At 39.3% G+C, this 72089-nt stretch overlaps 1 long non-coding RNA gene across 1 annotated transcript; it reads left to right on the forward strand.

The window, feature by feature from the left end:
* Positions 1–407: 407 nt before the first annotated feature.
* Positions 408–60607, forward strand: LOC129655175 (uncharacterized). Its single transcript, XR_008715796.1, has 2 exons — positions 408–1788; positions 59974–60607. It is a non-coding gene; the product is annotated as an uncharacterized LOC129655175 (long non-coding RNA).
* The last annotated feature ends 11482 nt before the right edge of the window (positions 60608–72089 follow it).

The raw sequence follows: 72089 nt of genomic DNA on the forward strand, positions 1-72089 counted from the left end.
AGGACCTCTCTTAGTTGTGACTATATGCTTACTACTACTTTTCAGGATTAGGATATACTTCAGGAAGATATCTTGCTTTACATTCTTTTGTTATTTTCCTTATAAATGCTATTCAAATATAGAGCTAAGGGAAAAGTCAGATATGAATTCTGAGTCACTAAGGGGAACCATCTGAATGTAAATTTCATGGTACCATTGAAAACTGCAGATCTTGATCGTGACTCTTGCTAACACCAATATTGCCCCTGAGAAATGGGCACCCATTAATAATTACTATTCTAAGCACACGGAAGCACCTGAGAAATCTGCTTTAGCCATGATATGTTTAACTACAAAGGGTGATGGCATACATATGTATGTGTAATTATTTCCTACATATGATGCATTTAAAAACTGGCTAAAATTTATGTTGTCTAGTCTTGATAGGAACTGAGAATAATTAAACAATTAAAACAAAAGGCAAACTAGTTTAATACTAGTGACTTGCCAAACGGCTCACTTTTGAATAGGTATCATTCACCAGAAAACAAAACGCTGTTATTTGGGCTTTGGTTCCAGCACAGTGCCTAGTAGGCTCTTAATATTAGAAATGGACAGAATAAAATGAATGAATGAAAGTATCTGGAATGTTTATTTGAACATGTGAACCAAATTTTTAATAGATGATCATATGTGCTTTCTTTAAAAATCTGTAAAATTTATATCAAACCTCATACTTTATTAAAAGTTTTCATGATTAAATTATTGCCCTATCTACTCATGCTGCTTTTAATATTGCCTTTTCATGTAGCTATGGCAACCTCTTTGGTATCTATACCTCAGGTTCTTATCTCTGCTTCCACAATGGTCACTTCCCTCTGCATCATTCATAATAGAAATCATCTGAAGGCTCAGGCAGTCTTGGGATGGGATTATATTTTTAATGTCCTTTCTGTTATAGGCTGAGTTGCATACCTCTGAAATCCATATGTTGAAATCCTAACCTCCGGTACCTCAGTATGTGGCTGTATTTGGAGTCAAGGTCTTAAAAGATATGTGTGCTCTATGGATATGCTAAGTAGCTTCAGTCATGTACGACTCTTTGTGATGCTATGGACTGTAGCCCACCAGGCTCCTCTGTCCGTGGGATTCTCCAGGCAAGAATATTGGAGTGGGTTGCCTGGCCCTCTTCCAGGGCATCTTCCTGACCCAGGGATCGAACCCTCAACTCTTACATCTCCTACATTGGCAGGCGGTTTCTTTACCACTAGCGCCACCTGGGAAGCCCATCTTTAAAGAGGTAATTAGGTTCAAATGAGATCCATCCTAAAGGAAATCACTTCTGAATATTCATTGGAAGGACTGAGGCTGAAGCTGAAACTCCAATATTTTGGCCACCTAACGCGAAGAACTGACTCATTGGAAAAGACCTTGATGCTGGGAAAGATTGAAGGATATGGTGGAGAAGGGGACAACAGAGGATGAGATGGTTGGATGGCATCACTGACTCAATGGACATGAATTTGAGTAAGCTCCGGGAGTTGCTGATGGACAGGGAAGCCTGGCGTGCTGCAGTCCATGGGGTCAAAAAGAGTTGGACAAGACTGAGGGACTGAACTGGACTGAGATCATTAGGGATGGACCCACATCCAATTCAACTAGTATTCTTAAAGGAAGAGGAAATTCAGACACAGACATACACTGAAGGAAGACCATGTGAAAACACAGGTCAAAAAATGGACACCTACAAGCTAAGGCGAGAGGTCTCAGAAGAAACCAACCCTTGATCTCGTTGCAGCCTCTGAAATTGTGAGAAAATAATTTTATGCTATTTAAGTTATCCAGCTTGTGGTATTTTGTTATGGCAACCTTAGCAAGCTAATACAACTCCCTTAATTTTCTAAATTGTTACTCTTCCTTTCCAAATATCCTTAGCCCTGGAAAGTTTGAGATACATCCTAAGCTTCACATTATATGCAAAGCTTCAAGTTTGTTTGCTTCCTCTGCACCTCTTAGACCACATAAATCTGACCATGTGATTTTTTCCAGACTACCTCCTTCTCTGTTATTAACAGCTGTATATTTCCTAGTTTTTGCAACACATCAAATAGGAGATCTTTCAGAAAACTTCTATAAATCAAAATGGTATTTATTCTAGTTTTAGCTGTATCATCTGAAGAAGATTTTCCACCTGTGGCATGTACCCGTAGTATCATTTAAAATGCAACTTGGAGAGAAAACACCAATAAATCTAGATTGATTCGCAGTGTGAATATGCATAGATTTATACATTATTTTTTTTTCTGCCTTATCAGCTTACCCATTCTGACACTCCATAGCAATGCAGAAATACTCAGATACTGAAACAGAAACGATTGAAACTTTGTATTTGGCATGAGATCAAGTGTCCACTAAGATTCAGTTTTAGGGTGTGAGAAATCAGGTTCAGCTTAGTGAAGTAGCAGCCACCCAAATGCTAGAAAGAGCTGAGGAAGCCCAGGGAAGCCTCTTTGTCTTCCAAATTGCTCCTCAACTCACAGTCAGGACTAGAAAGACTATTGCTTGAGAATCTACGTTTTATGTCAAGAAAATTTTCAATCATTAAAAACTTTAAAAAAGAAATTTTGCCTAGAGGAGCTGAGCAGTATTTGTCCTAGGATGGTAGGTGTGATGAAAGTGACTTTGTTTAAGATTATCTTTAGTTTGACAAATTTGAAAAACAAAGGAAACAATGTTTTTCTTTGGATAATGTTAGTAGCTACTTGAGATCATTCCCAAATTAAAGATGAAAAGCAGTAAGTCTCTGGGAATTTGGATGATAAACTTGGACCTAATGTGCCACTGAGTTTAAAGGGGAAAATATGATGATGGGCATGTCATGCTCTGTGCATTGAGTAAATTCTAAAGGCTTCCTGTGAGGGCAATGTGCACTCTGCACCATACAATCATACTTAATGAGAAATCATACTTTAATGTACAATTGTGAATGACATGATTACTCAGATAGTCTTGGAAGTCTGCAATTTATCATGTTTCTACAGAAAGAATATGCATGTACAGATATATTCCTTGTCATCCCATTCATCATAAATCTCTGTTAATAGGCACTTCTGATGTATTGATAATGAAAGGATGACTAGTGTTTCTAATACTGACACCAAGGCATGACAAAATTCTTAAATGTTTTTGAATCTTCACAGAGAATAAACTGTATTTCTCATGATCCAAATTTATTTTAATCATAGAATAATTCTCTGGAAAGTGGTAATTTGTATATGGTATGATACATGTGTTCAACACATCAAAAGAAAAATTAGAGACTTTGGAATCAAACCCCTGATTTATGTCACGGCTCTTCATTTGCTAGCCCTGTGATTTCAGAAGGGTTATGTAATATCACTTACTCTTGGTCTTTGTATCTGAAAAATGGCTAAACAATACCTACCTTACAGTGAGGTGAGGACTAAATGATATAAAAATACATTGGACCATGCTTTCTATTCACAGTTGTTTGAAAATGTTTAATTCCAGTCTCCCTGGTACAATACATTAATCAAAACACCCTATCTGCTGACCATGTCAGCTAAAGAATTTACCATGTATGTTAACAGATTTAAGGGCTTGGAGAAAAGATGATAATGAGAATAGTAGGAGAGTGTGTTCCTGGTGGGTGGTGCTGCCTTTTACCTAGGCTTGTTTTCAGGGTGCTGGCTGCTGTGGATTTAATTTGCAGGCTTATTTTCTTTAGGATAATGAATTTTTATTTAAATTTGGTGAATTTCCTTTGAGCTCCTTTTAAGTCATCTGAACACAGGAAACACTTTTTCATGCTTTTAGAGTTTTTCTGATTGACTTTGTTCTCCAAAAAGGGCTGATTTTAATATTCTAAGTGATAGAAAGTGCCTTGACACGATTGAAGCAATTTAATTAGTAAATCCGGAAATTATAAAGGATTGGAAATCACACCCTCCATGCTTTTCATAAAACAGAATAGTGAAACTTCTGATAGGTGCATACCATTAGTTGAAAGAATTCTGTACCACCACATATGGAGAGAAATGAAGAAATTGAGAGAACTTTGCAAGAGCCCTACTAAGGGAATCACATGAATAGACAATTATGTGATCAGTATATTTCATGGATCAAAACTTCTGAGGCCATCATAATTTATATAAAATAGGTGTTGAGTATTTAATGATGCAAAGTAATCAAAACCACACATGGACATTCAACATTTTAACAGGAAAATAGGACTAGAATAATTGTTTGGCGGCAGGAGGAGAAGGGGACGACAGAGTATGGGATGGCTAGATGGCATCACTGACTCGATGGACGTGAGTCTGGGTGAACTCCGGGAGTTGGTGATGGACAGGGAGGCCTGGTGTGCTGTGATTCAGGGGGTCGCAAAGAGTCGGACACGACTGAGCGACTGAACTGAACTGAGTCTAATTTTTTAATTAGTTGACCTCAGAGTATCTTAATACTGGGGTAAGTAATGTACAAAGGATCATTAAATGTTGTAGCTAATAGGATTTTTAATGTCAGACTGTCCATCTCATAATAGTGTGTGAATTATTTCTAGTCAGTTTACCATGAGTACTCTGCTCTAGTATGTCATCACTAAACAGGGAACATTGCTATAACTGCTAGGCATAAACATAACAACATGTTCGACTGTAAAACTATCTACAGTATATAAATACTGATGCTGTACTCAAAAGCACCATCATTTTTTATTGCTTTGGTAATAGAGTGTTCCAGAGAGACATGTATATGGATGATTAGTGATTGGTGGATTTTGTGCTGGTACTCTCAAATGTTTAAGAGCAATCTTGATCACTAGCAGTTGGAGGAATCGAAGAGCAGCTGATTCCTCTTTAGAAAGCAAATTATAGGGTCAACCTCTGATAATGTTTTATCCTAAATCATAGATAGCAATAAGAATATCAAGTACATTTCAAACATAGTAGATAAAATCAGGGTAGTATTATAGGAATTATAATGTAATTTATACTCATGATAGTTTACAAAAAATTTTGTTATTGGATAATCTACATATTTTTTCAGTGTTATTTTCAATGGTACTTCAAGTTAGTAATGAGCTATAGTTGTTAATAACATTTTTGAAAATGTAACTGAGGTTGATTTCTAGGTAAGCTGAAGAGAAATCTGGCAATCTGGCTTTGTTTTCACATATGAAACAACACTTGGAAGCTAAAAAGTTTAACCAGAGGAAATTAAGCATATGAATGGGGTTAACAATCAGAAGAAAATCATACTGGTGAGGATATGCTGTATTAGGTCTTGACTCAGTTCTCATCCGCTGTGGTATTTCCATAGTTTCATCTTTTGCACTAAATTGACTTTGTAAAATGTGAGTATTTGGGGATGGAGAATCTTTCAGAGAAGGTCTGAAATGGGTGGATCAGTTCTAAGAGTTGAGTAAGGCGTATGAGTCACAATCCAACTCACAGGTTGTGGTGAGGTCAAGTAGACTTTTATGATATGCCTGCAGATAATCTTTTATGTTTCTGTTGTATGCTGATGAGGGCTGGTACATGATTTGCTCATTCGAAGGGTCATTTTTAGTGTCATCTGAGCAGAAAATTCCTTTTAGCCATCATTTATGTTCAGAGGTGCCACATTCTATACCCAGTCTCATAATATATGAAAATTATGACCCAATTACATTATTACTAATATTGGAAGAAGGCAACTTTTGTCCTGTTACCAGTGTTTCAAGCTTTGATATCTTTCTGGTAATTGCTAAAAATCTCAGTTGTTGTCAAGATGTATAGGCCAACTACTCTGACTGTTCTTTGTAGTAGTGAAGTTTTCCAAAATTGGCAAAATAATATGTGTCATTTTCCCAAATTTCAAAAAGAATATTGATTTTTTGGGGCAGAGTAGCAAATAATGCAGAAATCTTTTAAGCATATTGAGTATAAGGCCACTATAGAACCTACCTCTAAATCACTGTATAAATTTTGGGGAACTCACATTGAAAATAAAGGGTTACAATCTGTGCATGCCATTATTAGAATCTTTGCTGTGAAATTAAATTCACTTTAACATATAGCTATAATTCCATTAATAAAGATTTGGGATGGCACATATGGTTTGCCTAGAGCTGGTTGTTTCATTTCTTTCTTTTTTATTTTTTTAAAGTTTGCAATGAGCCCTAAAGCCCTAATTTGCTTCAGCTGCTGTAAATTGGTTTTCAGTAATTTTCATATCTTCTTCAACTTGCATTGACATCTGTAAATATAAGGGAACATATTAAATCCTTAGTCATATTTGTGGAGCTCACGATCTGCTAGAAGTTTGTGTCAAAGATATTTCTGGCATTATGCAATAGAAAACAAGATCCAAGTGGGAATAAACATTGTCCATTTAGGAAGAGATCAGTTTCAGAGAAATAGACTCTATTTTATGTACTACAGTGCAATTATGAGACATACGATGTTCCATGAAATGTCTTTATGTTGTTTTCTTAGAGGCCTGAGGGCACTAAAATGACATGTAGGAAAAGAGAAGAGCATAGCCTCTTCGTGAGAACTCAGGGGCAGAGTTAACTGTCAGCAAAGCTATGAAGTAAGATAGTATTTATTCTTGGCACCCTCTGACTTCTTTTTTTAGTGCCCCATTTCTCTAAGTGTTCTCTTTTCTGCTTTCAGCTCCAATCAGTTGAGGGCCACTAAGATTAGCTGAAAATGGTTTACATTGCCTTTTTGAAGGGGCATGTGCAATATGGTTAAAGAGTTTTGATGACCAAAAGTCTTCAAATAGAAAAAGGATGAATTTCTAATGGTGGAATTTCAAACTTTATGCTGAACACATAGGCAGAGAGGGAGAGAACTGTCAGATGAAATCACACTCCAATGGGCCATACCCACGAGGAACCCGGCACACATGCTCTAGAATAGGCACAGCTAACTGAGGGAATCTGGAGAAGGAAATGGCAACCCACTCCAGTGTTCTTGCCTGGAGAATCCCAGCAACGGGGGAGTTGGTGGGCTGCCGTCTAAGGGGTCGCACAGAGTTGGACACGACTGAAGCGACTTAGCAGCAGCAGCAGCAGCAACTGAGGGAATCAAAGAGTTTGCTTTTTCTGTGCTGATTGTGGTGGATCTCAGGTGGGGTGACTAGGTAATTTATCACACAATTTCTGAAAGCCTGGCCATCTTTGTCCACCTGGATTTAACTCTAAGGGCCATTTAAGACCCAGAGACCCCATGGAGGTTGGTTAGCCCTGCATCATAGGCTGACTTCTCTCTCTACCCACATATGCTTTTGACCAGTCCCTTCACTGTCTGCCACTCCTTAATAAACATCCTGCACACTAAACTCTGTTTCCAAATAGGCTTCCTGGAGAACTAAGCTGCCATGGACAAGAAATTGACCTGTCTACTCAGAAATTCTATTGTTTTCTTAAAGTCTGAGGTGGTGGCTGACAATGGGAGCACTCAGCATGGGGCAAGGAATGCTGTGAAGACAGACTTCCAGCAGCTCAGATAGAGGGCTCAGGAGAAAAAGTGAGGATGCTGTGCAGTCCATTTAGAAAGACAGGGAACATGCTCTGGAACCAGACTTTATAGATTAAAAAACTGGCTCTGTCACTTATCTGGTTACTGGGTGAGTTATTTAACTTCTCAGTGCCTCAATGTCCTCATTAGTACAATAGACATAATAATGATGATGATTTGAGGTTTGAATTAATTAAAAGGGATTTATAATGGTCCCTGGCATAGAGGAAGTGCTAAATAAAAGTCTGCCAATATTCAACATTGTTATTTCTTTCTAACGATTCAAACTAGGAAGAGTTCTACAGGAGGAGAGCAATTCCTAGGGGGTAGTTGAGATTCCTGAGCTTTCTTTTTTTCTTGTTGCTGCAAGTAAATCACTCACAAATTGCTATTTAAATCAGTAGATGTTGGAGACACCTTATGAGGATACAGTGCTGATAACCCTGATGCTTTTCTCAATAGCTACTGCTAGTTATTGATAGTGCTTTTGTGTTGACTTAACCACAAATCTGTGCTAGAAATAGGAAAATCAATTAATGAAAATGCTGTATTTTACTTCTGGTTCTCTTAGGCTCATTTCAAAAGATTCAGGAGACTTGTGAATGCATGTTGTTTTCTTTTTTTAAAAGCTGAAGTCCATGTTTTAATCAGATTCCCTCAAATTTTACCCAATGTCCTTTTTGCACTCTAGAATCTCATCCATTATACTACATGCATTTAGTCATTTTGTCTCCTTAGGTTCCTCTTGACTGTGACTGTCTGTTTCTCAGACTTTCCTTGTTTTTGATGACCTTGACAGTTTTGAGGAGTGCTGGTCAGGTATTTTGTAGATTGTCCCTTAACTGGGATTTGTCTGATGGTGTTCTCATGATTAGACTGAAGTTATGGGATTTTAGGAAGAAGACCACAGAGGTAAAGTGCCATTCTCAACACATCATTTTTCAGAGCGTGTCTCAAAAGGGAATACTACCAGGACAACTCATCATTCTTTATATTGACCTTGATTACCTGACCTGGCAGAAGTAGTGCTTGTCAGATTTCTCCCTTGTCAAGTTCTCTTTGGTCCACTTCCCATTCTTACTCTTTAGAAGGCAGAAGTGAGGAGATATGCTTCATCTTCTTGCAGAGAAAATATCTACATAGATTAGAAATCTTCTTCATGGAGATTTGTATTTTCTCCCCCATTTATTTATTGATTCAATCATTTATTTATATTGCTATAGACTCATGGATATCTGTTCTATATTGGAGTATAATCCACAGCTACTTCATTTTTCTGCTTAAATTTGTTTTCATCTTTGACTTTTGATTTATTTTTATTTTATTTATTTTTAAAATTTATTTTAATTGGAGGCTAATTACTTTACAATATTGTGGTGGTTTTTGCCATACATTCACATGAATCAGCCATGGGTGTACATGTGTTCCCCATCCTGACCCTCTCTCCCACCTCCCTCCCTATTCCATCCCTCAAGGTCATCCCAGTGCACCAGCCCTGAGCACCCTGTCTCATGCATCAAACTTGGACTGGCAATCTATTTCACATATGGTAATATATATGTTTCATTGCTATTATCTCAAATCATCCCACCCTTGCTTCCTCCCACAGAGTCCAAAAGTCTGTTCTTTACATCTGTGTCTCTTTTGCTGCCTCACATATAGGGTCATCGTTACCATCTTTCTAAATTCCATATATATGCGTTAATATACTGTATTGGTGTTTTTCTTTCTGACTTACTTTGCTCTGTATAATAGGCTCCAGTTTCATCCACCTCATTACAACTGATTCAAATGCATTCTTTTAAATAGCTGAGTAATATTCCATTGTATATATGTACCACAGCTTTCTTATCCATTTTTTTGCCAATGGACATCTATGTTGCTTCCATGTCCTGGCTATTGCAAACAGTGCTGTGATGAACTTTGGCGTACATATGTCTCTTTCAATTCTGGTTTCTTTGGTGTGTATGCCCAGCAGTGGGATTGCTGGATCATAAGGCAGTTCTGTTTCCAGTTTTTATCTCCACACTGTTCTCCATAGTGGCTGTACTAGTCTGCATTCCCACCAATGCTGTAAGAGGGTTCCTTTTCCTTCACACCCTCTCCAGCATTTATTGTTTGTAGACTTTTTGATAGCAGCCATTCTGACCGCATGAAATGGTACCTTATTGTGGTTTTGATTTGTATGTCTCTGATAATGAGTCCTGTTGAGCATCTTCTCATGTGTTTGTTAGCTATCTGTATGTCTTCTTTGGAGAAATGTATGTTTAGTTCTTTGGCCCATTTTTTGATTGGGTTCCTTATTTTTCTGGAATTGAGCTGCAGGAGTTGCTTGTATATTTTTGAGATTAATTCTTTGTCAGTTGCTTCATTTGCTATTATTTTCTCCCATTCTGAAGGCTGTCTTTTCACTTTACTTACAGTTTCCTTCATTGTGAAAAAGCTATTAAGTTTAATTAGGTCCCATTTTTTAATTTTTGCTTTTATTTCCATTACTCTGGGAGGTGGGTCATAGAGGAGCCTGCTATGATTTACGTCAGAGAGTGTTTTGCCTATGTTTTCCTCTAAGAGTTTTATAGTTTCTGGTCTTACATTTGCATGTCATCCTTGCGCAGGGTCTTACATTTAGATCTTTAATCCATTTTGAGTTTATTTTTGTGTATGGTGTTAGAAAGTGTTCTAGTTTCATTCTTTTACAAGTGGCTGACCAATTTTCCCAGAACCACTTGTTAAAGAGATTGTCTTTTCTCCATTGTATATTCTTGCCTCCTTTGTCAAAGATAAGGTGTTCATAGGTGCATGAATTTATCTCTGGGCTTTCTATTTTGTTCCATTGATCTATATTTCTGTCTTTGTAACAGTACCATACTGTCTTGATGACTGTGGCTTTGTAGTAGAGCCTGAAGTCAGGTAGGTTGATTCCTCCAGTTCCATTCTTCTTTCTCAAGATAGCTTTGGCTATTCGAGGTTTTTTTGTATTCCCATACAAATTGTGAAATTATTTGTTTAGTTCTCTGAAAAATACCGTTGGTAGCTTGATAGGGATTGCATTGAATCTATAGGTGCTTTAGGTAGTACACTCATTTTCACAATGTTGATTCTTCTGATCCATGAACATGGTATATTTCTCCATCTATTTGTGTCATCTTTGATTTCTTTCATCAGTGTTTTATAGTTTTCCGTATATAGGTCTTTTGTTTCTTTGGGTAGATTTATTCCTAAGTATTTTATTCTTTTCATTGCAATGGTGAATGGAATTGTTTCTTTAATTTCTCTTTCTGTTTTCTCATTATTAGTGTATAGGAATGCAAGGGATTTCTGTGTGTTAATTTCATATCCTGCAACTTTACTATATTCATTGATTAGATGTAGTAATTTTCTTGTGGGGTCTTTAGGGTTTTCTATGTAGAGGATCATGTCCTCTGCAAAGAGTGAGAATTTTACTTCTTCTTTTCCAATCTGGATTCCTTTTATTTCTTTTTCTTTTCTGATTGCTGTGGCTAAAACTTCCAAAACTATGTTGAATAGTAGTAGTGAGAGTGGACATCCTTGTCTTGTTCCTGACTTTAGGGGAAATGCTTTCAATTTTTCACCATTGAGGATAATGTTTGCTGTGGGTTTATCATATGTGGCTTTTATTATGTTGAGGTATGTTCCTTCTATGCCTACTTTCTGGAGGGTTTTTTTTTTAATAATAAATGGATGCTGAATTTTGTCAAAGGCTTTCTCTGCATCTATTGAGATAATCATATGGTTTTTATCTTTCAATTTGTTAATGTGGTGTATCACATTGATTTGCAAATATTGAAGAATCCTTGCATCCCTGGGATAAAGCCCACTTGGTCATGATGTATGATCTTTTTAATATGTTGTTGGATTTTGTTTGATAGAATTCTGTTAAGGATATTTGCATCTATGTTCATCAGTGATGTTGGCCTGCAGTTTTCTTTGTTTGTAACATCTTTGTCTGGTTTTGGTATTAGGGTGATGGTGGCCTCATAGAGTCAGTTTGGAAGTTTGCCTTCCTCTGCAATTTTCTGGAAGAGTTTGAGTAGGATAGGTGTTAGCTGTTCTCTAAATTTTTGGTAGAATTCACATCTCGTCCTGGGCTTTTGTTTGTTGGAAGATTTCTGCTTACAGTTTCGATTTCTGTGCTTGTGAAGGTCTGTTAAGATTTTCTATTTCTTCCTGGTTCAGTTTTGGAAAGTTATACTTTTCTAAGAATTTTTCCATTTCTTCCAAGTTGTCAATTTTATTGGCATATAATTGCTGATAGTAGTCTCTTATGATCCTTTGTAGTTCTGTGTTGTCTGTTGTGATTTCTCCATTTTCATTTCTAATTTTGTTGATTTGATTCATCTTCCTTTGTTTCTTGATGAGTCTGGCTAATGGTTTGTCTATTTTATTTATCTTCTCAAAGAACCAGCTTTTAGCTTTGTTGATTTTGGCTATGGTCTACTTTGTTTCTTTCGCATTTATTTCTGCCCTAATTTCTTTCCTTCTACTAACCTTGGGGTGCTTCATTTCTTCTTTTTCTAGTTGCTTTAGGTGTAGAGTTAGCTTATTTATTTGATTTCTCTCCTGTTTCTTGAGGTAGGCTTGTATTGCTATGAACCTTCCCCTTAACACTGCTTTTACTGAATCCCATAGGTTTTGGGTTGTTGTGTTTTCATTTTCATTTGTTTCTATGAATATTTTGATTTGTTTTTTGATTTCTTCTGTGATATGTTGGTTATTCAGAAGTATGTTGTTTAGCCTCCATATGTTTATATTTTTAATAGTTTTTCATGTTCAGTTCAGTTCAGTTCAGTCGCTCAGTCATGTCTGACTCTTTGTGACCCCATGAATCACAGCACGCCAGGCCTCCCTGTCCATCACCAACATCCGGAGTTCACCCAAACTCATGTGCATCGAGTTGGTGATGCCATCCAGCCATCTCATCCTCTGTCGTCCCCTTCTCCTCATGCCTTCTATCTTTCCAGCATCAGGGTCTTTTCCAATGAGTCAACTCTTTGCATGAGGTGGCCAAAGTATTGGAGTTTCAACCTCAGCATCAGTCCTTTCAATGAACGCCCAGGACTGGTCTCCTTTAGGGTGGACTGGTTGGATCTTCTTGCAGTCCAAGGGATTCTCAAGAGTCCTATCTAACACCACAGTTCAAAAGCATCGATTCTTCTGTGCTCAGCTTTCTTCACAGTCCAACTCTCACATCCATACATGACCACTGGAAAAACCAAAGCCTTGATTAGATGGACCTTTGTTGGCAAAGTAATGTCTCTGCTTTTTAATATACCATCTAGGTTGATCACAACTTTTCTTCCAAGGAGTGAGCGTCTTTTAACTTCATGGCTGCAATCACCATCTGCAGTGATTTTAGAGCCCCAAAATAAAGTCTGACACTGTTTCCACTGTTTCCCCATCTATTTCCCAGGAAGTGATGGGACCAGATGTCATGATCTTAGTTTTCTGAATGTTGAGCTGTAAGTCAACTTTTTCACTCTCCTTTTTCACTTTCATCAAGAGGCTCTTCAGTTCCTCTTTGCTTTCTGCCATAAGGGTATCTGCATCTGCATATCTGAGGTGATTGATATTTCTCCCAGCAATCTTGATTCCAGCTTGTGCTTCTTCCAGCCCAGAGTTTCTCATGATGTACTCTGCATATAAGTTAAATAAGCAGGGTGACAATATACAGCCTTGACATTCTCCTTTTCCTATTTGGAACCAGTCTGTAGTTCCATGTCCAGTTCTAACTGTTGTTTCCTCACCTGTATATAGGTTCCTCAAGAAGCAGGTCAGGTGGTCTGGTATTCCCATCTCCTTCAGAATTTTCCACAGTTTATTGTGATCCACACAGTCAAAGGCTTTGGCATAGTCAATAAACCAGAAATAGATGTTTTTCTGGAACTCTCTTGCTTTTTTGATGTAGTTGACATCTAATTTTACCGCATTGTGATCAGAAAAGATGCTTGAGATGATTTCAATTTTTTTGAGTTTATCAAGGCTAGATTTGTGGCCCAGGATATGACCTATCTTGGAAAAGGTTCTGTGAGCACTTGAGAAAAAGGTGAAATTCATTGTTTTAGGGTGAAATGTCCTATAGATATCAATTAGGTCTAACTGGTCCATTGTATCATTTAAAGTTTGTGTTTCCTTGCTAATTTTCTGTTTAGTTGATCTATCCATAGGTGTGAGTGGGGTATTAAAGTCTCCCACTATTATTGTGTTACTTTTAATTTCCCCTTTCATACTTGTTAGAATTTGCCTTACATATTGTGGTGCTCCTATGTTGGGCGCATATATATTTATAATTGTTATATCTTCTTCTTGGATTAATCCTTTGATTATTATGTAGTACCCTTCTTTACCTCTTTTCACAGCCTTTATTTCAAAGTCTATTGTATGTGATATGAGTATTGCTACTCTTGCTTTCTTTGGGTCTCCATTTGCATGAAATATCTTTTTCTGGCCTTTCACTTTCAGTCTGTATGTGTCCCTAGGTTTGAGGTGGGTCTCTTGTAGACAGCATATATAGGGGTCTTGTTTTTGTATCCATTCAGCCAGTCTTTGTCTTTTGGTTGGGGCCCATTCAACCCATTTACCTTTAAGGTAATTATTGATAAGTATGATCCCATTGCCATTTACTTTGTTGTTTGAGGTTCGAGTTTATAAACTTTTTCTGTGTTTCCTGTCTAGAGAAGATCCTTTAGCATTTGTTGAAGAGCTGGTTTGGTGGTGCTGAATTCTCTTAGCTTTTGCTTGCTGTAAAGCTTTTGATTTCTCCTTCATATTTGAATGTGATCCTTGCTGGGTACAGTAATCTGGGTTGTAAGTTTTTCTTTTTCATCACTTTAAGTATGTTCTGCCATTCCCTTCTGGCTTGAAGAGTTTCTATTGAAAGATCAGCTGTTATACTTATGGGGATCCCCTTGTGAGTTATTTGTTGTTTTTCTCTTGTTGCTTTTAATATTTGTTCTTTGTGTTTGATCTTCATTAATTTGATTAATATGTGTCTTGGGGTGTTTCGCCTTGAGTTAATCCTGTTTGGGACTCTCTGGGTTTCTTGGACTTGAGTGGCTACTTCCTTCCCCATTTTAGGGAAGTTTTCAACTATTATCTCCTCAAGTATTTTCTCATGGCCCTTCTTTTTGTCTTCTTCTTCTGGGACTCCTATGATTCAAATGTTGGGGCATTTAACATTTTCCCAGAGGTCTCTGAGGTTGCCCTCATTTCTTTTAATTCTTTTTTCTTTTTTCCTCTCTGCTTCATTTATTTGCACCATTCTATCTTCCACCTCACTTATCCTATCTTCTGCCTCAGTTATTCTACTGTTTGTTCCCTCCAGAGTGCTTTTGATCTCAGTTATTACATTATTCATTATTAAGTGATTCTTTTTTATTTCTTCTAGATACTTTTAAAACTTTTCTTGCATCCTCTCAATCCTTGTCTCCAGCCTATTTATCTGTAACTCCATTTTGTTTTCAAGATTTTGGATCATTTTTACTATCATCGTTCTGAATTATTTTTCAGGTAGACTCCCTATCTCCTCCTCTCTCTCTCTTTTTTTTTTTTTTTTGGTTTGGTGGGCTTTTATCATGTTCTTTTACATGCTGAATATTTCTCTTCCTTTTCATCTTGTTTAGGTTTCTGTGTTTTAGGGTGGCCTTTCTGCATGCTGGAAGTTTGTGGTTCCTTTATTGTGGAGGTTTCTCCCTGTGGGTGGGGTTGGACGAGTGGTTTGTAAAGGTTTCCTGGTTAGGGAAGCTTGTGTTGGTGTTCCGGTGGGTGGAGCTGGATCTCTTCTCTCTGGAATGCAATGAAGTGTCCAATAGTGAGTTTTGAGGTGTCTATGGGTTTGGTGTGACTTTTGGCCACCTGTATTTTTGTGCTCAGGGTTATGTTCCTGTGTGGTTGGAGAATTAGCTTGGTATGTCTTGCTCTGAAACTTGTTGGCTCTTCGGTGGAGCTTGGTTTCAGTGTAGGTATGGAGGCTTTTGGATGGGCTCTTGTCAATTAATGTTCCCTGGTCAGTTTTCTGGTGTTCTCAAGTTTTGGATTTAAGCCTCCTGCCTCTGTCTTTCAGTATTATTCTTACAGTAGCCTCAAGACTTCTCCATCCATATAGCACCAATGATAAAACATCTAGGTTAATGGTGAAAAGATTCTCCACAGTGGGGGACACCCAGAGAGGTTCACAGAATAACATGGAGAAGAGAAGAGGGAGGAGGGAGATAGTGGTGACCAGGAAGAGAAGAGGGTGAATCAAAAGGGGCAAGAGCAATCTAGCCAGTAATAAATTCCCTATTTACTCTCCACAGTCTGGAACACTCAGAGAGGTTCACAGAGTTCCATAGAGAAGAGAAGAGGGAGGAAGGAGATAGAGGTAACCAGGGGGAGAGGTGAGTGAAGTTGCTCAGCCGTGTTCAACTCTTTGCAACTCCATGGACTGTTGGCCCCCAGGCTCCTCAGGCAACAGTCCATGGAATTTTTCAGGCAAGAGTACTGGAGTGGGTTGCCATTTCCTTCTCCAGAGGATCTTCCCAACCCAGGGATTGAACCAGGGTCTCCCGCATTGCAGGCAGATGCTTTACCATCTGAGCCACAGGGGGATAGGAGGGGGAGTCAAAAGGAGAGAGACCAATCTAGCCTGTGATCAGTTCCCTAAGTGTTCTCCACAGCCCAGAACTCCCAAAGAGATTCACAGAATTAAGTAGAGAAGAAAGGGGAGGAGGAGATAGAGGTGACCTGGGGGAGAAAAGAGACTCAGAAGAGGAGAGAGCAATCAAGCCAGTAATCACACTCCTAAGTAAAAATGAGTACTGAAGATTGGATTCTTAAAAGTACAGAATTGATAACAAATACTAAAAAGCAAAGATTAAAAATCTAGAGTAGAGGTTAGACTCTCAAAAATACAATATTAAAAAAAGAAAATTGCAAAAGTTATTAAAAATATATATGAAATTTACTTTAAAAATAGGGTCTTTTTTTTAACAAGGTAATAGATTTTAAAAATGAAAGTTAAAGGGATAATAAAGAACTTAAAAATAAAAAAAAATGATAATAGTAAAATATAACTAGGAATTTCTCTGGAACTGTTGAGGACAGTGTGGAGTCAATTTAATTTCAGATAGTTCCTTGTTCCAGCTTATACCTCTTCTCAATGGCTATAGGTCCTTTCCAATGTAGCCAATGCTAATTACAGGGTTTTAATCTGTTGCACCTTTCACTTCCAAAGTGGTTCCCTCTTCTTTGTATATTTTGGCTTCCTCTGTTTGCAAGTCTCTTTAGTATCTAACTTCCACCCTGACACAAAAGGGCAGAGGTAGTTATTTATTTAGGCTCACTTGTTCAATTGTGCTGCAGGAAGGGAGGAACACTGCAAGCAAATGACACTGGTGTGTGTGGGGAGTGCTTGCAGTGTCTGGGCCACACGGGGTTTGCCCCCGCTCATGGCATGTGTGCTTTCCTGGTTTACACTGCTCAGGCTCCAGGTTGCTTTGCAGGGTAACTGTCTAAAGGTGGGCCCTGGGTTGCATGCATTTCCTAGGTCTAAGCTGCTCAGGTTCAGGTTCTCGGGTACTCCACAAAAGCAGACTTGGTTGGGCCTGGGTTTTGTGCCCTTCCCAGGTCCGAGCAACTCAGGTGACTAGGTGCTTGGCGAGCGCACACTCCCCAGGTGGGGCGGTGCATCTTATCACTTCCCTCGTTCCAGCCACTTGGTTTCCTGGGTGCACAATGGGAGCGCCATCTCAGATGTGCATGTGTCTCCTCTGGGGAGCTGATCTCTGGCTGTGACCTTCCTGGTGGATGTCAATGGTCCAGGATCCCAGGAAGACTTGGTTAGCAACCGGGAGCCTGCTCACAGTTTGGAAGAGGCTGCCATTTCTGGGGCCGAGTTTGTTCCTTGCCTTCTGGCTCTGGCTGTTGCCCACTTGCCTCCCTGCCTCTGGCAGGGAATGGGCTGGTCCGCTGCCGGCTAGCTCTCCTCTGGTATTCGCTCAGTCCTTTGTTCTATGAGCAGGCCTGGCAGTGCCTTAGGTTAGAGCTTTTCCCAGGAAAGTTCTCTCTCTCTCTCTCTCTCTCTCCTCTTTTTTATTTCTCTCTCTGGCTATCCCACAGTTTGGGTTGCTATCTCACATTAGCTCCCTCAGATTACTCTCAGGGCATTCAGGCCTGGTCCTTACCCTAAGCAATGCAGCCCACCCCTCCCTGTTCAGCCCCCATTTGCTGGTGGCAGATGCAAATGTCTGGGCTACTTCTCCGCTGGAAGTTGCAGTTAGGCGCGTAATCTGTGGGTTTCATTTATTTATTTTTTCCTCCCGGTTATGTTGCCCTCTGAGATTCGAAAACTCCCCACAGATCTGCCAGTGAGAGGATTTCCTGGTGTTTGGAAACTTCTCCTCTTTTACAACTCTCTCCCTGGGACAGGTCTTCATCCCTAACTCTTTTGTCTCTCTTTTTACCTTTTATATTTTGCCCTACCTCCTTTCGAAGACAATGGGCTGCCTTTCTGGGTGCTTGGTGTCCTCTGCCAGTGTTCAGAAGTTGTTTGTGGTATTTGCTCAGCATTCAAATGACCTTTCAATGAATTTGTTGGGGAGAAAGTGGTTTCTGAGTCCTATTTCTCTGCCATCTTACTAACTTACATATTTTAGATCTGACTTTTGATTTTGAAATACAGACGTTTAAGTGAAAATGAGATGATTTATTTTCTATATGGCTTATGAACCTAAAAAAACAAAACAAAAAAAACAAAAAACAGAGAGAGAAGGTAATGCTTGATAGTACATTTTCATTTTATCTCTAGACAACTAGCATATTTTTTTCTTATAAAAATTTTTATTGGAGTATAGTTGATTTACAGTGTTGTGTTAGAGCATTTTTAGATAAAGAAGATGGCTTCTTTTAATTAGTAATATTTCTTACTAAATTAGAAACTATTTGTTTTTTCTCTCCTATGACTCCAAGGTGTTGCCTATTTGATTTGATTGCATTTGAATGTAGCTCCTTATTGCCAAATTCAGACTTATATTGAAGAAAGTAGGGAAAACCACTAGACCATTCAGGTATGACCTAAATCAAATTCCTTATGATTATACAGTAGAAGTGAGAAATAGATTTAAGGGACTAGATCTGATAGATAGACTGCCTGATGAACTATGGATGGAAGTTCTTGACATTGTATAGGAGGCAGGGATCAAGACCATCCTCAAGAAAAAGAAATGCAAAAAGGCAAAATGGCTGTTTGAGGAGGCCTTAAAAATAGCTGTGAAAAGAAGAGAAGTGAAAAGCAAAGGACAAAAGGAAATATATAAGCATCTGAATGCAGAGTTCCAAAGAATAGCAAGGAGAGATAAGAAAGCCTTCCTCAGCGATCAATGCAAAGAAATAGAGGAAAATAATAGAATGGGAAAGACTAGAGATCTCTTCAAGAAAATTAGAGATACCAAGGGAACATTTCATGTAAAGGTGGGCTCAATAAAGGACAGAAATGGTATGGACCTAACAGAAGCAGATGATATTAAGAAGTTGGCTAAAAGCTCAACATTCAGAAAACTAAGATCATGGCATCTGGTCCCATCACTTCATGGCAAATAGATGGGGAAACAGTGGAAACAGTGGATGACTTTATTTTTCTGGGCTCCAAAATCACTGCAGATGGTGATTGCAGCCATGAACTTAAAAGACACTTACTCCTTGGAAGGAAAGTTATGACCAACCTAGATAGCATATTGAAAACCAGAGACATTACTTTGCCAACAAAAGTCTGTCTAGTCAAGGCTATGGTTTTTTCAGTGGTCATGTATGGATGTGAGAGTTGGACTATAAAGAAAGCTGAGCACTAAAGAATTGATGCTTTTGAACTGTGGTGTTGGAGAAGACTCTTGAGAATCCCCTGGACTGCAAGGAGATCTAACCAGTCCATCCTAAAGGAGATCAGTCTGAGTGTTGATTGGAAGGACTGATGCTGAAGCTGAAACTCCAATAATTTGGCCACCTGACGCGAAGAGCTGACTCATTGGAAAAAACCCTGATGCTGGGAAAGATTGAGGGCAGGAGGAGACGGGGATGACAGAGGATGAGATTGAATGAGGTTGAATGGCATCACCGACTCAATGGACATGAGTTTGTGTGAACTCCAGGAGCTGGTGATGGACAGGGAGGCCTGTCTTTTAATTTCATGGCTGAAGTCACCATCTGCAGTGATTTTGAAGCCCCCCAAAATTAAGTCTGACACTGTTTCCACTGTTTCCCCATCTATTTCCCAGGAAGTGATGGGACTGGATGCCATGATCTTCGTTTTCTGAATGTTGAGCTTTAAGAGAACTTTTTCACTCTCCTCTTTCACTTTCATCGAGAGGCTTTTTAGTTCCTCTTCTCATTCTGCCATAAGGGTGGTGTCATCTGCATATCTGAGGTTATTGATATTTCTCCCAGCAATTTTGATTCCACCTTGTGCTTCTTCCAGCCCGGCGTTTCTCATGATGTACTCTGCATATAAGTTAAATAAGCAGGGTGACAATATACAGCCTTGACGTACTCCTTTTCCTATTTGAAACCAGTCTGTTGTTCCATGTCCAGTTCTAACTGTTGTTTCCTGACCTGCATATAGGTTTCTCAAGAGGCAGGTCAGGTGGTCTGGTATTCCCATCTCCTTCAGAATTTTCCACAGTTTATTGTGATCCACACAGCTTAGGCCTTAGTAAATATTAGGGCAATGATTGTGAAGTAGTATGATTGAGTCAGTTATCACCTGGGGTGACTTAAATGTTAAGAGGGATGCTTGTGAATTGATTATGCTTAGCACAGTTAGCAGATTTATGGTGCTACTTTAGAAGGTGTATTATGAACACTTAGTTCTAGTTACATCAGTACAACAATTCTAACAGAGTCTATAGTTTTGAACTTTTTTGTATTGTTAATGCAGAGAATGTGCATATTTATAAATGACCCAGGTGGACACATTGCCATCAATGTGTCCACCAAAATTGATATCAATATCAATTTTTACTACAAATCTGCAAGATTTGTAGAGTACCTTTAAATGTTGGTTTTTGTTAAAATGTTTTGAACATGGCAGATGTATATTTCTGAGTATTTAAAGTTAAACGATATATTCACAGGCATTTGAAATCAAATATGAGTATCTGCTTCCACAAGGAGATAAAACAAAAATCAGTTTGGGCACTGTAGATAAATATGGTCTGCTGGAATTTTTTGGAAGTTATCCATAATTCTGAGTGGTTTTATAGATATTGAGTTACTCACAGGACTTCAATGTCCCAAACATAAAATGTAATTATAATAATAACATTTATTTATTTTGAGTATCTAAGATGTACTAGGCACTGTTGAGGGACTGTGCATACAAAATTTCTGCAATAATCCTGTAAAATCAGCATGATTATTATATCCATCTCATATCTGAAGATAATTGTCACTCAGAGACAGTAAGCCTTATATGTTTTCTTTGAACATACCAGACTTGTTCCAACTCAGGACCTTTGTCCTGTTCCTTTTGCTTTGCATAAATTGCCCCATCCTAGCCTTTGTGTGACTCACCTTTGTGTCATTGGACCTCAGCTGGGGCATTGTCTGCTCCTGAGGTCTTCCCTAATACATGTTATCCCACTTCAAGCATCACTCTGCTCACTCTTTACAGAATTAACATTATCTGGTATTATTTTGTTCCTTTATTTGATTATTTTCTTCCCCCTACCTAGAGAATTTAACCTTTATGAAATAGAGACTTGGCCCACTACCACTATAATCTACAGCCTAGAGGAGCTGTATAAAACGTATTTGTTGACTGAATTAATGGATAAATCCTATAGAGCTAGTGAAGGGTAGAACTGAGATTTGAACTCAAGTTTGGCTTTCCACTCTATCATTTTGTTTTCCAGCTGGGTCTAGTGGTTAATATCTGAATAAATATCAAATAGCCCATCTTGAGCCATGATATTTGACCAGAAACACATTTCAGTTGTGGCAAATAATTAATTCTACTAAAAATAAAAGAGCTTTTGCACCAAAGATTCTATAATATTATGCCTCTCTTTGCTAGTGAGGATGTAACTCTAGTTAGCAGTCAATTGTCACGATAATGCAAATATTTGTTACATTTTTATAAACTTACCATATAATTCACAGATGGTAAGCACTTCAAAAAGTGATTCTTTGTTAGATTATTTTCAGTAGTTATGGATATATAAAAGTAGGGGAAAACCCTACTTTATATATATATATATATATATATATTTTTTTTTTTTTTTTTTTTTTTTAAATTTTTCACAATCTAGAGTTTTCACAGATTTGGGTAATCCTCTTCAGCAGCTAGGTGGAATTAAATGAGGTTTCAGTAAATTTCTAAATTCTTTCTTCTCACCAACAGATGTGTACAAATGTCTCTTTGGGGGAAATGTAAGCCATCATGATTTTAGGAAACTAGGCCACAGTTGAGACATTTGAAGGAAAACAAAGTGTCAAAGTAACAGCTGACAGTATAACTAAGATATCAATCATTGTCCAGGCTGTTTTATTGGCATAATTGGCAATGATTTATAGAATGATGGCAGGAGTCCAACTGGGCATGTGTATTCTTAATACAATTATAGCTCTCTGCCATGAAATCTTAGTTGAGAAGACATAATTAGGCTGAGGAAGAAGTTTTAGAGATATCTATTTAAATTCACTAATAAATGACAGCAGAATATTTTCAATGAGTCTATTTTGTCTAATAGTGTAAAAATTTGTGAGATATTTTAATGAAATCATGAAGCTAATTATACTCAATGTTAATAAGTCAGAAAATATCTAAGTGCTTACATAATATCTAGTGTTTTGCATGTTTCTAGTGTGGTATTACTTTATTAACCTATATTGCTGTATAAAAAGTTGTATACTTTTTATAGTTATGTCTGTTGAGTGCTGAAGTCATGGGAAGGGGCTTAGGGATAGCAAGTGTGCAATTGGTCAACTGATAGATTTGGTTCATTGAAAAGGAGTAATGTGAGGTTTATCTACTGTGCTTCATCTTGTAACTTACTTATTAAATTTATTCAGGAAAGATGGCTTTAGTGATTTTTCTGGAAACTAACTAGTGAGTTGTGAGAGATAATTAACAGAACTTCCTGTTTCTTCTCTTGGAACAGATGGATATTTTTGAAATGCAGCAGAACACTGAGCTCAGTCTGAGGGTATGCATAGTTGAGTTGCTTCTATTTGTATAATGAGGTGCTACTTGCTTGTATTCCAGAGGTCTACAACCTTTCATCTGTGGAGTCATACAACTGGTTTCCATGGAACTAAGCAGCTAAATACAATAGCCAACAGTAGTTTCAGAACTAGACTTTTAAGGATACTGCCCCCAATTTTTTTTTGCTTCTATCTGATAAGACACATCTTGTCTACCTTATTATCTCAGCTATATCAGTGCCAGCATTTAAAAATGGGCTCGCTTTCTGGGTAGAGCTTATTGAAAGGTCAGATATGGAGCAAAGGTTCATTGGTGAAGTGCTGAGGAGCTAGAATATAGAATTAGTAAAATAGTTAGAAGACAGGGAGTGGAGATATAGTGGAGAGACCATGAATAAAAATGTTCTTATTGATTGAATATTCAGATAAGAACTGCTCCCTGTGACAAGTCAAGGTTTTGGCAAATGTAGGTGACTATGGCAGAAAGCAGAGGCCTTTAACATTCCTACATGTTTCTGACATATTTTTTATACCCAAATGGCCAATGTAGGTGTAATTTTATTAACAACTCTTGAAACTATGTTGCATGTTTATATATTTGCTCTTCACAAGAGGAGAATTTTACTATGAAACTAATTGAGCTTGGCCCTTTACTTGTAAAGACAAGTTCTTCCAAGGAGGAAATCTAGGAATCTGTATGTATAATTTTATATTCTGTTTTCTTCAAGAGTCCTCCTCCCTCCCTCAAATGAGTGAACTCTGTTCACACAACCGAATCTGCTCATGTCTGTGAGAAGGAGGTAGAAAGTGCTTTTTGGTTTTTAGAAGACAAGTGATATTTATTTTATTTTTTAACTTTGTATTTTTGTTTTTTAATTGGAGGAAAATTGCTTTACAATATTGTGTTGGTTCTGCCATAGAACAATGTGAATCAGTCATAATTGTGTATATACCCCAGCCCTTTGAGCCTGCTTCCCCCCTCATGTCCCATTCCTCTAAGTCATCACGGAGCACCAGACTGGGTTCTCTGTGTTATATAGCAGCTTCAAACTAGTTATCTATTTTACACATGTATTTTTTTAACACTACATGTGTAAAATTTCAGTCCAAGGGGTCGCTAGGAGTTGGACACGACTGAGCGACTTCACTTTCACTTTTCACTTTCATGCACTGGGTAAGGAAATAGCAACCCACTTCAGTGTTCTTGCCTGGAGAATACCAGGGATGGGGGAGCCTGGTGGGCTGCCGTCTCTGGGGTTGCACAGAGTCGGACATGACTGAAGCAACTTAGCAGCAGCAGCATATATATAAATGGCAACCCACTCCAGTACTCTTGCCTGGAGAATCCCATGGAGGGAGGAGCCTGGTAGCCTACAGTCCATGGGGTCGCAAAAAGTCGGACACGACTGAGCGACTTCACTTCACTTCACTTCATATATATATCAATGCTACTTTCTCAATTTGCCCTGCCCTCTCCTTCTCTCACTGGGTCCACACATCCATTCTCTATATCTGCATCTCCATTCTTTCCCTGCAAATAGGTTCTTCAGTACTACTTTCTAGATTCCATATATATACATTAACATATGATATTTATTTTTCTCTGACAAATTATATTTTAATAGAAGGACTATGGGTTGACTTAAACCACTGCCTTTCATGTAACTTGATTACAAATGAGAAGCCCAGAGAAGTGGATGGAGAAATGTAGAAAGAACCATGGAGTTACCATGAGATTTTGTGCCCATTCAGCTTCACCATCATTGAATAATAACAGAGAAAAATGTGTAACTTTAGACTGTAAGCTCCTTGAGGGAAAGTTGAATAAATGTTCAATTTGATTTTGGAGAGAATGCTGAGCAGGGATCAATATTTAAAGTAAGCCATAGCAGCTCATTTAGATAACCCAGGTCCATAATTCACTAAAAGAGAAGCAAAGCTTAAATTGCTTCAAGCCAAGTGATATATTTCCTGACATGTCAGTATAATAAGGAATAGGAATACACAATTGGGGTAAAACAAACATAGGGTCAGGACTTTTCCTTGCTTAAAAAGATTTGAGTAGTGTATTTATCAGGGGCAGTGACCGAGAGTGCCAGGCTGTGATGGTGCGGGAGCGGCTGAGAGGAGCTACCCCACCTCCGAGGTCAGGGGCAGTGGCCAAGAGGAGCACGTTCAGTGAGTGGCGGCTGGCCGGGCGCAGGAGGGCCAAGAGGAGCTACTCCACATTCAAGGTCAGGAGGGATGACCTCCTGCAAGGTAAGGCGCAGTGGCTGTGCTTTGCTGGAGCAGCCGTGAAGAGATACCCCATGTTCAAGGTAAGAGAAACCGAGTAAGACGGTAGGTGTTGTGAGAGGGCATCAGAGGGCGGACACACTGAAACCATAATCACAGAAAACTAGTCAATCTGATCACAGGGACCACAGCTTTGTCTAACTCAATGAAACTAAGCCATGCCATGTGGGGCCACCCAAGATGGACGGGTCATGGTGGAGAGGTCTGACAGAATGTGGTCCACTGGAGAAGGGAATGGCAAACCACTTCAGTATTCTTGCCTTGAGAACCCCATGAACAGTATGAAAAGGCAAAATGATAGGATACTGAAAGGGGAACTCCCCAGGTCAGTACGTGCCCAATATGCTACTGGAAATCAGTGGAGAAATAACTCCAGAAAGAATGAAGGGATGGAGCCAAAGCAAAAACAATACCCAGTCGTGGATGTGGCTGTTGATAGAAGTAAAGTCCAATGCTGTAAAGAGCAATATTGCATAGGAACCTGGAATGTTAAGTCCATGAATCAAGGCAAATTGGAAGTGGTCAAACAGGAGATGGCAAGAGCGAACGTCGACATTCTAGGAATTAGCAAATTAAAATGGACTGGAATGGGTGAATTTAACTCAGATGACCATTATAACTACTACTGTGGGCAGGAATCCCTTTGAAGAAATGGTAGCCATCATAGTTAACAGAAGAGTCTGAAATGCTGTACTTGGATGCAGTCTCAAAAACGACAGAATGATCACTGTTCATTTCCAAGGCAAACCATTCAACATCATGGTAATCCTAGCCTATGCCCCAACCAGTAATGCTGAAGAAGATGAAGTTGAATGGTTCTATGAAGACCTACAAGACCTTTTAAACTAACACCCAAAAAAGATGTCCTTTTCATTATAGGGGACTGGAATGCAAAAGTAGGAAGTCAAGAAACACCTGGGGTAACAGGCACATTTGGCCTTGGAGTACAGAATGAAGCAGGGCAAAGGCTAACAGAGTTTTGCCAAGAGAACGCACTGGTCATAGCAAACACACTCTTCCAACAACACAAGAGAAGACTCTACACATGGATATCACCAGATGGTCAACACCAAAATCAGATTGATTATATTCTTTGCAGCCAAAGATGGAGAAGCTCTAAACAGTCAGCAAAAACAAGACTGGGAGCTGATTGTGGCTCAGATCATGAACTCCTTATTGCGAAATTCAGACTTAAATTAAAGAAAGTGGGGAAAACCACTACACCATTCAGGTATGACCTAAATCATATCCCTTATGATTATACAGTGCAAGTGAGAAATAGATTTAAGGGACTAGATCTGATAGATAGAGTGCCTGATGAACTATGGATGGAGGATTGTGACATTGTACAAGAGACAGGGATCAAGACCATCCCAATGGAAAGGAAATGCAAAAAAAGCAAAATAGCTGTCTGAGGAGGCCTTACAGATAGCTGTGAAAACAAGGGAAGTGAAAAGCAAAGGAGAAAAGGAAATATATAAGCATCTGAATGTAGAGTTCCAAAGAATAGCAAGGAGAGATAGGAACACCTTCCTCAGCGATCAATGCAAAGAAATAGAGGAAAACAACAGAATGGGAAAGACTAGACATCTCTTCAAGAAAATAAGAGATACCCAGGGAACATTTATTGCAAAGACGGGCTGGATAAAGGACAGAAATGGTATGGACCTAACAGGAGCAGATGATATTAAGAAGAGGTGGCAAGAATACACAGAAGAACTGTGCAAAAAGATCTTCATGACCCAGATAATCACGATGGTGTGATCACTCACCTAGAGCCAGACATCCTGGAATGTGAAGTCAAGTGGGCCTTAGAAACCATCACTACGATCAAAGCTAGTGGAGATGATAGAATTCCAGTCGAGCTATTTCAAATCCTGAAAGATGATGCTGTGAAAGTGCTGCACTCAATATGCCAGCACATTTGGAAAACTCAGCAGTGGCCACAGGACTGGAAAAGGTCAGTTTTCATTCCAATCCCAAAGAAAGGCAATGCCAAAGAATGCTCAAACTACCGCACAATTGCACTCATCTCACACGCTAGTAAAGTAATGCTCAAAATTCTCAAGCCAGGCTTCAGCAATATGTGAACTATGAGCTTCCAGATGTTCAAGCTGGTTTTAGAAAAGGCAGAGGAACCAGAGATCAAATTGCCAACATCTGCTGGATCATAAAAAAAGCAAAAGTGTTCCAGAACAACATCGATTTCTGCTTTGTTGACTATGCCAAAGCCTTTGACTGTGTGGATTGCAATAAACTGTGAAAAATTCTGAAGGAGATGGGAATACCAGACCACCTGACCTGCCTCTTGAGAAACCTATATGCAGGTCAGGAAGCAACAATTAGAACTGGATTTGGAACACAGACTCGTTCCATATAGGAAAAGGAGTACGTCAAGGTTGTATATTGTCACCCTGCTTATTTAACTTCTATGCAGAGTACATCATGAGAAATGCTGGGCTGGAAGAAGCACAAGCTGGAATCAAGATTGCCAGGAGAAATATCAATAACCTCAGATATGCAGATGACACCACCCTTATGGCAGAAAGTGAAGAGGAACTAAAAAGCCTCTTGATAAAAGTGAAAGAAGAGAGTGAAAAAGTTGGCTTAAAGCTTAACATTCAGAAAACTAAGATCATGGTATCTGGTTCCATCACTTCCTGGGAAATATATGGGGAAACAGTGAAAACAGTGTCAGACTTTATTTTGGGGGGCTCCAAAATCACTGCAGATGGTGATTGCAGCCATCAAATTAAAACAGGCTTACTCCTTGGAAGGAAAGTATGACCAACTGAGATAGCATATTGAAAAGCAGAGACATTACTTTGCCAACAAAGGTCCGTCTAGTCATGGCTATGGTTTTTCCTGTGGTCATGTATGGATGTGAGAGTTGGACTGTGAATAAAGCTGAGCACCAAAGAATTGATGCTTTTGAACTGTGGTGTTGGAGAAGACTCTTGAGAGTCCCTTGGACTGCAAGGAGATCCAACCAGTCCATCCTAAAGGAGATTGGTCCTGGGTGTTCATTGAAAGGACTGATGCTGAAGCTGAAACTCCAATACTTTGGCCACCTCATGCGGAGAGCTGACTCATTGGTAAAGACTCTGATACTGGGAGAGGTTGGGGGCAGGAGGAGAAAGGGACAATAGAGTATGAGGTGGCTGGATGGCATCACCAACTCGAATGACATGAGTTTGGGTAAACTCTAGGAGTTGGTGATGGACAGGGAGGCCTGGCATGCTGTGATTCATGGGGTCCTAAAGAGTCAGACACAACTGAGTGACTGAACTGAACTCACTGAGTAAATCTATTAAAGTCCAAATGCTTACTATATTAGTCTGTAACCTAACATTTCAGTTTTTTCCTCTACAGCCAGTGCTCCCGCTACATGTGTTCTCTTCTCATCAGAATACTCAGCAGCCCCAAATATTTTGACTTATTTTCACACTGATTCCTGAGTTTGAATTCCTTTACTCTCTACCTGCCAGGTATGGTATCTTGCACACAATAGACGCATACTGAAAGTTTGTTATATTATTACTTCCTCTGTAGGAAAAAATCGGAACTTGCTCGAAGACAGTGTGAAGGACTTGCACCAATATTGAGCATAGTTCTTGCTGCTGGTTTTAGGAGAAAGTCCATCTTCCTTGATATAGTACATTGAAAATGTTTTTGAGTCTGGCCTCTGCTTTCTGCTTCATTTTCATTGCTTGCCATCTTTCTTTGTTTGATGTCTAGTCCTGACTATTGGCATTCACACATATTGTTTTAAACACATAAAATGTTCCTCTTATCCTGTCTATCTCAACTTCTTTCTGCTGGCTAATTTGTGCTGGTCCTTTGAGTTTCAGCTCAGGAGCCACCCTCCCAAGAACTCACCTCTCACTTAAACTTCCCATCCTTTACTATGGAATTCACTATTCCTGTTATACGATTTTATGGCCTCTAATGGTTACTCCACAATAGCATTATCACACGTTTTCTATCAAATGGCAATCCACTCCAGTATTCTTGCCTAGAAAATCTCATGGTCAGAGGAGCCTGGTGGGCTACAGTCCATGCGGTCACAGAGAGTCAGACACAGCTTAGTGATTAAACAACAACAACAACAACAAATCCCTTCATTAGACCTAATAACTCCTCAGGTGGAAACAATGAACATGTTTATTGTGGTGTGAAAATATTAGTCACTTAGTCGTGTCCAACTCTTTGCAACCCCATGGACTGTAGCCAACCAGGTTTCTCTGTCCATGGAATTCTCCAGGCAAGAATGCTGGAGTAGGTTGCCATTCCCTTCTCCAAGTGATCTTCCTGACCCAGGGGTCGAACCCAGGACTCCCGCATTGCATGCAGATTTTTTACCATCTAAGCCACCAGGGAAGCCCTGTTTACTGTGGTATCTATGGGGAAAAATACAGTGCTCAGCACAAATATTTATTGATTAAGTATACTTCAGCCATCTATAAACAGTTAGTTATGAAATTTATAGATATACAGAAATATGTTTTGCTTATATATCCTTAAGTTCCTCAGAAGCCCACTAAAGGGTAGAAATGTTAGTGTAGCACTTATACTGCCAAGAGTATAAGTTAGATGTCAAGGAAATTCTCATACAAAGTGTAGGCACTCATTCTTTCCATCTCTCCTGAAGAAGAAAAAAATCTATCTCCTGCTGTTACAATTCTTATAGTAATACGTTAATATCACAGTGGGTAACACATCTAAAAGGAATCAGAAATGGTCCAAGGACATGAAAAATCTTTACTGAAAATCATTTAAGCTTTTCTACAGAGAAGCTTTTAAGATATCACCTAAATTTAAAAAAATGTTTTAAAAGCAATATGAGTTCAAAGGCTACATTCTACATGGAAATGAAAAATAACAGAAGAAGAATAGCACTCTATTCATTGCTTTATTTTTTAAGAAAGGAAAACCTGGGTATATTTTGCCTTTCATATCCTATTTTACAATGATAAAATACTTAAATACTTAAACTTGTGTTCTGGCATTACTTAAGTTGTCCAACATATTCTTGTATTTAAAAATAGCATTGCTGAGGAATTGGTGCAGCTGTTTTATTTCAACTCTGTCACACAAGGTAAACTTTAAGTGTTCTAGCAAGATGGCAGACTGAACACAAAGGTCTGAAAAGAAAAGAAAATATAGGAAGTACCAAGGAATAAAACAAAAGAGAGGGATGCCATTTGTGAATGCCATGTTTCAACAATTTGTGGAAGTTGGAAGAACAGAAACCTGTTTCTGGTTCTTTTTTTTTTTTTTTTTAATTGAGAAAATGCAATTCTGGGACACTGAAGCAGGGACTGCAACAATGGAAAGAACTCACTTGCCAGGAAAAACTCTGTAGGAACTTCAACTGAGTTGACAGATACAGTGGATCTATCCAGATATTTAACCTTAACTAATAGATGTACCAGAAAGAACACAGGAAAGGACATGATCAAAACAATAGAAGAAAAATATCCAGAGCAGAATAGAAAGACACACATCTTTCTTATTGGAAAAATCCCACCTAGTATTGAGATAAAAAAGTGCAAGAAGACCTCCATATTTAAATGCAGCATCGTGAAACTTCAGATCCAAAAATGAACAGTATGTCTGAGAAGCCTCCAGAGAGAAAATACAGGTCAAAAAAAGGGAGCAAGAATCAGGCTGATAATTGGCAGTCCCAAATGTATGGGATCTTGAAGACAATAGGGCAAAACAAAGCCTGCAAAATTCTATGAAAAAGTTATAATCAATCCAAATATGAAGTGAAAAGCAGACTTTTTCCAGCCTATAAGCACTTGGGACATTTATTTGCAGGCATTCTTGTTTAGAAAATTATTTTATGGCAACTATGGAACAATGAGGGTAAAATCCATGCAAGAGAAAAATGAGACACAACATAAAGTATGGAATTTAGCCAGGAGTCCAAGTAAAAGACAACACAACAGGACGTTTATCCTAAAAGCTTCTGAATCCCCCTTTAAGCATGACTCAAAGTAGAAGAAAGAAAAAGATGTCAAAGATTAGGCGGAATGGGTTAACAGCCGATGTATGTGTGGAGATTCCTTAAAAAACTGGAAATAGTACTGCCTTATGATCCAGCAATCCCACTGCTAGGCATACACACTGAGGAAACCAGATGGGAAAGAGGCACGTGTACCCCAATGTTCATCGCAGCACTGTTTATAATAGCCGGGACATGGAAGCAACCTAGATGTCCCTCAGCAGATGAATGGATAAGAAAGCTATGGTACAGATACACAATGGAGTATTACTCAGCCATTAAAAAGAATACATTTGAATCAGTTCTAATGAGGTGGATGAAACTGGAGCCTATTATACAGATTGAAGTAAGCCAGAAAGAAAAACACCAATACAGTATACTAACACATATATATGGAATTTAGAAAGATGGTAACAATAACCTTGTGTACGAGACAGCAAAAGAGACACTGATGTATAGAACAGTCTTATGGACTCTGTGAGAGAGGGAGAGGGTGGGAAGATTTGGGAGAATGGCATTGAAACATGTAAAATATCATGTATGAAACGAGTTGCCAGTCCAGGTTCGATGCACGATACTGGATGCTTGGGGCTGCTGCACTGGGATGACCCAGAGGGATGGTATGGGGAGGGAGGAGGGAGGAGGGTTCAGGATGGGAAACACATGTATACCTGTGGTGGATTCATTTCGATATTTGGCAAAACCAATAAAATATTGTAAAGTTTAAAAATTAAAAAAAAAAAAGCTGATGTATGAATGACAGGTTGAAGCAGTTATGTTTCTTCTTTTTTAAAAAAAAAGCAGAAAAGAGAATTAGAAAAGGATAAAAAAGCAAAAAACTGTACAGGGATGTCACAATCCAAATAGAAAGCAAACTAAAAGGTAGCATGATTTTGAGCAATTATTGTCTAGATGGAAAACATAATGCATTTGACTTAGATGCTTAGAATATTTTCTTTAAGTTTCCAGGAGTTATAACACTGGAGCCTGTATCACTTAAGATTTGGCTACATGTAACATGTATCTCTGGAGCTTCCCTGGAGGCTTAGTGGTAAAAAATCCACCTGCAGTGCAGGAGACATGGGTTCAATCCCTGGTCTGGAAAGATCCCCTGGAGAAGGAAATGGCAACTGGAGAAGGAAATCCAGTATTCTTGCCTGGAAAATCCCATGGAAAAAGGAGCCTGGCAGGCTACAGTCCATGGTGTTGCAAAAGAGTCGGACCCAACTTAGCGACTAAACAACAACAGTATCTCCAAATAACAGAGGCTTCAGTTCAGTTCAGTCGCTCAGTCATGTCCAGCTCTTTGCAACCCCATGAACTGCAGCACGCCAGGCCTCCTTGTCCATCACCAATTCCCGGAGTTCACCCAGACTCACGTCCATCGAGCCAGTGATGCCATCTAGCCATCTCATCCTCTGTCGTCCCTTCTCCTCCTGCCCCCAATCCCTCCCAGCATCAGAGTCTTTTCCAATGAGTCAACTCTTGGCATGAGGTGGCCAAAGTACTGGAGTTTCAGCTTTAGCATCATTCCTTCCAAAGAAATCTCAGGGCTGATCTCCTTTAGAATGGACTGGTTGGATCTGCTTGCAGTCCAAGGGACTCTCAAAAGTCTCCTCCAACACCACTGTTCAAAAGCATCAATTCTTCTGCGCTCAGCCTTCTTCACAGTCCAACTCTCACATCCATACATGACCACCAGAAAAACCATAGCCTTGACTAGATGGACTTTTGTTGGCAAAGCAATGTCTCTGCTTTTCAATATGCTATCTAGGTTGGTCATAACGTTTCTTCCAAGGAGTAAGCGTCTTTTAATTTCATGGCTGCAGTCACCATCTGCAGTGATTTTGGAGCCCCCAAAAAGAAAGTCTCTCACTGTTTCCATTGTTTCTTCATCTATTTCCCATGAAGTGATGGGACCAGATGCCATGATCTTCGTTTTCTGAATGTTGAGCTTTAAGCCAACTTTTTCACTCTCCTCTTTCACTTTCATCAAGAGGCTCTAGTTCTTCTTTGCTTTCTTCCATAAGGGTGGTGTCATCTGCTATCTGAGGTTATTGATATTTCTCCCAGCAATGTTGATTCCAGCTTGTGCTTCATCCAGCCTGGCATGTTGCATGATGTACTCTGAATATAAGTTAAATAAGCAGGGTGACAATATACAACCTTGACGTACTCCATTCCCAATTTGGAACCACTCTGTTGTTCCATGTCCAGTTCTAACTGTTGCTTCCTGACCTGCATACAGATTTCTCAGAAGGCAGGTCAGGAGGTCTGGTATCTCCATCTCTTGAAGAATTTTCCACAGTTTGTTGTGATCCACACAGTCAAAGGCTTTGGCATAGTCAATAAAGCAGAAATAGAAACATCTGGAACTCTCTTGCTTTTTCCATGATCCAGCAGATGTTGGCAATTTGATCTCTGGTTCCCGTGTTTTTTCTAAATCCAGCTTGAACACCTGGAAGCTCACGGTTCACTTACTGTTGAAGCCTGCCTTGAAGAATTTTAGCATTACTTTGCTAGCATGTGAGATGAATGCAATTGTGCTGTAGTTGGAGATTCTTTGGCATTGCCTTTCTTTGGGATTGGAATGAAAACTGATCTTTTCCAGTCCTGTGGCCACTGCTGAGTTTTCCAAATTTGCTGGCATATTGAGCGCAGCACTTTCATAGCATCGTCTTTTAGGATTTAAAATAGCTCAACTGTAATTCCATCACTTCCGCTAACTTTGTTCATCACTGCTTCCTAAGGCCTACTTGACTTCATATTCCAGGATGTTTGGCTCTAGGTGAGTGATCACAGCATCATGGTTATCTGGGTCATGAAGATCTTTTTTGTATAGTTCTTCTGTGTATTCTTGCCACCTCTTCTTAATATCTTCTGCTTCTGTTAGGTCCATACCACTTCTGTCCTTTATTGTGCTAATCTTTGCATGAAATGTTCCCTTGGTATCATCCAGAAAGTCAGACCATTCTCTTCAAAAGGAGGTAGGACAAAATATAAAAGACAAAAAGAGAGACAAAAGAGTTAGGGATGGAGACCTGTCCTGGGAAGGGAGTCGTGAAGGACAAGTTTCCACACAGTAGGAAACCCTCTCACAGGCGGGTTTGTGTGGAGTTTTGGAATCTTAGAAGGCAACCTAACCAGGAAAACAACAACAACAACCACAGAATACATGCCTAACTGCAACTGCGGAAAAGAGAACTTTCCTGCGAAAGGTTCTAACCTGACCTAGCACACAGCCTGGCCCTCTCACAGAACAAAGGATTGTGTGAATACCAAAGGAGAGCTAGTAGGCTTCCTACGGGCCCCTCCCCACCCAGAGGCAGAGAGGCAGGCTTGCAACAGCCAGAGCTGGAAGGCAAGGGGCTGCTGTAATCTCAACTCCAGAGATGGCATCTTCCACCAAACTGTCAGCAGGCTCCTAGCTGCTAACCATGTCTTCCTGAGATCCTGGATGGTTGACATCCCCCAGGAGGGTCCAAGCCTGAGATTAGCTCTCCAGAGGAGACATATGGCGCACCTGAAACGGCGCTCTCACGGTATACCCGGGAAACTGAGCGGCTGCGACCAGGGAGGTGATTAAGACATATGGCCCACCTGGGACAGTTTGGTCGCCAATCTCCTGGTTATCTGAGCTTCTCAGACCTGGGAAGGGCACAAGATGCATGCCCAACCCACAGAGACTGAACCAGAACTGTGTCTGAGTTGTCTCCTGTGGAGGTATGGGTGAGCAAGGGCAGGAGCTCTGGGTCCAGCAGACCTGGGTATGGCATAAGCCTCTTGGAGGAAGTCACCACTAACCCTCTCATAGAACTCCCAGAACTTACACAGGACTGGAGAAACAGACACTTGGAGGGCACAAACAAAACCTTGTGTGCACCAGGACCCAGGAGAAAAGAGAAGTGACCGCACAAGAAACTTACCCAGGCATGGCCATGAGTGACCAGGAGTCTCCACTGGAGGCATGAATCTGCAGTGGCCTGATGCAGTGTTGGGGGAACTGAGTGCAGCAATGTGTACATGAGATCTTTTGAAGGAGGTAGCCATTATCTTCATTGCCTCCACCTTAGTTTGGTCTCAGGTCAAGCAACAGGGAGTGAACACAGCCCCACCCATCAACAGAAAATTGGATTAAAGATTTACTGACTATGGCCCCACCCATCAGAACAAGACCCAGTTTCCCCTCAGTCAGTCTATCCCATCAGGAAGCTTCCATAAGTCTCTTATCATTATCCATCAGAGGGCAGACAGAATGAAAACCATAACCACAGAAAACTAACCAAACTGATCACATGGACCACAGCCTTGTCTAGGTCAATGAAACTATGAGCCATGCTGTGTAGGGCCACCCAAGATGGACAGGTCATTGTGGAGAGTTCTGACAAAATGTGGTCCACTGGAGAAGGGAATGCAAACCACTTCAGTATTCTCGCCTTAAGAGCCCATGAACAGTATGAAAAGCAAAAATGTATGACACTGAAAGATGAACTCCCCAGGTCAGTAGCTGCCCAGTATGCTACTGGAGAAGAGTGGAGAAATAACTTCAGAAAGAATGAAGAGATGGAGCCAAAGCAAAAACAGCACCCAGTTGTGGATGTGACTGGTGATGGAAGTAAAGTCTGATGCTGTGAAGAGCAATGTTGCATAGGAACCTGGAATGTTAGGTCCATGAATCAAGGCAAATTGGAAGTGGTCAGGCAGGAGATGGCAAGAGTGAACGTCGACATTCTATGAATCAATGCACTAAAATGGACTGGAATGGGTGAATTTAATTCAGATGACCATTATATCTACTACTGTAGGCAAGTATCCCTTAAAAGAAATGGAGTAGCCATCATCGTCAACCAAAGAGTCCAAAATGCAGTACTTGGATGCAATCTCAAAAATGACAGAATGATCTCTGTTAATTTCCAGGGCAAACCATGTAATATCAGTAATCCAAGTCTATGCCCCAACTAGTACTGCTGAAGAACAGAGGCTTAGGATAGATTTATTTTCTCTCACATGAAAGAAGGAACTTCAGGGCTGATATAGTGGCTTTGAGATCATTGAGGAACCTAGGATCTTTCCCTATTTTAACTCTGTCAACCTCCACCTATGGCTTTCATATAATGATGAAAAGGAGAATTAAAAGAGGATGCTTCTGAAATCGGACCTAGGATGCATGGGTTAGGGCAGCAATTATTTTTATTGTCAACTTTTTGGGTATATGCATTTACCATATACAAGTATTATTTTGATTAAACATGGTACAAAGGATGAAAGAAATTTTAAATGAAAAAAGATTCATTTCGCATTCCTTTAGTTCAAAAGTTATTTTCTCAAAGAAATCATGTTGATCACCTTTCTAAAATGCCACAATTACTCTTCTCACCCACAAGAAACTTTCTAGTTCATCTTTTTATTTTTCATTAGCAGTTACCATTATCTGCAATCTTGATATTTATTTGTTTATGTGTAAATTGATACATCCTTTAACTAAATGTAAGTTCTGTAAGGCAAGGGATATTTAAAAATTATTTATTTATTCATTTTGTATTGAAGTATAGCTGATTTACAGTATTTCAGGTATACAGCCAAGTGATTCAGATATACATGCATATTCTTTTTCACATTCCTTTCCATTGTAAGTTATTACAAGGTATCAAATACAGCTCCCTATGCTATACAATTCAGTTGCTCCGTCACATCCAGTTCTTTGCAACCCCATGGACTGCAGCACACCAGGCTTCCCTGTCCATCACCAACTCCCGGAGGTTGCTCAAACTCATGTCCATTGAGTCGGTGATGCCATCCAGCCATCTCATCATCTGTCATCTTTTCCTACTGCCTTCAATCTTTCCCAGCATCAGGGTCTTTTCCAATGAGTCAGTTCTTTGCATCAGGTGGCCAAAATATTGGAGCTTCAGCTTCAGCATCAGTCTTTCCAATGAATATTCAGGGCTGATTTCCTTTAGGATTGACTAGTTTGATCTCCTTTCTGTCCAAGGGACTCTCAAGAGTCTTCTCTTACATCACAGTTCAAAAGCATCAATTTTATGACACTGAGCTTTCTTTATGGTCCAACTCTCAGTGGGTCCTTGCTTCTCAATTTTATGTATAGCAGTATGTCTAGTAAACACAAATTCCCAGTTTATCCTTCCACCCTTTTCTCTCTCTGGAAAATCTTGTGGTTGGAGAGAAGAATATTGGGATGGAATTGCATGACTGGGTACATAAAACAACTTGTTGTCTCACACACCCAGAGAGCTATGCTCTTATTTGCTTACTGCACTTTGAAGAGACACTTAGAGTAGTATACTGGCGTATTAGACTCCATGTAATTTTTATCCTTTTGTTGTTACATCGCTCAACTAGGAGCACATCAAGTAGAATTTATAAAAGGACATGAAAAGTGCTAAAACTTAGAAACATTTAACCATTTTGATAAACTTTGTATTTCTCCAAAATACTCACAGAGGCTTTATCCTATACCTATATTTATTCCCAGAGATATCAAATTAAGTTAATGTATTTGAAAATTATACATGTCTTTGATTTTAATTTTCTTAGCACATCTTTTTGTTTTTTAGCAACTGAAATAGGTGGTTACCTTCTAAACTCTGCCACAGACTTGTTATTATGTCATACTAATCATAATCCCCAATCATGTGGTCATTTTTTTATGGATGTCTATTTCATAAATCATAATTATAGCATTAAGTACTTATTAAGTATTGCTTAAGGATTCTTCTAACTTCTAGGATAAATCAGGATTAGTTTTTTCACCTCACAATTTAAAAACAAAAATCTTTAACCATTCCAGTTAAATCTGGTTTATTAAAAATTCCACAAAGGCTTTATCCAATGACATCAAACCTATTCTTATAGGCTCTCATATTTACATTTTATTTTATTTTTAATTTATTTATTATTGGAGTATAACTCCTTCACCATGTTGTGTTGGTTTCTGCTGTACAACACTGTGAATCAGCTAGCAGTATACCTATGTCCTCTCCCTCTTGAGCTTCTCTCCCGCCCATTCACCCCATACCTCTAGGTTGTCACAGAGCACCGAGCTGAGCTCCCTGTGCTCCACAGCAGCTTCCCACTGGCTATCTATTTTACACATATACATATATGTCAATGCCACTCTCTCAATTCCGCAAGTTTGTTCTCTATGTCTGCACCTCTATTCCTGCACTGCAAATAGGCTCATCAGTACCATTTTTCTAGATTTCATATATATGTTTTAATATATGGTATTTGTTTTACTTACTTCATTCTGTTTAACAGGCTCTAGGTTCATCCACCTCACTAGAACTGACTTAAATTTGTTTCTTTTTATGGTGAAATTTTATTCACTGATTTACACAGCATTAAAAAAAACAGTAAAAATAAACAAGTGTTTCTTGTTTTTTCCCTATGTGATGACTCACTAAAGACTCAGTAGTACCACTTTCCTGGGGTTTCATATCAGAACATCGTGTACATGGGAAAACAGTTTGAATCTACAGATAGGACTCACTCTAGACCAACCTTGAATTAAATCTCTGAATTCTTGGGTCATTTCTCAATCTGATCAAGGCATGTATACTATTTGCAATTCCCTTTTTTTTTTTTTTGGCCAACACTGGTTGACTCTCAGAGATTTAATGTGATTCAGTGTAATAGAAGTAGAGTCCGAGAACCATCTTAATCAAATTTGCCCCTAGGTTATCCTAGTCTCTCATGTCAGTTAGCTCCAGTTGGTATCTGCTCAGGTAGCATGCTTAACAGTTTCAGCAAGAAAGAAGTGGTAGAACTTGTTATGGCTTAAAAATGACACTTAATTTTCCAAGTTTTGTAAGAAAAAAACAAAAATGAAATATATGCATTTGAAGGGTAGGGTGAGAATAGAAATCTAATGGTGTGACCAACTATCAGATCCTTGAACTGACAAACATCACTTCTGACTGTTGTGCTGAAAAAAACCAGTAACTTAAGGAATATCAAAGGGAAACTTGCCAAGGCCTCTTTGGTCTTTCTTTAGGTTAAAAAATATTTAAAAATCTGATTCAGTTGATGACATTCTGCTTGAATGTCTAGAGTGTGACTGAAATACTGCTGTGTGAATTCCTCCAAATTCACCTGCATTGCTGATATGTCTGCATGTAGACTTGACACCAGCTTACATTAAATATGAATGTTCTGTCACATTATTTAACTAAACTCAAGAGGAAAACCATCTGAGGCATCAATATTTTTGGTCAGCCTTTCCTAAGTTTTGGTCACAAAAGAAAATCTTTCAAGAGTCTCAGTGAGTTATTATATACCTTCTAACTCCATGAAGACTTGCAAGATGAAGAGCAGAAAACAATCTCTCTTATTGAACAAGAGGATGGTATGACCAGATCTATTTCTGGGAGCAGCAAGAAAAATAAGTTGACCCTGAAAGAGATTTGAGCAAGGGGGTCAGTGTAGCAAATTATATTTTACAAAGATGAATCCAACAATATCTTCCCACCCAAATTTCTTCTATGACTGTGCCACTCTCCCATCAAGAGGTGAAATGTATGCCCTTTTCCCTAGAAACTGGATGGGTCTTGGTGACTGTCTGGACCACCAGAGTTCAACGAAATGCCATTTGTGAGTTTTAAGGATAGCATATGAAAATGTCACACACTTCCTCCGTGAGACTCTTGTGCTTGGAATCCAGACATCATGGTGTGAAGAAGTCCAAGAAACCCATGGAGAGGCCTCACAAGGAGAGGGACTGAGGATTATGGCCCACAGTCCTGGCATAGCTCCAGCCAATAGCTAGCACTAACTTGCTAGCGTGTGAGTTGTGCAAGTGGATGATCCAACCGCAGGTGAGCTGTTGCAGTTGATGCCTCGTGTAGCAGCAAGGAGCCATCCTCACTGAAGTCCTGACCAAATGACAGTTCATGAGCAGAATAGATGACTACTATTGCTTTAAGTCACTGTGTTTTAGAGTGATTTGTTACATAGCACTAGATAACTAAAACAGCTAATTTTATTCAGGCCTTACTTGAGGCACAGACATCACTATAAAAGGAGGAAACTGTTCATCCTCCTCAATACATTTCCCCCTTTGCTTTCTTTCCCTAGTCTAAACCATCCCAGTTCCCTTTGCCTTTCCTTCTATCACTTACTTATTTTTCATTGTTTTGATTACTCTTCCCTAAATCCCCTCTCAGGTTTTAAGACCCCAAGCTAGACACATTATGTTAATAAAGGCTTGATTAAAGCTGAGAGTAATTAGAGGATTAAGTATAATTCCTACATTCTATTATCTTATTTATAGAACTTGATGGCAGACTCTAAATTTTAACAGCAAGTGCTGAATTTAGGACTTAGACTGACATTGAGTTCCTGCCAACTTCAACAGACGTTAACATTTTTTATTTAGATTAAATAATGCCAGCACCCAGAAAGTATAGAGAAGACTACAACAAACACCCACCCGTCTCTCCTGTTAACTCTTAAATTTTACCAATTTTTTTGCTATAGATTTAAAAATTACAATATTAAATAGTAGATATAATTGACTAGCCCTCCCAATACTGTTCCATCTCCCAGAAAACATTATTAATGTCCTTAATTTGTTGTTCATTATTCCCATGGATGCCTTGTATTATCATGCATATATCTATCAATAAGTAGTATATATGTTTTGTTTTAAAATTTATATACATGGAATTCTTACTTATATTTATGAATTACATATATATATATGCTGAGAGGCTCAGTTGTGTCTGACCCTTCACAACACTCTAGACTGTAGCCTGCCAGGCTCCTCTGTCCATGAGATTTTTCAGCAAGAATACTGGACTGGGTACCATTTCCACTTCCAGGGGATTTTCCCAACCCATGGATTGAGCTGGAAACTCCTGTGTCTTCTTCACTGCAGGCAGATTATCTGCTGAGCCATCAGGGAAGCTGTATGTGTGTGTGCATGTGTGTGTGTGTGTGTGTGTGTGTGTGTATATAATTATAGCTTTTATATGATATTTTATTGTTGCTGTTGTTCAGTTGCTCAGTCGTGTCTGACTTTTTGAAACTCCATGGGCTGCAGCACTTCAGGCTTCCCTGTCCTTCACCATTTCTCAGAGCTTGTGCAAACCCATGTCCATTGAGTCAATGATGCCAACCAACCATCTCATCCTCTGTCACCTGTTCTCCTCCTACCTTCTATCCTTCCCGGTATCAGGGTCTTTTCCCATGAGTTGGCTCTTCACACCAGGTGACCAAAGTATTGGAGCTTCAGCTTCAGAATCAGTCCTTCCAATGAGTATTCAGGGTTGATTTCCTTTAGGATTGACTGGTTTGATCCCCTGGCTGTCCAAGGGACTCTCAAGAGTCTTCTCCAACACTGTAGTCTAAAAGCATCAATTCTTCAATGCTCAGCTTTCTTTATGGTCCAACTCTCACATCCATACATGACCACTGGAAAAAAATAGCTTTTACTAGATGGACCTTTGTTGGCAAAGTAATGTCTCTGCTTTTTAATATGTTGTTTAGGTTTGTCATAGCTTTTCTTCCAAGGAGTAAGCATCTTTTAATTTTATGGCTGTAGTCACCATCCACAGTGATCTTGGAGCCCAAGAAAATAAAGTCTTTTACTGTTTCCATTGTTTCCCCATCTATATGCCATGAAGTGATGGGACCAGATGCCATGATCTTAGTTTTTGAATGTTGAGTTTTAAGCCAACTTTTTTTACTCTCCTCTTTCACTTTCGTTAAGTGGCTGTTTAGTTCCTCTTTGCTTTCTGTCATAAGGGTGGTGTCATCTGCATATCTGAGGTGATTGTGGCTATTAAATTAGTTAATATTACTAGTTAAAAATATAGAGAAAGCACCTCTAACTATTCCTGGCCTAGAGTAAAAATCAGTGTGTTAACTAGTCAAATTACTTTTATCTAACTACTTTGCTGAACTCTATTATTGGTTTCATTAGTTTGTCTGCAGGTTATTTTGAATATACTCTACAGATGATCATGGTGTGGCAAAGGCAATTTTGTTTTTTCTTTTCTAGTTTTTATATATTTTATTTTACTTGCTTACCTAATTATTGTAAGACTTCAAGATATTATTGAACAAAAGCAGTGATAGGAGAATGGTGGGCATCTTGTTTTTTGGTGATTTAAATGGGAATTATCCTATAATTTTATCATTTAATATGATGATTAGGTCTATAATGGTCTATGATGATGTCATTTTTCAGGTTAAGAATTCTAGTCTAATTTTTAAAGTACTTTAAAATTAAATTTGAATCGGTTTTAAATACTTTTCCCCCTGCATTTCTTAAGATAATTGTGATTTTTCCTCCAGTATCAGGCCCCAAAGATAGCCATCAGCACCAGTTGAAAGTTCAGGCTGTGGGTTAGGAGGTGAGTGGAAACTAGCTTGGAATCAGAATAGGTTGAGAACAAAGGAAGAAGCACAAATTACTTTTGAATGGCTGTTTGCCTTTATTGTTTTGCAGATGAAAACTATGTGGATGTGAAGGACTAGCTTAAAGTTGGGAATAAGGATAATAACAACACGATCACTAATAGTTAACAATAACATTCCCCAACCAAATCCTTCCAACACTATAGAAATAAAAGGACATACATTTTCTTTTGTAGCTTATAAAGCAACAATTATTTTGTGAGCTTATATGAAGCACCAGCATAGGAAAAAAAAAAGCTGAAATAATGAAGAGAAAATATATGTGCCCCAACAATGTGACATGGGAGACAGTATAAATCCAACTTCATGCTTAGTCACAAAATCCTACTAAACAGCTTGTTGGAATGCAATCTGTAATATGTTATAGATTCTCCAAGGGATCAATCTATCCCCTTGTTGTTCAGGCTCTGTTTGAGTCCTTAAAGACTGGTCATTTTCTCGTCCCCTTTTTTCTTATAATCAAATAATTTTTATTGTTATTTGAAAGTCCCTGGCACTGGGATGGATCATCCTTTTGGGGATATGGACAAGGTAAAAACCTGGCTCAAACCCATATAAAACATTCCGAAACCTGTTTTTGATGAATGTTTGAAAAGCCTTTGGAGCTGATCCTCTCTTTAGATGACAGCTAGGTCCTGGCCTGAACCTTTGCACTCATCTTCTGTTTATACCATCTATGAAGAATCTCTTGTGTACAAGTTGCTTCTTGACTCTAAATCTTCAGAGTGAGAAAGGCAAAGGGGAAGCAAGGAGCTTATGGTAACTGGATTCATTTCAAAATTTCTCTGAAGTGAGGAAAACGGTGTTGCTCACTTCTTCTGAGATATTAGTTTTAGTTGTTGGCAGCAAGTTACCCATGATTGAAAGCTGTAAGAGCAAAAATAAAAAGACAGTTTGGGCGTGTTTCTCGTTAGGTTTGAGTCCTGCTTCAGTACATCCTATTGAGAAAAAAAGGGATATTTCCACCTGCTAAACAACTTGTTATTCAAGTTCTTAAAATTCCCTAAAAAAGTAATGCTCAATAAAAGTCATAAATTATAGTGATGCTTTTTTCCTTCTTTCCTTCCCTCCCTTCTTTTCTCAGCTTGTTCTTTTGTCTTCTTTCCTACCAACACACATTTACTGAGTGTCCATTATATATGCCAGAGACAGATGATAGCGTGTCTAGTATATAAAACGTACATAATAAGTTATTACTGTCCCTTACGAGATCAGTGCAAGTTTATCACAGGCAATGAGCATCTTACTAAGGGGAGCCTTCATCTTGAAGCTTTTTTCTGGTTAGAAGGTGATCTTTGTGATGGCACAGGTCATTGGTTGGAACAATGAGAAGGTTGACAATAATAACAACAAGGACTTGACTTGAAATTCAATTTCTTGTGACATTCTATAGGGTTGGTGAAATAAAATCTGTTCAAGTGCCTTGATTCAAGCTTTGGGCTGATGAGGAAATGTGGCAATAAATGATGTGAAGGCTGTGTGAAAGGTTAATGGGTTACTATTTAAATAACATATGTAAAGAGGGTTTTTTTTTTTCCAGTTTTGAGAACTGCTTGTTCGAAGTTCGCACACCAATTCCTTTTTATAATGGGTAGACTGCCTTTCTCAGCAGCACATGTCATTCCTAAACAACCCTGGAGCTAAAAATTTTAAGTGCTGTCACCCAAAATTGCTAAACAGAAGTTACTCTTTAATTTGTCTGTCACTCTTTCTGTCACCCCCCTTGCACTTTATGGTGAGGCACCGGTTCAACTGTCGTATCTCAAGTTCCTTCACAATAAAAAGAGAGGGCCCATTTTATCCGCGTGATGGCCAGAGAGGTCACCTACAGCTGCCCAGAGCTATTTTGACCTAAAACTCTGGGAGTGAATCCTGCTGATAAAGGGCAAGTAACAAATCCCGACTTTTTAAAAGATGAATGAACCTGTACCTAGAAACTACCAATAAGTAGCAAAGATTGGAATATTGAGAAGCAAAGGATGGAGATAGATTTAAAAACTGGTCATCTTTTTATTATGACTGTACTTTAACTGTGGTGCCATGCGCCGCCGTGCTTCACAGAGGCAGGTAAGAATCTGCATTTGACTTTCTTAACAGAAGATTTAAAGAATTTGCACAAATCACAGGGTAGGAGGGAACTATTAAATAGCCATTTACTCGACATGATTTTCACCTATTAGGTGCAGTTGTCTTCCTTATCCGTGGCTTCATTTTCTGCAGTTTCATTTTCCTGTGGCCAATCATGGTCCCAAAATATTAAATTGAAAATTCCAGAAATAAACTTCATAAATTTTACATTGCACACTCTTCTGAGTAATGTAAAAATCTTGCATCTTCCTTTTCCCTTCTGGGACTAGGGACATAAATTATCCCTTTGTTTAGCACATCCAGTGGGTGTCCTGAAACGTATCCCTTGAAGATAAAGAGCACTACTGTATAGATAACTGGGGGAATATATTTGGAGGGGTATACTGTACTCTATTCGCCAGTCTTTTTCCATCATGGAACTTCTGCGAGCCATGTGTTGACGTAACTGGGGATTCTGTTTGGACTCCACCTTTTAGGTTGAATGCTCAGTGAGGTGCACCTAAGGATGCTATGTGTTCCAGAAGCAAAGGAGAGGATGCAGCGTTAATGCTCTGTGTCACTCAGTCAAGAGTGTGTAATAGGATTCCATGGAGAGTCAAACAGTAAATTTCGATTCGATACCTCCACTCCTCCTTCTCCACCTTGAAGAATCGGGAATCCTTTCAGATGATTGTAGGAAGTCCTTGGTGGGAAAGGGGTAAAGGAAGTGGATCTTCTATACTCCAACATTGTGACATCATCTCTTTCTGCTCTCAGATGGTGCGCCTAGGCCTGGGAGGAGGCTGTGATGCCACCACCACTTGAGATATGGCCTTAGCCATGCATCCATGCCAGCTCCTTGACCCATGTCAAAGTGGAGACAGACCTCCCTCTCACTATGTCAACCTTGGTTTTAGGCAATGCAACAGCTTGTGTGCTGTTTCTTGTAGAGGCTTTACTAATGCAGGGTTTTGTCCTTTGTATATACTCTTCGTTACAGGTTCTTATAGCTGTGGTTTTGGCTTTGGACACAGGGGAAAGAGTGGGATGCAGGTTGAGGACCATCCTGCTGCTCTTCACATGCTGTTGTAAAAACCATCCTCTTCTCTAGCTCGTGCCCTAAGGCTAGAACCTAGCCTGACCCCTGTGCCTGACCCCTGCCTGATGCTTCATCTGCACTCCTGCTTTCCACTGAGCTCACAGTCTACATTTCAGGGGAGGCGGGAACTATGAAGCTTATCTCCAATTCCAATGCCCATCAGACAGAGCCCCAGAAAGGTGTGATTTTAGCTTTTTAAATGAACAACTTGATTTATAAAGCAAACTTATTCAAGAAAATAATATCAGGAAGAGTCCAGGGATATGCAAACATTTTAAATGCCTCATGATTTTACTTTTTATTTTCTTAGCATGTGAGTTAATTTTTAGAAAAGTGAATAGAGTGACGTTTTCTGGGTGTTTATCAATAGAGAATACATACTGGCCTCTGTGAAAGTTATTTTCTGGGCAACTCTGTAGGCATTGGCTCTGCTAATTTTCTGTTGATCTTCTTGTGTAGGAATGTTCTATAACAGCAGATGATTCCTGCAGCTCAGCTTATTTTTGCCTCCTGATGCAGGGCCCAAGCCATCCTTCACCCCTATTCCCATGTGAGGAGCTACTATTTTCAGACTGGCTTTATTTCTCTCCTCCTCCCTTAATTTTAAAGTTCATTTTGGAAACTTGTGGTTATAGCTTGAAAACTTTACTTATGAGAGGCTGTGCTCTAATATATAATTAATGAGTCAGAACTCTGTGTCCAAGATGCTTTGAAAGCACCAACAGAATGTTTTAATTTATATAATAGAGTCTTCATTTTGTTCTTAAACCTTTTGGACTTGTATGGTTCATTTATCAAAATCATTTTCGTATGATTTTGAGAGTTCTTACATGGGCAATGTGCAGTGTGGGCTTAATAGATAACATTAATAAACTCACACTTAATAACAACACTAAAAGCCACTTCCATCTGGATTTACTGGCAATAGAAAGAGACATTACAGAACTTTGGGAATTTGATCAAGGCGCCAAATACTAATCTTAGATTACAAAATTGTGGAATCTAATTACTTGAGAAAACAAAGCAATCAAGGATAGGCTTTTCATAAAAGCTTTGGACTGGGGTTAATAATTAATGTGCTAAATGTACTTTGTAATAAACTATATCATAATGGATTACTTTTGATAGCAAAATTGGCAATGATAACCCACATTGGCTTTACTGACTCAAACTTTCAATTTTGCTTGCTAAATTTATTGGGTTAAACTACAATGAACCTATTACAAACCTATCTTAACTTGTTTAGAAATAACAATCTTGATGGAGACTTCAAAAATTATATGACAATTAACAAACATATAAAAACAAATAAGACAAAGTCTTTAAGAGAGAAAGCAGAATTATCTACTTTTAAGGTAAATAAGCTGCATTCAGAAAGGAAAAGCATTTCAAAGGAACCAATTAATGTTTTTCATTCAAGAAAATATTGAAGTTAGTGCTATATGGTTATTATATGTGGGTAATAAAGATAAAATATTCAGCAAATTAGGTGACCTAAAAATAGTCAAATGTTTTAGAAACATGTAGCAATAAATTATGACTTACATCAACTTTGAAGTCAGAAATTAGAAGTAGACATAAACATTAAACTTTCAGGAGATTGAGACAACAACCTCTTTTGTGATTTTTTGAATCTAGAACTCTCAGCATTTCTTCAGAAATTGAATATAAATTCCACTAGAATCCCTCAGAACACATGGAGAATGACAAACCAGATAAAATATCTCTTAGAAAAGTGAACTTTATCTCCTCAATCTTTGCCTCAACCTTAAGGAAACTGCATTTATTTCTATTTTTATAGGGTACTTTATTTTCAGAGAGGTATATTTAAAGGTCATTGGAGTTAAGGTACAGGGTTACTGCAAAAATTTGTAATTCATCCCTTGTTTAGAGATCCCTTAATCTTACTCCAAAGTAACAGCAGTATCACACACATGTAGAACTTTACAGGTTGCAAAGGGTTTTTGTTTTTCAATATTGTAATGCTGTTCACTATTAGAAAAGCTTATATTAAATAATATTATATTTTATTCATATATGTACACAGATTAAAAATGAAAAAAATGCATGACTGACTGATACATTGGTGACTTCTGTGAAAAGAATCAAGACTGAGGTATTTATCAAAGGAGACTTTAGCCTACAAAGCACTTTCACAGACACTGTTTCATTTATCCTTAAAACAACCTTGTAAACACTTACACACTGCAGCTTGTATAGGAGTTTCCCTACACATCTCACAATTAGTTGTGAATCCATTATATTTCAACTGCTTGGGATATATCAGTGAACAAAATCTCTAACCTAATGAATAGATGAGTAGGGAATATGGACAATAAATAAATAGATGTAAAAATAGCTAGATTATAAACGATGTTGCTACTGCTAAGTCGCTTCACTCGTGGCCGACTCTGTGCGACCCCATAGACGGCAGCCCACCAGGCTCCCCCATCCCTGGGATTCTCCAGGCAAGAACATTAGAGTGGGTTGCCATTTCCTTCTCCAATCCATGAAAGTGAAAAGTCAAAGTGAAGTCGCTCAGTCGTGTCTGACTCTTAGTGACCCCATGGACTGCAGACTACCAGGCTCCTCTGTCCGTGGGATTTGCCAGGCAAGAGTACTGGAGTGGGGTGCCATTGCCTTCTCCAATAAATGATGTTATAAGGTGATAATTGCTATGGAAAAATAAACAAAAGAGAAGTTTTGAAGGCACTGAGGGGTTATTCATGGGGATAGCTGGGTGAAGAGCCTTCCAAGATGAAAGGTCAGTCAGTGCAAAGACCCCAAGTCAGGAGCCGGGCTGGCCATTTGAGGAAATTGAAGGTGATTAGTGCTCAATGGACATGAGTCTGGGTAAACTCCAGGAGTTGGTGATGGACAGGGAGGCCTGGCACGCTGCGATTCATGGGGTCGCAAAGAGTCAGACACGACTGAGTGACTGAACTGAACTGACTGAGTGTGGTTGGAGCAGAGTGAAGAGATAAAATCAGGCAGATAACACAGATTGTTGTAAGGTCTTTGGTTCCTTTTTGAAGGAAAACGGGGGAACCATTGCAGCATTTCAAGTTGGCAAGTGAGACCATCTCACTTGGATTTTAAAAATTCCACCTGTTGTGTTGAGATAGACTATAAAGAGTGAGTGTATTCAGGAGTCCAGTCATCAGGTGAAGGAAGTAATCCAGGTGAGGCATCCCAGGCCAGGGAATGCACAGTGCAATAGGGAGAAGTGGACAAAATTTGAACATAGCTTGAAGAAATTACCGATAGCATTTTCTGAGAAATTAGATGAAGATCAGAGAGGAAGATGTGTGGAGAAGGACTCCAAGGTTCCTTGGTCCAAGCACCTGGAAGAACGGAGTCGTCATCCACTGAAATGGAGCAAAGGTTGCAGGTGGAACAGGTTTGGGGGGAAGGTAAAGAATTCAGAGGTGGACATGTGGCATTTGATATGTTTCAAAGTCTATTTAGGTCAACTGGAAGATCTCCTGAAGGAGGAAATTGCCACCCACTGCAGTATTCTTGCCTGGGAAGTCCCATGGACAGAGGAGTCTGGGGAGCCACAGTCCATGGGTTGCAAAGAGTAGGACACAACTGAGCACACACACATATGTCAAAGTAGGAAATTTGAAGTATGTATCTTGAGTTTGGGAGAGAAGTCTGGATTGGATATGTGCATTTGGGAATGGTCAGTATGTTGACAATATTTAAAGCCCTGGGATGGATGAGACTCAGGCGATGAGAGTGGAGGGAGCTGGTAGGACTGCAATGCCACAAGCATCAAACATACACCTAGAGAACTACTTGTGTAATTGCAATTGTGAACAAGTGCCCTGAAAGAGAGCTTCATGGGGTTCTGAGGTATAAGCTGGTCTGGGCAAGCTTCCTGCAGAAAGTGGCACTTTCAAAAGGACCTGAAGGATGAGTCAGAAAGAATTGGCCTGAAAAAGGGAGGAGAGTTCGGGAGAAGAGAGCAGGGTAGAGTGCTAGCCTAAGCAAGTGACCTACGGTAGGATGGGGCCTGGTGTGCTTGCAAAACACAGCATGAGAGAGTGTGGCAAGAGGTTTGTGTGCCAGGGGCAGGTATTGTGAAATGAGATTGAAGGGAAACGTAGGGGCCAGACTGAGCAAGGGGCTACCAGCCTTCTGAGGATTTTGAATTTAAGAGCATTGAGAAGCCATTTAAAATGCTAAGAAAAAAAGTATTAAACAACATATTAAAAGCCTTTAGCTGGAAAGAAGTTAATAATGAGTGTTTCAAGGGCAGTGTAATAGAAGTTTCTGCTTAAAATGTATATGAGAGGCATGGGAGAAAGCAGGATGAATGGAAAATTTGCAAACCAAAACAAGGTAGGATTGTAATATTTAATATTGCTACTATTTTACTTAAAAAAGCATAAAAAGAAATACAAAAAACATAAAAAGAAACACAAAAGACCAAGGAGGAATAATAGAAACCAGGTATGGTGTGCCTGGTGGTGTGACCCTCAGACTGAGAGTTGCAAAAACCTTTTTAAATTGGAAAGAATAGAAGCAGGCATGTAAAATAATGAATGATACGGAAAAGACTGGGTAGCTGGTCGTGTTTGTCCTGTGTTTTACTGTTGGAACAGGTCATGGTTAATGAGTGGTGACAAGCTGTTTTCTATCTACCCATAGAATCCTAAAAGAAAAAAAGCCTCCACTGAGAATTAAGGAGAGGTAGGCGGAAAAAAATTTTGACATTAGAATACATTACAATGACTTTGTAGGGTTGCCTTTTCTGAAAGTCTTTAGAAGCTGGACAGACTTACAGTTGGCAACATTTAAACAGAAGTGAATAAGGACAGTGAATCTTAGAGTGTTTTGCCAACTGGACTTGTTAATTGTAATTGGCCCAAAGTAGGAAACCATTCCAGGGGGCTGGGAGCAATGAGTGTTAGCGTAGTTAGCACGGAAGAGAGGTATATGTGAGCTGTGGAAGTTTACAGTATTTTGTAGAAAACATTACCTGGGCCCAAGGGGTAGCTGTAAAAACAACAGGATATCAATGATGGAGTTCTGCGAGCTCGCCTCACACAGTATGATTTAAATCTGTGAGGAAGATTCTCATGTTTGGATAGGTAAACAGAAGGGGAAGGACATGATTCTTCTAGGCTGCTTTTGTGTGTGTGTGTGTGTGTGTGAATATAATGGACAGCTAATCCTGAATCAAAGGGAAAATCTGAAAAACCTCTTTAGAAATCTAAGATTTCTTGACAACTAGATACTAAATCATCTTATAGAAATGTCTTAAAGAAAAATCACATTAGCTTGCTCATCCATTCCTTCAAAAAACTGGTAGTTGAGCCCCTTCTTGGTACAAGGAGCAGTGCTAAATTCTTGATTGGTCCCATGAAAGAACATGGCAGATAGGCAGGTGGAGGTAGTAGGTTGGGCAGGTGCAGCAGAACCATCTGAAGTCAGGGGTTCTGGGGAAGTTTCTCTGGGGAGGTTACATTTGACCTAAGACCTGAGAATGAAAGCTTATAGTCTGAGGTCATCACCAGTCACATGTCCTGTGTTAGGTCAAGTGGCTTCAATTTAATTCTTTTCTTTTCAAAAATCTTAAGTGGTGAAGCCTTTATGTCAGTTTATGACAACTTTTAGAAAGCCTAACCATCCTGCCACTAAAGTTATAGATTCTACTTACTTATAGGCATAATATTTTATTGACATCAATTTGCAACAGTTTTAATGCAACATAAGCTTTATACCTACACCACTAAAATTCCTAGTACAGGCTTAACAGGAAAAGAATCATTTGTGAAATAAAATGTTCATGAACAATTTGCACATTCAACTGTAGGGGGAGTGAATATTCATAATAGGAAAAATTCCACTGCATAAAGTGAATATAATAGTTAACGAGGGACTTGGAAACTCAGAAATATCATCAAAATATAAATATTGGTGTATTATCAAGATTGCATATTATTCTATATTATTAAATCATAAAAATCTCAACTTTTCCTGCAATCAGGTTTTGAGTGCTCAACATATTCATGCCATTTAACTAGAACACATTTTTCTAGATACAAATGGATATATTCATTTCCATAAAAGTGATATCTTTTTACAGTATATTTAACTCAGATCCAGTTTCTATTTCCACTGAAATAATTGCTTATAATACATAGACTCGATTTTATATGACTAATTAGAACAGTGTATGGGAAAAAATAGGTTTGCAGGTAATATTGAAATTAAATATGTTAATCTGTACCTCTGTGTGCACATTTTATATGAGCTTTAATTTGCCAAATAAATTATAGTTCTATGTTTATAAGGTGCCCTTGAAAGAGTGTCCTATTTTTGAGCACTAATACCATGGGGAAACAAATATACAAAGCTCTTAGCTATAGGCTACACTTGCATAAATTAAAGCAAGAGCAGTTGATTGGTAAGTAGAGCTATGGTATCTTTAGCTTTCTAAACACTCTGAATTGTTAACACAATTTTTTTAGTGTGGTTATTACTAATATTAAGACAATAAATAATACTTAGTTTCAATATTACACCCTTCAGCCAGGGCATAAATTCATTTTGAATGCTGTGTTGAATTAATGTATAATAAACGTACTGCAGTTTGCTGTCAGGAATTCTCGATGAAATGCAGGAAGTCAGTTCTTTGCTTATGTATTAGCACTGCCAGTCTTGCTCTGTTTAATTTCAGCTATTTATAAAATTGCTCTACTGACAGTCCTCTTTATTTTAATGTGATTGTTTTAAGGTTAACCAGAAATGGTGTGGTGTGTTTCCTGAAACTGGTTAAAAGTACTGATGTAGGGATATGGGTCCTTAACAAAAATCCTTGGCACCATTAGACACAGTCAGGGATATCCAAATGCCTAACTGGGTGAATTGTGGAGTTCCCTGTGGGACAGGGGCCTGCAAAGTCACTGTATAAAGGAACTGTTGAGCATCTCAGAAGGGAGTTGAATCACAAAGGACTTGTAAAAACAATGTTGCTGATGGAAGTAGATACTAATAGCTGTTTCAGCAATTGCCACCTACTTAGCTGACACTAATGATGACTGTATTTAAAATATTATTTTCTATTATTTATCTAATATTTTATTTTCTGGAGTGGATAGTCATTTCCTTCTCCAGTGGATCTTCCTGATCCCAGGGATTGAACCCAGGTCTCTCACATTGCAGGCAGATTCTTTACCATCTGAGCCACCAGGGAAAAATGTGGTTTATTATTGTCCAGTAGATTGGTTCTTTTTTGTGATATTTATTTAAATAGCAACTCAGAGAACTTTTTTCTTAAAAGAAACTCTGAGTCTTGAATCCTGGTGAAGGAGTACAGTGAATTCTCCAATAGCACCCAGATTTGCAACTAAAAGAAGTATTAATAGCAAGGAAGTATTAAAAAGGAAAAAGCTGGTATCAGTCAGCTTGGGCTGCTAAAACAAAATATCATAAACTGGGTTGCTTAAACAACAGAAATGTATTTTTTCACAGTTCTAAAAGCTGGAAGTCCAAGATTAGGGTGCCAGCATAGTCAGGTTCTGATGAGAACTTTCTTTCTAGTAGATGGCCATTATCTCATGCCCTCACTAGGAGAGAGCTTGAATGCCCTCTGTGATCTCTTCTTGCAAGGACACTAATACTATTGGATCACCTCTCCTCCCTAATGACCTCATTTAACCTTAATTATTTCTTACAAAAGCCTTGTCTCCCAATACGTCATATTGAGGGTTAATGTTTCACGTGAATTTGAATTTGGGGGAGATATTAATAAATCCAGTCTATAGCATACTCTGAATTATTTAATATGGTTTTAGAATACGGGTTCATAAGGCTTTTTTGGAGCCAAAGACCCTTTGGCAATTTGGTAAAGCCCATGGACCCCCTTTCCGAGTAAAGTTTTTAAATGCATAATGTAAATTATACAACATTACAATAGAAACCAATTGTATGGAGAGGTGGTTAGCAAAATACTGAAATATTGTGATCTAGAAATATGTGTTTCTTTATTAATACATTAAATAATATGCTCTACTAGTTTGTCTAATAAGTACCATAATTCTGATGTTCAGTTCAGTTGCTCAGTCATGTCCGACTCTTTGCAATCCCATGAATCGCCGCACTCCAGGCCTCCCTGTCCATCACCAACTCCCGGAGTTCACTCAAACTCATGTCCATCGAGTCAGTGATACTATCCAGCTACCTCATCCTCTGTCGTCCTTCTCCTCCTGCCCCCAATCCCTCCCAGCATCAGAGTCTTTTCCAATGAGTCAACTCTTCTCATGAGGTGGCCAAAGTACTGGAGTTTCAGCTTTAGCATAATTCTGATGTAGTGGTGCATAAAAATAATATTTTGAAATACCTGCAGTAACTGTAATTTTAAATGTTTGTGATTTTTATTGGTGACAAAATCACAAGTATTGCTAATACTATTGTGACTGGTTCTTGGCATTCATAATGAAAGAAAATGCAACATTTTAATTAGAGGTTATACGAATAAAAATGCAAGTTTTGTTCTTATCCAAATTCAGGGACTTTCTTAATTCTATGCATGGACCACATTAAGAATCCCTACATAGGTCATTTTAAAAGATTTATTTGCAATTTTAAAATCTATTTTTATACTATCAATGCTTACGATTTAAAAAATATGTCAGCTACTATTATATCTAATAACAAAGAATTATTCATAGTTTTTTAATAGTAAAATTTGTTTGTTTGTTTTCTGATAGGAAGTTCATGCTTTTTTTTTTAATTTTATTTTATTTTTAAACTTTACAAAATTGCATTAGTTTTGCCAAATATCTAAATGAATCTGCCACAGGTATACATGTGTTCCCCATCCTGAACCCTCCTCCCTCCTCCCTCCCCATACCATCCCTCTGGGTCATCCCAGTGCACTAGCCCCAAGCATCCAGTATTGTGCATTGAACCTGGACTGACAACTCGTTTCATCAAGAATATTTTAAAAGTTGTGGGTTTCAGATGGGCCTGAATGGACTCCTAATTGGTGTAAGGTAAGCATAAAATTATCAAATAGTTTTAATAAGTAATTCTACTTATAAATGGATTATTATAAAATGAGAATCCATTTTTAAATTCACTTGCCAAATGCAGACACACTTCCTAAACTGACTGATTTAGGAAAGCTATATGTGGATCACAAAAAACTGTGGACAATTCTGAAAGAGACGGGAATACCAGACCACCTGACCTGCCTCTTGAGAAACCTATATGCAGGTCAGGAAGCAACAGTTAGAACTAGACATGGAACTACAGACTGGTTCCAAATAGGAAAAGGAGTGCGTCAAGGCTGTATATTGTCACCCTGCTTACTTAACTTCTATGCAGAGTACATCATGAGAAACGCTGGGCTGGAAGAAGCACAAGCTGGAATCAAGATTGCTGGGAGAAATATCAATAACCTAAGATATGCAGATGACACCACCCTTATGGCAGAAAGTGAAGAGGAACTCAAAAGCCTCTTGATGAAAGTGAAAGAGGAGAGTGAAAAAGTTGGCTTAAAGCTCAACATTCAGAAAACTAAGATCATGGCATCTGGTCCCATCACTTCATGGGAAATAGAAGGGCAAACTGAAAACAGTGTCAGACTTAATTTTGGGGGGCTCCAAAATCACTGCAGATGGTGATTGCAGCCATGAAATTAAAAGACGCTTACTCCTTGGAAGGAAAGTTATGACCAACCTAGATAGCATATTCAAAAGCAGAGACATTACTTTGCGAAGAAAGGTCCATCTAGTCAAAGCTATGGTTTTTCCAGTAGTCATGTATGGATGTGAGAGTTGGACTGTGAAGAAGGCTGAGGGCGGAAGAATTGATGCTTTTGAACTGTTGTGTTGGAGAAGACTCTTGAGAGTCTCTTGGATGGCAAGGAGATCCAACCAGTCCATTCTGAAGGAGATCAGCCCTGGGATTTCTTTGGAAGGAATGATGCTAAAGCTGAAACTCCAGTCCTTTGGCCACCTCATGAGAAGAGTTGACTCATTGGAAAAGACTCTGATGCTGGGAGGGATTGGGGGCAGGAGGAGAAGGGGACGACAGAGGATGAGATGGCTGGACGGCATCACTGACTCGATGGACGTGAGTTTGAGTGAACTCCGGGAGTTGGTGATGGACAGGGAGGCCTGGTGTGCTGCAGTTCATGGGGTTGCAAAGAGTCAGACACAACCGAGCGACTGAACTGAACTGAACTGATATAGTCTGTGGGGATTACTAAAATTTCTGTCAAAGAAAAAATAAATCTGGGCTCACTCCATATGAAAAAGTGTATCTATAATTTTATCTCACAATAGTTTCTGAGGTTGGCCTTTCAGAAAGGGAAGATAAGTAACCAAAAAGCAGAAGTATATTTTACCGGAGACAAAAGACTGCTTCTTAAATAAGCTCGCCTAAAGAGGAGGCAGATCTTCAGGAAGCATGGTTGCAGCGTTGAGAAGGTCTGCTTGAGTCAGAGCTCTAAGATGCCTTTGGGAAGTTACCTCTGGATAAAGAATTTGGGGTGCATTTAAAAATGGTTAAAGATCCAGCCTGTCTTAAAGGGCAGAATGACCCAAAGCAGGAAATGCTGTAATCCCAGAGGCATACGTAGGCTGCTGTTTACTTCAGAACAAGTACCGGAAGGTGTATGTAACAAGAAAAGCGAGTGTGCATGCTAAGTTGCTTTGCTTCAGTTGTGTAAGACTTTTGCAACCCTGTGGACTGTAGTCCACCAGGATCCTCTGTCCATGGGGTTTTCCAGGCAAGAGTACTGGAGTGGGTTGCCATTTCCCCTCCAGAGGATCTTCCCAACCCAGGGATCTAATCCTCGTCTCGTGTCTCCTGCATTGCAAGTGGATTATTTACCACTATGCCACCAGGGAAGCCGTTAACAAGAAAAGCCCCCAGGGCTTATTCAGGCCAAGTTTGAGGACATTGGGTCTTGTCAGTGAAATGGGCATTTAGCATTTGTGGTTTCCTATTTTGTGTTCCCGTCCCCAGAATACACACACACAGACACACACACAAACTCTCACAAACACACAATGAGTTGGCCTTCTTATTTGTATCTATCTTGATAGATATTTCATCATCAGCTACAAGAACCCATAGTTTCAATGATGATAATTTGTATGGCACCAAAGACTTCTTAAGAAATGTATCTTTATTGTGTTTGCTGGTCAGATGATAAAATTGAGACTCTAGAGGTTTAGTGGCTTGTCCAAGACCACAGAAGTGGGATGTTGCAGTGTTTGGCCAAGAACCTGTTATTTGTATTTGAATCCCATGTTCTCTTTGCTAGACTCTGTGGTCTTATTTAAAAACACCCTGAAGAGTGAGCAGTGTCTCACAAGAAATTGTATTTTAATAAATACTCACTAAATCTATTTATTAAATATTTAGTCAGTAAATATTAATCAAAAGGCCACAGCAGGTCTGGTAATGTGCTAGACACTGACACTATAGAAGTGAATGAAACAGACATGGTGGTCCTTGTCCATGTGAAGCTTATAGTCAAGTGGGGTAGGTGTGAGATAATGAAGAGGGACTGAAGTGCTATGGGAATATGTAAGAGGGGCTGGAGATTTTTAAAAATGTAGGTCAGTATCAGAGCATATTTAGTGGTGGCCTTCATCATATCCTTTACAGGCATATACACACAGCCTTGTCATTTAGAATACGGATTTTGGAGTTTTTCTGCCTGGTTTTGAATCTGTGCTCCCTTGTGTACTTGTGTGATCTTGGCTAAGATTCTTAACCACCTTGTCCCTCAGATTCTTCATTGGTAAGATGTGATAACAAACAGTATCTACCTCAAAATTTATTGTAGAAATGTGGGGAGATAATCTATCTAAAATGCATAGAATAGTCCCTCATACATGTAAAGTATTTAAAGTGCATGCTGCATGCTAAGTTGCTTCAGCCATGTCTGACTCTTAGCGACCCTATGAACTGTAGCCCACCAGGCTCCTCTGTGAGTAGGATTCTCCAGACAAGAATATTGGAGTGGGTTGCTGTGCCCTCCTTCAGGGGATCTTCCCAACACAGGGATCAAACCCATGTCTCTTATGTCTCCTAAATTGGCAGGCAGGTTCTTTACCAGGAGCACCACCTGGGAAGCCCAATCATATTGGTAGCTATTATGATTGTTGTTTATTCTTTCCTTAGGGTATGACAATTATTTCATTGAATTTGCTCCTACAGCTTGTCCTGGGTTACTGTCTTCAGTTAATACCTGCTAACCCCAATGCCATCTACCACACTGTCCAAGCTCTGATACTTTGACTTCAAAGTGAACTGTCTTTGCAAGTCTTATATCAATATGATCTGGTCCATTTCATAAAGTTCTGTGTAATATCCCAGTTAAGACTCAGTTTTTTACCTTTAGTTTTAAAGGAAGCAGAGATGGGGCTCATATCTTTGTTGAAATTCTGCAAAATGCAATTTGAAGTTAGATTGACCTTCAAGCTGACAAAGTAAAATAAACAGTTTTATAAATGAAAATTGCTAATCTGAAATAGATCACAGCTAAGAACTTCATTTTTTATTCATTCTCTTCATACAAGGTTGATATCTTACAATTGAACATCTAATATTGTGCTTCATTGTGGGGCTCAGCGAGGATGCAGTTAGAGGAAATTAAGGACACAATGAGCCGGCAGAAACCAGAGAATATATCTGTAGTCCCTTATTTGAGAGTTATTGTATTTAAATGTAGGTAGACTAATTAAAAAATAGTTACTTAAATTTTACAGTTAGATTCTTTTTCTTTTGAATAGTTACTACAGTTTTACTGTTGGCTTCCTAGAAATCAACTTAAACTGACAGTTCTGTTTTTATATATGGCAGAGTGTCACATACTCAGGAAAATAGCAGAAAGGTGCATGAGATTAGTTGCTTCAAATGTGTATCTCTCAAAGAGTAGTCTGTAGCAACTTCAATTATTTTGGGAAAAGAACATCTATTAATTAAGAGCCCAAATATTTACCAGAGAAAATATAGTGAAAGAAAAAAAAATAATTTTGCAAGAGCATGGGAGATAAATCACAGGATCTAAACATCTCCTCACACTTGCCTGGCAGCTAAGTCTAGTACCTTTGAACATAGAGATACTTTAAGAGTCATCTAAGGGCTTGTTGTTGTGAGTTGCTGGACAATCTGGGAAACTAGCCCTTGTTCTGGTTCTGAATCTCAACTTCAAGGAAGGCTGTGGACCAGGCTATGTTAATGGGGGAAAGTGACGGTGATTAACACTGTGCTCATGATTGACTCAGAGAAGGCGATGGCACCCCGCTCCAGTACTCTTGCCTGGAAAATCCCATGGACGGAGGAGCCTGCTAGGCTTCAGTCCATGGGGCCGCTAAGAGTCGGACATGACTGAGCGACTTCACTTTCACTTTTCACTTTCGTGCATTGGAGAAGGAAATGGCAACCCACTCCAGTGTTCTTGCCTGGAAAATCCCAGGGACGGGGGAGCCTGGTGGGCTGTCATCTATGGGGTCGCACAGAGTTGGACATGACTGACTCAACTTAGCAGCAGCAGCAGCATGATTGACTGTACCTAACTGCATAGTCACATTATATGTGGTATAACACCAAGACTGATAGTCTAGAAGAGGTGACCCCTGTGCATTTCCAGAGCAACCTCTGTCTCTATGCCAATCCTTACACACACACACACACACACACACACACACACACACACCCCCACGTGCTTGCGCTCAAGGCTGAGCTTGTTGGAGGGCAGTTGAACTTTTCTAAAGTTCTGATGAGACCCTCTCTCCCTCCTGTGCTATCATCTTACTTCTGGATTTTGGGGTCCAGAAGCTTGCAACTTGAGCTGTCTTGGGAATCACTGTTCTCTCTTTGTTCTAATTTTCTTCTATATATTTTAGAAAAGTAACTCTTCTTGTTTTACCCAAATAGTGCCCCAGTCTATTTGGGTAAATATTTCTATCTAGCTGAACATATCAACATACACGTCAGTTCAGTTCAGTTAGGTCGCTCAGTCATGTCCGACTCTTTGCGACCCCATGAACCGCAGCATGCCCTTGATTAAAAAAAATTTATAGATTTGAATTATACACAATCTGAGGCAAAATATGTTGTGCTCAATAATATACCATCTAAATTTATAACTGTTAAAAATTATATCTAAATAAATTAAATCCAAAAATTCATGGCAATTGAAAAAATGGGGGATATTGTAGAAATGGTGTCTAACATAGAGATATTTGATACAGGGTAACTAAATAGTTACTGACCTAAATTCATATCTAAAAGTCCTACCTTCTTATATATTCCTAGTTTTCATGGGACTTTGGGTTCCTGTGATGTGGTGTTATTTCCTTTCACTTTTTGTGTTAACTTTCCAACAGGGAGACAACCAAAATATCATCGTTGATTTAAATCTCTCTGGAGACACCAAATACCAGTGATCGTCTCTTCCCTCTGATTCTCTTCTGCAGAAATTCAGTGTCCAGATGTTTCAGAAGCCAGATGGCCTATGAATCCTCTATCACCCAGAAAGGAAGAAAATATGCATGAAAGTGGAACATTGAAAAGAAAAAATAAATAATTTAGCGTTGGCATTGTAATGGCAACATACAGGACTGAAGGAAAAGCTTCTTTTTCGAAAGCAGCAACTTAATAAAATGCATGTTATAGGCTCTATCAGCTAGCCAGATTTTCAGCCTTGCCTCTTCTTTCCATCACCATTAAGAGGCTTACAGAGATCCACACTGTTTAAAGGGCAGACAGCATGGAAGAACTATCATGTACAATTTAAAGTAGCAGCTAAAATTGGAATGGTCACAAGAAAGCCTGTTTCTTTGCAATTAAATTGACAAGCTGTCTATGATTACCCTAGGGAACTTGGCAGCTGAGTGATAAAAAGACTGCAGAGTGTTGAAAGGTCTAACTCAACTTACTAGGTGGACAAAGACCACATCTGCTTAATATACTGATTGGAAGAGTTGTGGAATGTACTTGGCTAAATTAGCTGAGGAGGGATACTAGTGATACTTTTTCCTAAGACCCTCTACTCAAAATCCATTTTAGACTTTATCCACAAATGTTTGGAAGCATGCATTGGAAAATAGTTTAACACAATGCCTGATGCTTATTTAGCATAAAACTATCATTACAAAATGCTAGAGGAACTGAGCATTAATTAAGAAAGTAACAATTAAAAAAAAACCTTTCCATCAAATGTTTGTGAAATTTGTATATACTTGAGATAAAAACTGAGTGACCCAAGAGATTTATAGTGATAGCAACAACCTAAGTGTTAAAAGAACATGGATGATTTAATGCAAAATATCAGACAAGGATTACACAGTATTTTTATTGTTTGGTGTTCCTTGAGTTGGGCAAGCTGAAACTTAGGTAATAAAGGAGAAAACAATAACCATATTTTGGGTGGTAGGAATCTGTGAAGTCTAACACACCCCATCTAGCAATGTCTTCATTTTAGTTAATGCAGTCCTTAAAAAGGAAAAATGTACATAAAATGTGAAGGTTTCTTCTGAAACATTTAAAGGCTATTAGTAACATTCTATACTAAATAAGGGCTTCCCAGGTGGCTCAGAGGGTAAAGAATCCACCTGCAATGCAGAAAATGAGGGTTCAATCCCCAGGTCAGAAAGATCCCCTGGAGGAGGAAATGGCAACCCACTCTAGTATTCTTGCCTAAAAAATCCCATGAACAGAGTAACCTGGTGGATGCAGAACAGAGGGTTGCAGAGTCAGACAGAACTGAAGCAACTGAGCACACATGCCCACTAAATAAATAAATGATGACTATACCTACTCATCGGAGAAGGCAACGGCACCCCACTCCAGTATTCTTGCCTGGAGAATCCCATGGACGGAGGAGCCTGGTAGGCTGCAGTCCATGGGGTCGCTAGAGTTAGACACGACTGAGCAACTTCACGTTCACTTTTCACTTTCATGCATTGGAGAAGGAAATGGCAACCCACTCCAGTGTTCTTGCCTGGAGAATCCCAGGGACGGGGGAGCCCGGTGGGCTGCCGTCTATGGGGTCGCACAGAGTCGGACACGACTGAAGCGACTTAGCAGCAGCATACCTACTCATGTATCTATTATTTCTGAAGGCTGAAGAAAGTTTATTTCAGCAAACCTGCAAAATGTTTTGTGACTATTTCCAAAGTAGGATTATGCTAAACAGGATTTCTGAAGCAGAAGTGCACTGTATACTACCTTGGCATTCATTTCAAAACCAGAGATTTTCTAATGAGCTGGTTGACATTGGCTGGTCTTTGTCTGGTACTTCAACAAAATTATTTAAAGCTTTAAATCTTTCAAACGCTCAGTGGCTTCAACATTAGATAAAGATTCCCCAATAGTATGTTTGGATTAATGAAATGATAATATACCTTATATTAGTTTGGCCCATTACATTTTACAATGATTTTTGCAACCAAAATCACTTTTTTTCTTCCCCATCACAACTCTGCAGAGTGGAATTTGTTGCCCCCATTTTAAAGATGAAGGAAGGGAAGCTCAGAAAGGTTAAATGAGTAACTTGCTGAAGGTCACATTGTAATTGGCAGTGCTGTGTCTCTTTGCACTGCAATCAAAGGAAGACAAAGAGCAGGGTCTGGTGTGGAGCATTGCATGAGACGTTTAAAAAAGTTCATTTGTAAAACCTAAGTCAGCACATTTGTGTAAACTGAACACTCAAACTTCCCTTTTGGGATAACTGGATGAGATGATACATCTCGGCTGACGCCTTCAACCAGGCTCCTAAGAATCTGCATCTAATTATTGAGGAAAAAAATATGTGTACTTTTCCTTCCATAATGTTGAAGGTTATACACTTATATACTTATTACTTGCTTTTTCTAAGAAAATGTGCATGTAGTAAGAGGGCTGCTATAACATTGCCGTTTTTCAAAAGACCCCACTATACAATGCCTGGCTTAAAAGTAGGGTGGGATAAATGATTTTTACACATGTCTGAAAGATAGCAACCAAATCTTGCTTCAAAATAATAGTTTTAGATTCATCAACTCTTGTTTATCCATAGAAATAGGGACTAGGAATAGCATGGATAATTGAAATCCACAAACACAAGCTTTATTTTACAAGTAGCTTCAATCTCCTCTCTCAGCAAACCTCAAACTATAGCCAACAACATAGCTAATAACATAATTAGGTTGACTGATTTGAGGTCTGTCACTGTCCCCCAACTCTGAACTGCTACTCAGGTTGAGGTACTACTGAGTGGATAAAGAGTTTATAAAAAAATAGGTAACAGGATAAATAAAATTGAGTTGATTGGAGTAAGACATCTTTCTGTTTTATTTTGATAACTATGATATGTGCATGTTGGTGCTTTTCATGACAAGGATGTCCCATGATAAAAACATATTGTTCATATGTCTTCCTTTTATATCACTGATTCAGATCCCAATTCCTGAGCCCATTCAGATACCTCCATACTTGTCTTGTGTATTAAAACATTACTTTATGTTGCTCATGCATTTATGATAAGCTCACAAATAAATTTCCAGCAGCAAGGAAGAAAAACCCTTTACAAATATAGCATAGTTTGGGATTAAGATTCAGCATGGAGTATAGTATCTTTATAGTAATATTGGGTGTCTTGACAGCCTTTAAAAATGGTCAGGCCACTTGATTACTTTACAAATATGCTAACTCTTTACCCAGGAGAAGTATGGGGATGTCATATCTCATAGGGAGGTATGAACATTATTCGATATCTTTATTTTACAACAGTGCTACATGGTATATCAACACAGAGTGGTTGTATGAATTAGTGTGGGGGCAACCAACACCTTCCAGAATTGCAAACCCTAATGAAGCTGCACTGGTTCTCTTTTCAGTATCAAGTTTTCCTTTTTAACTTACCAAGATAATTTGGATTTTCTTGGGACAGCTATGTGTTCAGTTACAATTTCTCACCACCCCCTGCCCCCCACCAGATTCTTTTCCAGCTAAAGCCATGTGACCTAGACCTACTTCTATCCAGTGATATATAAACAGAACTCTCTACTGGGTGAGGCTTTTGGCAAACTTTTTTCTATAAAAAAAGGCCAAACTCAGCTGGTACATAACTTTTACTCTTCCCCCACCCCCTTTTTTGCCTTGGAATAGACATCTTGGGGGTAAAACATCTCTGTTTTATTTACCATAAGATGGTAAAGGGGCCATCTTGTGACCACCACCACAACAACAAAATAAAAAGCATGTTAAGGATGATAGACAGGAAAGAGAGGACACTGAGTTTCTTGTGGAATCGTAGGGCTGCTGAACTAGTCCTGCCTGGTCTTCCAGTAAGTGAAAAGCAAAGAACTATTTAATTAAGCTAGCTGAGTAGGGTTCCTGTTCCAAACAGGTGAAAGCAATAGAGTCTGATACAATAGTTTTGTTATGGTTTCTGAGAATACAGATTCCCAGTACTCTGCTTTGGCAGTCACTCTTACGTTCTTTTCATATCCCCTGAAGTCATGACACACTGTAGTCAAAGTTTCTTCTGGCTGTTGCTCATACGTTTGTTGGCTAATCCTCTCAGGCTACAATAATGTTTATAATGCCATATATAAAGTCCAAGAACTTCCACTAGTTCTTAATTGTCTAATAATTCTTACATTTGGTTTCTTAGACCAATTTCTTAATGGTGTCTCGAGTCACCATAAAATGTGTAATTTAATATCCAGAGTGAGACGTGTATATATTCAGGTATACACATACACATATTTACAACAGGTCTTATATATACAGCATGCTAACAAATCAATGTCATACAGTTCAGTGCTGAACAAAGTATGCCTGGGATTCTTTTTTCAAACTTAAGCCCTCTGAAAAAAAGTGCTCATGGGATCATGTAGAATTAAACTGTGATTGCCAATAGCCCATTGGAGTTATGAATAAGTGACCTTTCTGATACTTATTGGAGATGGGGAATATTACAAGGTGATGTCTGTGGTTGGAAAGAAACCATCATGAAGTTAACAAGCAGATCATGAATTAAGCTATCAAACAATTTCCCCCATTTTTTTTTTTAACTTTTTCTTAAGAAAACATCCCAGAGTTCTGCAACTGGGCTAAGGGCTTATAGTACTTATTACACTATTATTGTGCTGTCATGTCCGACTCCGTGATCCTATGGAGTGTAGCCCGCCATGCTCCTCTATCCATTGGATTCTCCAGGCAAGAATACCGGAGTGGGTTGCCATGCCCTCCTCCAGGGGATCTTCCTGACCCAGGGATCGAACCCACGTCTCTTGCATCTTCTGCATTAGTGGGCAGATTCCTTATCACTAGCGCCACCTGGGAAGCCCTGTAAGTACATTATCTGTGTACATGCAGTATCCCCCTGGTGGCAGGTTGGTCGGCTGGGATCATAGATATTCACCTGCTTCCTCAGCATCTGTCATGTGGTGGGTGCTCAGCACATACTGATTGAATCAAATATAGTGAGGAAGGAAAAGAATGTCAATAAGGAATTTTGAATTGCGTGCTTTTTTCTTCTAATTCCTTTTCATTATGGCTTTATGGCTTGCAGAGAGAAGGGCAGAATGAGTAGAAATAGGGCAGATGTAGGGGTTTTGACACTTGTTTTTAGCGGATTTTAAATCCTAGAAAATCTTGGTCAAACCAGGACAGATAAATAATTTGTACTTTTTACCTTTGGAGGAATGTAGATGGAAAAGCTATCCTTAAAAAAATTTAACAACCAGGGAGGGAAGATCCCTAATTGTTTAAAATATCTATATAATCATAAACAATGCTTTACATGCCTTATGGATCTCCTACTTAAATACTTCTTTTTTAGTCCACATACTAACTTTATATAATATTTATTTTAATAAAATGTTCTGTTTTTGTAAGGAAATTTTAATTGAATGGGGGAAACAAAGACATCATTATTCATTAGAGATGAATTATTTGTGAGGAAATGATAACTCACGATTGTGTGCAGGTTTGTCTATGAACAGACAGTAAACATCACAGGGTATGAATATTTTCATTTGTCAGATTAGCAGCAAATTCTGTCTATTGCTGTGTGTAAGGGGAGCTGGCATCTCTGATAATAACCTTTGAAGTTTCTAAGAATTAGACACTGGTTTATATTGTATGTGGTCATCATCAGTTAACCAGGGTAACCAGGCAAACAGTACTGTGTGGGTACATTTTCTGCCTGTACAGAACTCAGATTCCTGGCCTCTTAAGGAGGAATGGCTCTCGAAGGAGATTAAGTGCCATAAAGTATCCCAGAACCCAGGGTTTCAGACACACAGCTGCACAGTTTACCTGCTTAGAGCATTAGACTTTTGCTCAAACTGGTTAGTCTTGTTATTTTTTTTAGGACAGGAAAAAAACCAAAGAATTTTGGCTGTAAAATCTTACCTTCTTTTCCATCTCTTCAGTGTGAGCCAGGGGTAATTAGATAAAGTATGACTGGTCAGTGTACTTTCCATATTGATGAACTGAAATAAATTTTGTTTTTTTATTACTTTCGAGTGGCGCAGACATTTCTAAAATGTGGATGTTTTCAAGTGACAACAAGAGACATTCATTTCTTATACTAGAGCTAATAAATTGAAGAACCCTGTAGAATACATTTTTAATTTATACATCAGGGTACCGTGAAACAGGAAAAAGCAAAGAATTCTGAGGGCATCTTTTAGAACCCCACCTAACTGAACAAATCCTAATCATAGGAAAGAGAAGTGGCATCACTAGAGGGTGTACCCACAGGGATCAGAGAGCCTGAATTTTCTATGCCAGGCATGGAGCTGCTGGGTGACCTGGACAGTGTGCTTCTTCATCTAAGGATTGGTGGGTTTTAGGACACTCTCCATTTCTGAGCAGACAAAGTACCCTTCATGTGGGTCAAGCCCTGGCATTCCTATCATGTTCCTTGGATGAAACTCTTCACCTTGACCGTGTCACTGTCTGGCCATTTCTGGCCTCCTTACTAGTTTATTCTCATGAGCTGGTATGTCAGCTTTTCTTCCTCAAAAGCATCACATAAGGAATCTTTTGGACACCAATTCTCCATCTGCCTATCTACAAACATCCCATGGACTTTTCCTTTCTTCTCTTGTTCTAACTTTGGTCCCATGTTTTATACATCGTATAAACCACTTACTTTCTCGCCACAGTCCTTACTTTTTCCAGATCATTTTTTACACTATCTCTGCCTTTCGCATAGTTTCCCTATTACCATGTGGCTCCTAATTCTTTGAGAACTCATTTTATCATCTGGATTTATTGTTCGAACCCTTCCCACATCCCATGAATTCTGTCACTGCATTCCCTTGATTTCTCTGTGGTTCCTGAAACGTTGCTTTGGAGTCCTTTCCCAGTTTCTTTCCCTTGATCTGTACAAGAGGTTAGGGGTGGAGAGAGACCACTGGCCTGGGAGTAGGGAAACCTGGAGTGTAGAGGGTGAGACCAGAGGAGAGTGGGCAGTACTTAATTCTGTCTCCATTTCTTACCAAATAAAGTAAGGAGGTTGCCTCTGGCTCACAATTCCATGATATTAGGATTTCTTTGAACTTAGAGGAATTAGGGAAAATTACAATGTGATTCTTGCACCAGAAAAATTAACTGCCACTGTATGAGCTATTCATTTAGCAAAAACAAGGTAATCACAGGTTTACCTGACACTGTGAAAGATGGGATTTGGGCCTCAGGGTGGCTTACTGGCTTTTTCTGAAGCAGAAGCAAGCTAGTGGTTTATTAGATTGGATTAAAACTGGTCCAGTTAAATAGTCAACTGCATGTTACAAATGAAATAAACATGAGCTACTCTCTACTTTTCCCAACTGGATTTTTAAGATTTGTTAGATGTCTAGGATCGAAGTTTCCATTCTGTAATAATGGAAAATAATCACGGCTTTTATTTTAAACAAAAGCCATTGCAGAGGTGGATCCAGGATGCGAACAAAAATAACGCATTATTACATAGCTGACATGGTACATTTGAGGTATAAAACACTGCACACTCTATAAACAAATGAAAAGCCCGAGTCAGTTCTGTTAGGCCCGAGCTATGATCGATTGCAAACGGCGAGTTGCAAAATAAGTAACAGTCTGGAACGATGGTTTATCAACAGTTTTTATTTTCCTGAGACAACTTTATCCTAGAAAGCTGGAAAAGTGCGGCGCCGTGATTGGGAGAGGATCCTGTGATTTTCGAAGTGTTTTCAGTTTCATCGTCTAGGGTTTGTACTCAGCAAAGTTGCTTTCACAAACTCCCACACAACATGTATTTGAGTACTACAGCTCTCAGAGATTTTATTAGCCCCTTGCGTTGGCCCTGAGGAAAAAAACACACGAAAATGTAAGTCGCAAACTGGAAACTGTTATTTTGATTCTTCAAAAAACAAACAAATAAAGCAAAACCCACAAAATCTGAAAATGCTCAGCTTACCTTTGTGGGTTGCTTTTTCTTTCTCTTTTCTTCAAGGGAAGGGAATTGGTGGGGTGGAAGCATTTTTTTTTTTCCTCTCCTGATCTCTTCTGAACAGTCGCTTAAAAGGGGATAATAAACTCATCTCTTTCAAGGCCCGTTCTTTTTTGTGCGTGATGGGGAGCTGGGTGGAACAGGGCCCGCGCATCTCACAGCGCCATTCCTGGTTTCTTCGAAAGTGGCTGCCCTCACGGGCCCAACGGGCACCTCTCATCTTCTCTCCTAATTAGCAATTCCCAACTGCCGGGACCCCAAGCCCCATTCGAGGGTGTGGGTACAAAGCCCACCGGCCTTGGAGTAGCCCACCACCTACCCACCCGGCTAGCTAATTGTTGCCCAGTTTATTCTGCATCCGGAGAGTGAACGGGGGCAGCGGGGACTTCAGCGCCTCCGGGGCCTCCCCCTACCAAGGCGCAGGCGAGAAGCTCCCGGAGCGGAGGTGCGAGGGGACCGCGGGACAAGGCGGCCATCACCCCGCACGCAGCCGCGACAAAAGGCAGCGGCGCAGCGGCCGAGGCGTGAAGCCCGGGCGGCGGGCGGGCGGCGGCGGTGCGCCCCGTTGAGCCGCTCCCGGGGCGGCCCCAGCGGCAGCTGCGGCGAGAGGCGCGCGGGCGGCGCGGGGAGCAGGCAGGACGCTCCCAGAGACACGCGGAGAAAGGGCAGCGCCACCGCCTGCTGCCGGCCTCGGTGCGGTTAATCACGCGCTCCCCTCTCGCTGCTGATTTGCAAGAGCAGATTAATCAGAGCGCGCGGCTTGATGAAATTTGCTGTTATTGTGCCCATTTTTAGCAACATCTTTTATTATCTTCATTATTCATTTACAGGGGACCGGCATCAATTATGCAAATGAGTTCACAGACTTTGCAGATTACTTCATTTGCCGCTATTGTTTGTGGAAATTTAATTATTAAATATTATTAAGCTTGCGTTTTCTTCAATTTTCCAAGGCTTAGTTTCATTTGATTTTTCCTCCAGCTGCTCTTCTTTCCTTTCAGTGCCAAAACAGCTCCTCATCAAAGCGGCTCTGGCATGTGAAGACCAAATAAAATCTCCTCAATTTAATAATTTTGATGTTAGTCCCTTGTTCTCAGCTGCTTGCTCAAAGCAATGCAGAGAGGAACGCAGAGCACATTCAATTTAATGAGCAGAAATTGAATTCAAGTTTGTTCGGAATTGACTTCAATTAAGCAGAGTCTTAATGATAAATTAATCTCTTTTCTTTATTCCCTAGAATTTGTTTTTCAAAGTAGGAAATTGGACTACATTGAAAGACCAAATAAAGAATACCAATTTTAACTAGATCGTGGAACTGATAGCAAAATTTAATTCTTTATAGGAACGTACTTGGACAAATAGCATTCTTTCTATGGCATGTATTATAATTTATATTCATTGTTACCACTTACACTTCCATGGCATGGATAAAATGGCAGTTGAATTAAATATGTGCTTGTAATAGACTTCAGAGTTTTAATCTTTATTAAGAAACTCTAATTGAATGCATAATTAGCTTTTCAGGCTTTAGGAAATTCAGTTTAATATCTATGTGAACTGAAAACATTGATCAGAATTTTAAAGCAATTTTTATGAATGTGTTTTTGAGGAGAAATTATCAGGCTGTCTATAAAATGGCATTTTAAATTGAATAACAAGAATCTGAGGCAAGGAATTAGGTTCATCCTGTGTTGTTGTATAGAGGGAGCCAGGGCTTCCATGGAACCAGGGCCAGCACTGGTAATTCTAAGTTCCTTTTATTAAAACTTCTAATGTTCCTCCAGGCCACGAAATCCATTATTCCTGTCCAGACTTGCTGAAAATCAAACTCGAAGCTACTTGGGGATTTTAATGAGGGCGTCCATATTGATTGTATGGTTATAGTGCTTGGGTTTGCTGCCACTGTCAAAAATGTACCTGGCATTTTTTTCACCTGAATCATGGATCATCTTTTCTGGAACATGCAGAGTATAATTCTCCATGCTCCACTTTGCAGAGAACTCTATCTACATATGCCAAATGTTATTATTGCTGTTCCTTCAGGAGTGACCTTAGACGAGACGATGTTTGTTCCAAAGAACTTCAAGCTGTTCACTGTGGTATATTCATAGTCACAAATTTAAAATACATCAGTGTGAGAAAATACATTTAGGCTGTGTACTGTCTCATAGAGTGCATGGGTCTGCTTCCCCTTGCTTCCTGCTCTTTCCATAGATACATTTATTACTCTTACCCTCTCAGATGTAGTGCGTGCCAACTTGACTTGGTCGTGAATTTTAAAATGAATTGCCTGTGATGGAGATTATCTTCTTTGTGTAACAGTACAGCATTGTCATTTCTAGCACTTTTCAGGGTCTACCTGCTGTATGTTAGAATTAAAGATTTATACAATAATAGAATTTTAAAACTGACAGGCAGCTTAAAAATCAACTGGTCCAACTCCTATGTTTTATAGGTGAGGAATCAGGTCTGTAAATGTTATGTAATTTTCCCAAGTCTACAGAGGCAGAGTCAGGACTAAAACTTGCAAGGGTACTAACTTCTTCAAGGAATCTGTTTTTTTTTCACTCTTCAAGGCTACTTCCAAGTTGGGTAGTGACATCTTTGAGTAAGTGGAAACTAGTTTAAAAAAGACAGGAATTAATTTATTGTCTTGTTCAGACTGGGAAATATATTGATTAAAGTGCATAAAAGCACACACAAACTCGGTGAGCCTATTTATCTGGAACTTAGACAGTTGGGAAGCCTAAATAATGGGATTGCTTTGTGCTCTTCTTTAGTGAGAAAGGAACAAATGAAAAGTTACTAAGCTAGTATCAGGAATTTTTTAAACAAAAAAACCCAGGAAACTTTATAGTGCTATTGGCTCTGTGCATATTAAGTCCTATATTCTACAGTGGAGGTTGACAACATTTTAAATGAGTATTTCCAGCATTAAAAAATTCCACCCTCCTTGAAACACTGTATCCCAAACCTCCTTCATTTCCTTGCAATCTTTCATTTGTTCAGCCTTAATGAGCTGTGAGTCCTGAGCAATTTGCTAGACGTTGAAAATATGAAGACTGATAAGGCTGTAAGGAGGTTACAGTCTAGCTAGGGGAAAAACAGAGAAAGGAACCAATAATTATCGTATGAAATAGTAAGTGTCCTAAAGCACCTAGAGTGCCAGGGATGTGTGGAGGAGGGGCATCTAAAGTGGACTGGGAGGCCTGGGAGGGCTTCTCCCTACCTATTTATTTGAGCCCTCCTCCAAGGGCAGTCACTGAGGTGAAGGTGATTGTGGTATGGGGTGGGGTAGGGTGGGGGGGGATGGGTGCAAGTTAGGTTTTACCAGGTAGAAGAAAAAGCATGTGGGATGCCAAGACAGCATGACATGCAATGAAAGCTGGCTGTAGGTTTGTGCTCAGGAGCGCTGTAGATTGAACTACAAAGCCAGGGGTCAGATCAGTAAGTGCTTTTTGTATTAAATTAAGCATAAGTCTTCCCTGGTGGCTCAGTCGGTAAAGAATCCGCTTGCCAAATGCAGGAGACGCAAGAGACTCTGGTTTGATCTCTGGGTTGGGAAGATACCCTGGAGAAAGAAATGACAACCCACTCCAGTATTCTTGCTGGGAAATCCCATGGACAGAGGAGCATAGCGAGCTACAGTAAATGGGGTAGCGAGAGTCTGACACATCTTTGCGATTAAACCACCGTGAAGCATAGGTCATTTCTCCATTTGTCTCAGGAATGGGTGGGAGAGGAGGGGGTGTTGGAGACACCTATTTACGCAGCTTCCTTGAGAGGACAAATACATATTCCTGGATCGTGGCAATCTTATCCTCATCCCTAACTAATATCTATGTTAGCAGTGATCAGCTGTAACATAAAACAAGTTAGGTGTTTCCCAGGTGGCTCAGTGGTAAAGAATCTGCCTGCCAAGCAGGAGACTCTGATTTGATCCTGGGTTGGGAAGATCCCCTGGAGAAGGAAATGGCAACCCACTCCTGTATTTTTGCCTGGGAAATCCCATGGACAAAGGAGTCTGGTGGG

The sequence above is a fragment of the Bubalus kerabau genome, chromosome 6 (genome assembly GCF_029407905.1).
Source record: "Bubalus kerabau isolate K-KA32 ecotype Philippines breed swamp buffalo chromosome 6, PCC_UOA_SB_1v2, whole genome shotgun sequence".
NCBI lineage: Eukaryota > Metazoa > Chordata > Mammalia > Artiodactyla > Bovidae > Bubalus > Bubalus kerabau.